Below are 72,089 nucleotides of genomic sequence, written 5' to 3'. Positions count from 1 at the left end.
GTTATTTGATCAAAACAAAAATGTCGTCTGGCAGATTTGCCTCGTAAGACGAAGATGCATTGACGGCTATACAGGAAAAGTATGATAAAGCAAATAGTTAATTGAACGTAGGGTGAAATGGAATTATATGGACTGGTATATCGACCTTAAAAATTCCTAGCTTTCTCACGCTTCTTTAGTGTTTGCCGCCATGTGTATCATTTAAAAAAACTTATAAATCACAACAGCATTGAGTTATTGTTTTTTTCATTTTGAAATCTTATCATACATAAAGTAATGCATTATTTGTTTTTCATTATACGCGCCATCAATGTATGTGTATATTGAAAGAAGACTTTCTTCAGCGACATATTATTTAAGATTAACCAGCAGATTTCAGATGTTTTAACTTTTTTGCGTGATTCATGCGAATACATGTACTGGCATATGAAATTTACATAATTCGGAAAACATACTATTATGAAATGATTTTAATAAATTCTATTGATCCTATCAACTGTTTATATAACAACAAACCAAATAGTTTTACCTTAACGCTCTGTTGCAAATGAATTCAATTTTTATATTTAGAATATAAAAGCAATGAATCAATTTAAACATTGTAATTGAGGAATCATGTGTAGATATACACAGATTTTTAAGCTTGTTTTTGTCTGAAAGTAATTTCTTCATTATATAGTGAGTATGAATTATATATTTAACTTCACAACACGAGTCAGTTGTGTTAAAGTTGATACAATGCTACTTGCCGAAACCGAATCTTGATTAGAGAGAGTAATCAAGGGAACCAAGATTGTTGCGGAAATCAAAGAATATAATCCAGGAATAAAGACCACACATGGAAAACAAACACAACAAAGAGCATAAAGTAACTAAAATAATACATACAAAGTAACAAAAGTAAGTGAGCAACTCCGACTCGATTATAAACTGGAAGCATGGACCAGGTGTACAGGAAGGGTAGGCGTCCTTGACCAGACATTTTATGAAGTAAATTAAGATTTATTCACTTTGTATTTGGTTAAACTGAATACTTGCCATTCGGTGTTACCGAAATCTAGTGTCCGGTTCAGACGAAATACACTGTGTTTAGGCCAAGGATGCCAAATTTTAGTGTCCGGTTCAGACGATATCACCTGTATTTAGGCCAAGGATACCAAATTCTAGTGTCCGGTTCAGACGATATCACCTGTATTTAGGCCAAGGATACCGAAATCTAGTGTCCGGTTCAGAGAGGTCTGAAAGGTTTGATTTGTTTTAAAAAATAGCTATCGTATAGTAAGATCCTTTGACAGCTCGGTAGCGTTACTGGTAAATCTTATTTTACACAATACTAGAGACAAGCTGATCAATGTATATATGTTTATTTAAACGTACGTGTTTATCAAATATAAAACAAACAATCTCAATTTTTGAAGGGTTTACAGGATGACATGAAAACATTTAAAAAAAAATGTAATTACTCGGATATTTTCATTGCCATTAACTTGGGGTTATGATTTAGATACAAATACATATATTTCGCGGAGAGATATTATATCAAAAACTCATTTTACTTTCTTGACAAAGAAAGGATCAAAATATTTCACACGCTGAAAAATGTAAACATGCAATAGAACAACACCCCCGACTAACACAACTGACTTTTCATTCTAGAAGCTGTCTCCCACACGTGTTATTCGCAATGTAACCTTACACATGCCTTCTTACTCTATGTCATCTGCTACATTTCCTACTTCCCCATCATACTACCTTTTTCATACCGTATTCTAAAGTTCATCTTCTACATGACATATTTCCCTAGCCACTTTCCCCATGTTATTTAACTCTACACCATCTGCAACATACCATAATCCCCATACAATCTTCTTCATGCCGTATTGCAATGGTCACTTTCTACATGACATATTTCCCTTTCCACTTTCGCCATGCTACATGTATTTAACTCTACACCATCTGCAACATGTCCTACTCACAATACTACCTTCTTCATGCCGTATTCTAAAGGTCACCTGCCATATTTCCCTAGCCACTTTCCCCATGCTATTTAACTCTACACCATCTGCAACATGCCCTATGCCCCATACAATCTTCTTCATGTGTATTCCAAAGGTCACTTTGTACATGCCATATTTCCATGTTTTTGAATTGAATATTTGTTTCCGTTTATGTCTAAATACCTTGTTTTACATTCGATATTAAAGTCACAGAATGGAAAGTTATACCAATTCAAATGTTGTAAGACCAAATTAAATTATATTTAAGGATTGTAAGCCATTCATACTTCCGCAATTAATAAGCATATTATTATTTACGGTTGATACGCGGGTTCTGTCAAGTCTATGTATTAGCGTGCTTCAGTTTTCGCGGATTTTGTCAAGACTTCATACTGGTGTGTATCAATTTGAAAAAAGATATTCGTATTATAGTTTTTAAAATCAATTTCAGGGATTGACACCTGTTTTTTTTCTGGCAGTAGTCCAAGGACTAGTAGATATACAATTTTTAGTAGTCCTCTAAAAATCAAGAAGACATAAATAATTCAACACAGCAGAGTGAAACTGTGTGTGTGTGGGTCAAACAGAGAATACTGTCAATTAGTTATAGTCTTGTTAATGTATGTTGCCCGAAAATAATGCAACGGACGCGAAATACATATTTTGTTTAAAATCATCGATTTAAAGACCAGTTTTGGTTAAATCTTTTGGAAACTTAATTTATAACATCAAATTCAAAGACATCCGATGTATCATGAGGACATTACCCTTAAAAGCACGAAAATTTTTCATAAAAGTTACGTTATACCGCATTGCTGTTAACATCGTACTGATCATAACTAACAACCAAACCGCCTAATCACGTTCCTAAAACAGTCACACAAAAATCAATAATGTAAACATTCTATTTTTAAACCGTAGGTGAAAGAAACAGGTTCCAGAAGTTCATTTCTGTCTGACGGCTACAATAATACGATTCACATGACAATGAGACGCAATTAAAAGTCATTTTCAATACTGAATATTTACTAGTCCCACGGATTATTTCTACCCAAAATTTCAGCAGTCCCCAGCCAGTTTTAGTCGCCATGGGCGATCGGACTAGCGGAAATGTCGATGCCTGAATTTAGCGGGAACTATTTTTCGAGCTTATATATTAACCGCTTAAATACCGAAAATTAGTGAACCGTGAAAATTAATACTCTTCCAGTATGTCATAATTGTGCATTTTATTGATATTTACCTACAAGGACTTTCTCGCTATTAAAAAATTTAGTATATCGGAAGCGATAATATATTTTACTTTAGATTGGACGGCAGTTAAAGTACCTTCAATCTTTTTGTAGGATATTAAGCTAAAATTGGCTGAGTATGGCCGACAGAGAACCCCCCGATCAGCCTAATGTCCTTAAATTGCCTTCTATGAAATTAACAAAATACTGCCCTCATCATTTGCAAAATAAGATAACAAAGTTCTGTTGCCAACATGAAGCGGACATTTGCAATACATGCTACACAAATTCACACATGGGATGTGGTTCTGTAGTGACAATTGAAAAGGCTTCAGTGGGCAGGACAAGAGAGCTTGCTTTAGAGAATTCAAAATTGCGAATGAAAGGTCAAAAAGAAAAAGAGGACCTTTCTAAGAGTTATCAAGTGCTTAAATCAAAACAAAACAGAGTAGGAAACAAACCAGTTCTCTGTCATTCCTTTGAAACATCAATCTTAAAGCCAGGTGCAGAAGTATTCCGTGGATGTTTCTTATCCAATCAAAAACTTATACTATCAGATCGGGATAGGCCTTTACTATACGTCTGTAACATAAACGGATCTGACTCACAAACAATAAGGCTGCAACATGATCCATGGGATGTAGAATTGATAGATGATAAGAAGGCAATAGTAACTTTAAAGGGCGAAGAAGGCTACCAAATACTAGATCTGAAGACATTTACATTAGGTAAATGTATCAAACCAGGAGAAAATGGATGTAATTCCGTGTCTTGTCGTGATGGACAAATTCTAGTTAGTAATGGGGCTAAAACAGTGTTATTGATTGACGTTTGTGGTAAAATCAAATATTCGCACTCTCTAGAGAAGAAACCATGGTTCATTTACCAATGTTGCAAAAATAGTTTCTACTGTAATATGTTTTATGATGATACCCTATATAAATTGACAGCTCAGGGCGGGGAAGAAGTCTTCTACAGACATCCTGAACTAATAAGACCTGCTGGGATAGCAGGAGATAGTCATGGAAATATTTATGTATCAGCAAACGGCTCAAGTAATGTACACAGAATAACTTTAGATGGGCTCAGCAGTGACATTATTCTGAGCAAGGAGGACGGAATCAGTGAACCATGGGATTTATGTTGCCATGGGGACAGTAATCAATTATTGGTCGTTAACAAGGACTTTAAAAGAATTGAAATATATGATTTAAAATAAATCTAGAAATGAAATAAAATTTGCTTGAAAAATAACTACAGAGGAAGATGTATTTTTAAGACCAAAATACAGATTCCGCTTGTTTTGAATAATTGGATAAAGAGGTATATTGAAGAGTACATGTAGAGCAAAAACAAAACATACTGATAATGCAAGATAGAACCCAGAAATGAAATGAAAGTACTTATTGTGCAGAAAAAGCAGTAATCACACAAAGAATGGTGGATTTAAATGGTAATGAAATCATATGATATTTAAACATCATATGATGTTTAAAAAATCTGTCACACAGAGAAAATTGATTTAAACGCTATTATAACCGTACTAGTAAATTTTTGGACTTTGGTTAGCTATGGCCTTTACCAGTCTTACATACCAGTATGTTGCTAGTCCGTATACAGTTACTGGATATAACTAATTATTTCCGCGTGGAGCGCTATATGATACAACACAATGTCCATTTTAAAGATGAGAGATTTACGTCTCATCATGACATGCATGTTATAGCTACACTAGGGACGTGATCGAATTTCTTAAATCTGGAAATTGGATTGTCTTCCCTTTTCCACTGCATTTTGGACCAGGAAAAATATCATACAATAGGGATTTTTAATCTTGCATTCCGTATCAAAACATAATATATTGAGACAAGACTAATAGCTTTTGACGACGTAATGCCTTTTCAATAATGGAGAAGTGGGTTAGAGATTTAAAGTCTTCCTCGGTTATAGACCTACTTTCTGCATGTTAAGCCTTTTCAATTTAACTTTTGTATTATTCATATAAAATGTTCGGGTTTGAATAGTTTGCTTCTTTTGTTTAATAATTGTTTTGTATGATGAATAATGCAGTACAATTAATGCATACAATGTAAACTATGATCAATAATTGACGGCTAGCAAACTAGAATTTAAGTACAAATCAATATATCAATACGTCTAGTATTAATCGATTAAAATATTTGTATCAGTCTTTAACATTTTAGTACGGAAATATAACCGAAAGTAGTTTCTGTATTATTTTTATTTTTATTAAATAGGTAAGACGTAGCAGCCCATCTCACATATCATCAAAGTTTAGAACTTATGCTGCCTTTCAGTCTATTCATTGTTGTATTCCTGGTGCTGCTCTGTAATTTTTTTTAAAATTTGTATGTGTTTTTTTTTGCGTTTTGGCTGTTTAAGAAACACTTAATTTCACATTAATTGGTTGGATTAAGTAACGAATATTTTATAATTATTGACTGGGTATAAGAGGAATAGTAAATCTATTCTTTCCGAGGTATAACTATTGCACAAGAGGTCCTTGAATAACAATGAATGCAGATAATCCAAATTAAGTGTTACAAACATAGCCAATTATGTTACAGTAAAGACAATTGCGTGATGCATAATTATGTTAGTGGTCCAATAGTTTAAGTAGGACAAATATAAAGTCAAGTCCATGGCAGAAGAAAGAGGAAAGGAAAACTATGATAGGAACACTCCATACGAAGGTGCTGAAAGGATGATGCCACATATGTAAGATTGATTGATTGATTGATTGATTGTTTGGGGTTTAACGTCAGAGCAGCAATATTTCAGCTATATGCAGACGATGAACATGAAACGGATGATAAAATGAACATAAAATGATGATGAAATGAAAAACGGGATGGGACACAAGGATAGTAGAGTAGACAAATTTTGATTGCCACTAGAAAAAGGGAGGGATGGGTAAGGTCGGGCAATTTAGCCTCCTGTGGTGGAGCGCAAAGGTTCCTACTCCTATCGAATACCACAGCAGGGTTCTTTAACGTGCGAGGAACGTGGCATCTTTCCAAACACGGTGCACCACTATGGCAGCGGTCAGGTTTTCCGTATTATAGCCTGACAACCCCAGCATGTAACACGCCAGGGATACCCCATATGTAAGGACGTTGACAATTTGGAATGAAAAAATCATTAACAGTACATTTGTGAATACAACATACGATTGTATCATCACAATCGAATGATATAAAAATGTTTTGACGAACGAAATGCTTGATCAATTATTCAAATCCAGTGATGCAGAGATCAAATAATGTTCTTTTTCAAGTATAGAAAGAATCCTTGAGTAAAATTGTTTTGTCAAATCTGTGGTATTTTGACATGCATGTTTCTGATTTTTTGTCAGATCGGAGGGATTTTGACATGCATGTTTCTGATTTTTTGTCAGATCGGGGGGATTTTGAAAAGATTGTCAGTTCAGTGGGATTTTGACAATATTGTCAGAACGGTGGGATTTTAACATGCCTGATGCTTGTTTCTGATTTTTCCAATTTTGCCTTTTGCTGATTCTTACAATACTTACATTGAAAATGTAAAATTTTCTATCGGCAGAGAAATCGTGTCACATTTGAAATTAAGTATTTTACATAATTATGATAATGTACAAGAAAAAATTGCGACATATGTTTTAATATATGTTTTGAAACACACAAAAACATATGTTTCAGACCAGTTAGGCAAAAGTATGTTTTTGTGCTTTTAAACATGCTATCATGTTTTCTAAAATCCCACAAAAAAATGCATGTACTTTTTATATGTGAATGTTACTGAAAACATAAATATCATATGATGACTGTCTTACAGTTTTTGTATGAATTGTTCGGCGGATGTTTCTAGAAAAGCAGAGGACGCTTACCCTTCCAGTGCACCTGGTACATGCTCCCAGTTTTTTGTTTGTTTGTTTGTTGGGGTTTAAGGTCCGAGCAGCAATATTTCAGCTATATTGAGACAATGAACATCAAATGGATGATACAATGAACATGAAATGAAAAAAAGGAAGGGTCACAAGGATAATAGGGTCGACAAATTTTGATTGCCACTGGAAAAAGGGGATGGCTAAGGTCGGTCAATTTAGCCTCCTGTGGCGGAGCGCAATGGTTCCTACTCCTATCGAATGCCACAGCAGGGTTCACCGGTGCACTTGGTCCATGCTCCCAGTTTTCAGTGGAGTCCGTGTTGCTCATTTGCTTTTGTTACTTTGTTTGTATGACTTTTGTTACTTTATGTTCTTTGTTGTGTTTGTCTGTTTTCCATGTCTGGTCTTTGTCCCTGGATTACATTCTTTTGATTTTCGCTATAACTTTGGTTCCATTGATTACTCTTTAATTAAACATTTGAAAGAGTAATCAAGGGAACCAAGGTTATAGCGGTTATCAAAAAATCTTCTGAGTGAAAAAGACGGAATCATACACCGGAAGGTCTATGATATGACCAAAACAGTGAACAGTTATTAATTGTCAATAATTTTGATAATAGCAAAAGTATTGTAATTTGTGTATTGTAAAGCAATATATACAAATACATTGTTAGGAAAAAAAACTTGTTCAAAGCACTTTCCTTTCACATAACCCCCCCCCCAAGAAAAAAAAAACAAAAACAAAAACAAAAAACAAAAAACAAAACAAAACAAAACAAAACAAAAACAAAGACAGTAAACACAAAACACAAAAAAAAACATACAAAAAACAACTTCGAACTATTTCAATTCCTAATTATCTAATTCCCCATAGCACGTTGCCTAAACCATATAGACCAAAAATTGTCATTTCCCAATATCTTGTTACCTTTTTCTATATTCGACATTATACGTTATGAATACAGATTATGTTTGTATCAAAGTTGATTTGTTATTAATTTTACTTTAAAAATAGTTCACATCAAAAGTAAAATATATTATATTTTTCATTAACGTCTAATTAATGGTCAATATCTTATTGTGTCATTGTGCCATTCCCCATTGCTCTAAACACATTGCCCCATAGCCTACTTTTATATTTGCCATTTACCTGGAACGTGTTTAGGGTTTTAAACAAGACAATAAAAGGATTTGGGATTTCAAAAAGAGGACCAGTAAAGGTTATGTTGAACTACGTCTCACAAGATAACTACGATGTTTCTATAGCACTGTGTTATTTTAAAATGGATTGTAGTCGTCATCTAAATAATATAATCTTTTGAGTCTCGTTGCAATGTCTTAAGTCTAGAAAGAGAGGTCGCTTTTTCTGTAAGATACTTTATTAACTGAAATACAAATACCTATAAAAACAAGTACAATCGAAATGATTGAAAATATATCATAAAATGTCTTTAAAAAAGTCGTCTATTACCACTAATTATAAATGTAACCGAATAATTGTACTGTAATGTTATCTCGTAGGTTAAATTTGTAACCAAAATTTTTATAGACTTATCAGATAAAAGTCAATAGCACTCTTACAGTAGCCTTGAATAAATCAGATAATGTAATAAACCGTACGTCTGATGAATTCTTTTCATGCTTGTCCCATTTCGTTATGAACAAATTCACATCAAACACTGTCCTATTCAAACGACGTGTTTAGTCCAATTAGTCCAAAATGTGTTCAGGTTAGACAGCATTCCTTGTACATAGGCACGGTCAAAGCTATTGATCTACTTGTGTACATAATATCCAGACAAAATACCATATTTTTAATAATCTTTGTCTATGTGGCGTAATTCGGTTTAGGTGTTAGGTTATCATGTATACTCGGCGTCAAATAGATAACATTCAAATTCAAAATAAAAACAGTCTGCAGTTTTATTGTCGATATATTCAATATGTTAAATAACTTGCTTATCCATATCACAAAATGGCTTCTTAGTAAAATGCAAATTGTCTAAATCCGATGATGTTTTAAACCAGATCACAATATTTACATTGTCTAATCGGTCGTGACTTTCTTACCAAGACGATTTTCGGTTGTTGGTAGTTTGTTTGACGAAAACAAAGATTTACCGCCTTATGTTTTGTCAAAGATTATTCTTAAGGTTATCGATCCTACATAATAGATGATTGCTTTCAATTCGTAAGAAATTTTATTTTTGCCAATACAGAAATTAAAAAAACTACAATAATCAGAATTTTGTCAACAATCGGCATTTGCAACAAAAATGATGGAATTACAATGGAATATCTCGTAAGGAATTATAAAAACTCATTTTGATTATACATATCAATCGTAAGTACTGATGTTTGTTTTTTTTTATAAAATGAGAAAAGCAACAGGGATGTCCATGGATCAAAATTAACACAAGGCTCACTCTCCGGTTAGACAAATTTTTATCGTGTCGTGTAACCTTTCACACAGAAAATGAATAGCCTTAGAAAGTATGATAAGGTTACATAAGACGTCTTCAATACCACAAGCTACATAGAAATTTATAACCAACAATATGGTAAATGTTTCAATCTGTACTTTCTAATTCAGTTATACTAAAGGGAAGTTTTAACTTCTATACAGGTTTGATTATGGGTCCACAGCTCTAGAGAAATTAAAAAAGCCTTTTTTATATATATATGATTTAACCACAAGAACTTAAACAGTTAAATACCGATTTCGTCCGAATTAAACAATATTATGCGGCGTAACAAATAGAAAGAAAAACAACTCTGCCTCGATAAATCAACAGTTAAACAAAATTTTGATTAAATCTAAAATGGGATTAAACCGACGTTGAGTACAGTAATGTCCCTCAATAGCTCCACAGGAGTTACTCACAAAAAAGGGAAAATGTAAGTAGTTCTGTTAGGAAAAAAAGTAATGTATTTATATTTATGTACTTGCTTTATTTTACGTATTGATCAAAATATAAATTAAATCATGTTATATATAAGTCTGTATGGTATCATTCAGTTATTTTTCTCCTGTTAAAATGGCTTTGAACTGGCATCAAGTATAGTAACAATCCTAAAAAACTTTGTGTTACCAAAAAAAAAAAAAACAACAAAAACATGGAATTATGTAAGTAGTTCTTGTAGTAAAAAAAGTAATGTGTTTGTTTATATGTACATGCTTCCTCTGTTTTCATGTTATAAGAAAGTCCGTATAGTATCATCCAGATATTTCCTCCTCTTAAAATGGCCTTGAACTGGCGTCGAGTATAGTAATATCCCTAAAAAACTGTGTAAGTGTTAACAACAAAAAAAAAAGGATTATGTAAGTAGTTCTGTTAGGAAAAAAGGTAATGTATACGTATATATGTGTACATGCTTTCTTTGTTATCATGTTATATGAAAGTCGGTATAGTATCATTCAGATATTTCCTTCTGTTAAAACCAAGTAAGGATGATGAAAGTAGTTTTCTGCAAATTCATATACGTTTATCTTGCTACCAGTGATATTATGGTGAGCATGGTTGTTATTTAATAAGCAGTTTTTTGTACTATGTTCTGTTTTAGTCCTATTATATTTTATTTTCGTCGATGATTTATTAATCTAATCTAAATATTAATTTGAAGGCGATTTTTTTATGTTGAACTAAGAACAAACTGTAGCGATCTTTAGCACTAAAATACAATAAATGCACGAAATACTGACTACTTATACTTAATCATTAAAGTAGCACTCCAGCTAAGAATCATACAAAATGTGATACATTGTTGGAAAGACTGTATACCTTTATTTTTGATATTTTGTTTAAAATGCTTAAATAAACTAAAAAAAACATGTAGATTTGCAAAGAACACTAGTTCATACAAATACAAAAGATATAAAAATATATAGAATGTACTAAAAATTTAAAATTAAGTCAAAACTATAATAAAAGCTATTGGATTTTCAATGGGAGTTAACTCATAAGAGCAGACAGATGGAGATGAATAATTATACATGTAATGAAATAGACATATAAAGCAACTTAATTACAAATGTGTAGCCTTTTTGGGGTGTATCATATGATACACAAATCTGCATGATTTTTACAAAGACTGTTACTTCAGAATGATATTTTGATAGAAGACAATCAATATCATCAAAATAAACCAAATTGCTATCTTGATTTACCAAAATTCCTTTATAACAGCAGCTGTTCGGCAAAGTTCGATTTGACTGATATTATGAACAACAAAGTTTCAAACTAATTATAAAAAGAGTTACCTAATTCTCATTCTGGAGTCTCATGTTATCGATTTTATCTCTACCATTTGATAAAAATGATTATTAAATGAGATAAATATAGAGCTAAATACAGCCAGGATGATAACACGTCATACAAACAAATAGGAATCTATAATCACTTTACTACGCAAACATCAACAGTTCGTTGAACAAAACACCTCCGCTAACTTTCAGATATGTACTACTGTGTAGATATGATTAACAAAAATTGCAAAAGAGTAATCAAGGGAACTAAGATTATAGCGGAAATCAAAAGAATGTAATCCAGGGACAAAGATCAGACATGAACAATAGACACGCGCAACAAAGAACATAAAACAACCTAAACTATACATAAAAAATTAACAAAAGTAAATGATCAACTCGAACTCTTTAAAAACTGTGAGTATGGACGAAAAGTACCGGTAGAGCGATCTAAGCTTTTCTAGAAACACCCGCCGAGTTGCTCATAAAAAGTTCAGGGTAGACGGAGGAGGAAAGGAAAACTATGACAAGCTGAACAAATCAGTTTTCATGGGACAGATGGATACAGATTATGTTTACATGCTTAACTCACCTCAATGTATCGTTTTTACTCGGTCTAGGGGGTAATTTCCCCATTTCAGCTTTCTTCTCTATTTGTTTGAAATGCGGAGAAGAGAAAGTCACCATTCAATAGATTTATTCGTTTTGAATAAACATTCTTATAACAAGTCAAAAATTAGAACGAGTTATGAACATTATTTGGCTCATTACAATCCCCAAATCGCTGAAAGCTTCCAATATTACCGAAACACAGAAACATTTACATGTATAATAATTAGACCGAATTTCATTGTATTGTAGATTTATTAACGATTGGTTTCATATCCATCACTACAGGAAATATATATTTATAAAATATGATAAAATACAAACCAATGACTGAAATTTTGTCAATAAACTATTGAATATGGTTCAAGGAGTATAACGCTATATATATATATATATATATATATATATATATATATATATATATATGATTTAAAACTCTCATAATTTTATATTTTTTATTCAGATATGTCTTAAATTGACAATGATATCGATATTGCATTGTATCGTTTCATTCATTGCATCACAATCATTCTGAGTAATTACAGAAGGAAGCATGTCCACATCACTCCCAAATTTGTGATTTGCACCAGTCAATAAATTAAGCTAATATTGTCGATAAGTTTGTTTTTTTTGATATTTTAGATTTTAAGGGCACTGTTTGTGTATCTGAACTTGATTTCTCTTTTTTTCAGAGTATGAAGAAAGAAACCATTCAAATGTGTTCAATTTGTTACACCGTAACTGTTTTCTACGACAATGCAATTCCAAACATACATCTTCTTGCTGAGCATTGTTATTTGTTATATAATCATGGACCCAGGCAGACAATAATGGGAAATAATCATTATAAATACATGTATAAACCTTGTATTTAACTAGCAATGATTAACAGAATGTCTTAGTTACTGTAATGGTGTATTCAAGAACGTACAAATAGACAGCACAGTGACAAATCTCTGTTAATTCTTTAAACGAAAAATTGGGACAAAGCGTTAGCAATGTCCTTTATATGTAGGGAATCTAAAACTTGGATTGCTCAAAATCCTTTTTGTGGGAAATTAACGTACGTACTGAAGAAGCGATTTATGGTGCTTTTGACGCATACGTACAACATCGATTTTATCGCTTTGAAGATGCCGTTTTAAAACATGTTTTACGTTGACAAAATATTACTGGTGTTACCTGGGACACGCAATTTGTATGCCTAACGAAACTCAGAAGACACATGATCGGTTAATCAATTCTGGTCAATCTCAGAAGTAACGTATTGTTTGGATTTCATATCATGGAAGAATGAGCTAAAGCATGGTCATATGGTACTCAAAACTAAAGAGGCCGTTACTACTAGCTTTAGCCCGAGGCATTATCAATGTTTTAGACAAAACAACCATTCCTTGGACGATCAGTTCACAATGTCATTCTAACCCCTAATTCCTTTGTATACACATCTATGGTTTGAAGTATTGTTATTTTGTTTTTTGTTTTTGTTTTTCTTATTAGACAAATAAAAAAACAACAATTATACTCACCATGAATAATGAGTCTTACGTTGTTTTCTTTTTTAAAAGTTATGCAGTTTAAGTCTTAATTATTGTATACACGATTAACAAAGTGACAGGCCAGATTAAGAGTTGTAAGGCTTGTTAGGTTAGATTTGTGAATATATTAAATGCATTTGACAAGAAGTCCAAAATATGAACATGATTCCAATACTAAACATCCACATTATCATAAATCGAGGCTTGTCATTACTCATATTAATCTTCATATCAGGAAGCTTTATATCACTGAGATGCAATTTCTTGTATTATATTTGGTAGAACTTAACGTTGCAGGATTTGGTTTCCTATTTCCATATTTTTGGTTCTAAGCACTTCTTGATGTTTTTTTTTTATTATGATCTTCATAAATTTTGGTTTAAATGCTGTTGATAAGAGGTCACCAATTTAAATACGAGTACAGATTAAACAGAAATTTGGAAAGTTTATATGATACATGTATTTATCCATGAAGACTATTCTGACACTCCAAATTAAGCCTTAAAATCGTATAAAAGAGAGAGGGTGGGGTTTCTGTTACATCTGTGTTATATCGCCTTTTGTTTTCTTCTTTTAAAGTAGTTTTTTCCGTAGTTCTTGTGTTTTGTGTTTGCTTGATTGTTTTTTTTTTGCTTTTTTTGTTTTCGTAATCTTTCGAACTAGGTACACCTAAAGTAGCCTTATCCACTTGACACTGATGCAGATTCATTTAAACAACATTGTTTACGATAATAAAGAAAGAAACCTTTGGTAATTACTTGTTTCTCTGACAATGAAATTCATCTTTTGTAAGATGGAAACTGAACATCGTGATTAAATTATGTAAAACAGAATAGATCTTTCTACTTTTTATCACCCTTTCGTATTAGTACAATGTTTAACGCCAACGCAAAGGTTACAGTTTTCAATTTCAATCAAAATGTCATTCTACAATATGTAACAACTGGCTGCCAATGAAAACAACTGTAATATTATTTGGCTGCCAATGAAAACAAATGTAATATTATATGGCTGCCAATGAAAACATTTCGTTTGTTTAACGTTTTGATACAATGAAACTTAAAAGGCACCTTGTCTTTGTGATGTGGGTTGTCTGTTGTCAGCCATCTTTCCAATACATTTGACCCTAACTAATGCTGTTAGGCTGAACATTTTCACCCATATCATTTATATTTCTACAATTTATTTGTATTTTATTTGTATGTAGTTCCTCATTACCTTTAAAACGTGGCTATTGTTCACTCATTTTATTTACATTTAATTTAAGCCACTTCACAAGATATACTGTATTAATTTTTCTTCCATTTATACTAAGAAAGAAGGACAAGACAAAGAAAACACAACACACACAACAGAGAACATAAAATAAGAAAATAAACAGGTCCTAAGAAACAAAAGTAAAATGAGCAACTCGGACTCCACCAAAAACTGAGAGCATGGATCATGTGAACCTGTAGACTGTCAGAGTGACTTATGTGTTCCTTTGTTTTAATGTTCACTTTGCATTAACTAAAATTCAACTTGACTTAATTATGTTTACCTTCGTTCGCACATCTTTGAACGTATTGACAACCAGTGGGTTTGGTAAAATACCAATCAGGTAATGACTTTACTTAACTTTTAAGCACTAGTCCATGAAAATGTAGTCATCCCTATGGTAACGGTGATTAGGTATGATATAACCCATTGAACAAACAATGTTCTGTTTCGGTCTGCAATATGTTATATTCTTACATATCGATAGTCCCGTTTTGTTGCCAGATCTGTATTTTTGAGTAAACCATCCTTATTCGCCCACTTAAATCAAATTAATCAACAGTGATACCGGTTTCAAAGAGCTAATAGCATATGCAATAATATCTGTGTAAACCGAAAACATAAAAATCCGAAAAATCGCCATAACGCGTTTTATTGTCCTTTTATGTCAAATTTAAATGCGATTGGACCCATGTTAACAGAACCCTGAAAAATCCGAAAACCTGTCTAAACTAAGGACTTTTTAAAATCCTTTTTTGTCAATTCCAATGCGCTTGGACCTTGGTTAACACAAAGCACTGAAAAATCCTAAATCCTGTCTAAACCAGAGATTTTAAAAAAAAATTTTTATGTCAATTTCAATGCGCTTGGACCTTTGTTAATACCAAACACGGAAAAATCCGAAAACCGGTCTAAACTAAGGACTTTTTAAAATCCTTTTATGTCAATTTCAATGTCCTTGGACTTTGCTCAACCGACCACTGAAACATCCAAAAACCTGCCCAAACCAATTTTTTTATGTCAAATCTAATGCGCTTGGACCTTGGTTAACACCAAGCACTGGGAAATCCTAAATCCTGTCTAAACCAGCGATATTTTAAAAAAATCTTTATGTCAATTTCAATGCGCTTGGACCTTTGTTAATACCGAACACGGAAAAATCCGAAAACCCGTCTAAACTAAGAACTTTTTAAAATCCTTTTATGTCAATTTCAATGGACCTTGGTTAACACCAAGCGCTGAAAAAAAAATTCCAAAATCCTGTCTGAACCAGAGGCTTTTAAAAGTTCTTTTATGTCAATTTCAAAGTCCTTGGACTTTGCTTAATCGAAATCGAAAAAAACCGAAAACCTGTCTAAACCAGAGACTTTTAAAAGTCCTTTTTTGTCAATTTTGATGTGCTTGGACCTTGCTTAACCGAACTCTGAAAAATCCAAAAACCTGTCTAAAAGACTTTTTAAACTCATTTTATGTCAGTGTAAATGCGTTTGGACCTCAGTAAATTGATCATCTGTTTTAACAGAACACATTTAAAAGTTTACAGACACTGTGAAGTCAGACTCATATCTTGACCTACATTTAGAAATCGATAGTAAAGGAAAACTATTGACCAAACTTTACGACAAACATGATGACTTTTCATTCAAAATTGTCAACTTTCCTTTCATCTGTGGCAACATCCCTTCAGCACTTGCGTATGGATTGTTCATATCACAACTCATACGTTATGCCGGATCTTGCCGAAACTACGCAGACTTTTTGTATCGCGCTAGAACTCTAACAAATAGCTTCTGGAACAGGGTTATATTGCTACAAGATTGAAGTCATCACTACAGAAGTATGGTCGTCATCATGAACTCGTGGATTGTTATGCTGTATCCATCTGCACCATAAAAACGGGTCATAGTTTTCCTTTCCTCGTTTGTCTACCCTGGACTTGACTTTTTATGAGCGGGTGTTTCTAGAAAAGCAGAGGACGCTTACCTAACCGGTGCACCTGGTCCATGCTCCCAGTTTTTAGTGGAGTCCGAGTTGCTCATTTATTTCTGTTACTTTGTATGTATGATTTTAGTTACTTTATGTTCTTTTTTGTGTATGTCTGTTTTCCATGTCTGGTCTTAGTCCCTGGATTACATTCTTTTGATTACCGCTATAACTTTGGTTCCCTTAGTTACTCTTTCAAAGAGGGTTTGGTAAATGGCAATATGAAAAGAATCGTGCTAGTCTGGTCCACCGGAATTTAAGTTGTGTCTTCGACATTCTAATACTCTCTTTCAACTCGTATATTGCAGTTTCTATTTCGCCTTTCAACTATAGAATATGCTCCATGATTCGTTAAGAAAGCATGTCTTAATTTTTCTAAAGGTAAAAATCCATGATATCAAATTGATGAAAAAGCTACATTTTTCATGCAACGATAACAAAAGTGTCCTGTTAAATCTTTTAATTACATGTATATCTATATAGTTTTCAAGATGCATGAAATACGACTTTCAGTATCCGCTATCATTTGAAACCCGTAGCTACAGTTTTTGTTTCTCGAATTACCTGGAGTAACGTACCGTATTTTTTAAGTTTTGATACTGCATTAAATACATGTAATGTTAACACTCAAAATTATGCATGCTACATTTTTTTATACAGGCAACAATATATTAGCTACGTTTATGGCTTTCCTTTCATTTTGTTAGTTTTCTCTATAACGTAGTACGCACTTGTACACGTAAAATTTCGTGGCGACGTTGAATGGGGTATACCAACGCACTTTTGCGCATTTGTGTCATTCATCCAACGTACTTCAGCGTTGACCATCGCAGATCAGCGCGACCATCGTACTTCGGCGTCCCCATCGCCCTTCCTTGTATATTAAAGAGTAGTTAAGTTTAGCTGTATATATACACTAAAACAACGATTAAAATGTCATTCACGGTACCATATAGATATGAAGCTTTATGAGGGTGACTAATTATAACACTAAAAGCAATTATACAGGGTTTAGTCCTTTACACATTAAAAAGGGTGACTAATGATAACAACCCAAAAACTTCTTAGAATTAGGGTGACAGAACAAGTAAAAATTGATAGTCGCTATGGTTCAGTAAGAGTGTACAAAGAAGAATAACCCCTGTATTTATCACTTTTATAAGACCACAGTTGTGATCTCCCCTAGATAGTACATACAAAGTACATATAGACGGGGGTCTTCTATTGTTCGAGTTTATTCTTTATATATAAAGAAACCAATAGATAGCGCCGATAATTGCTGCTCCCAAGATTCAATATTATACAAGTGAATAAGGATTAAATACATAAATGATGGAATCCTTCAAACGTGTATAAGATAGGTTATGACATTATAGTATCTAATAGGGTCTGTGAATTTCGGAGATTGTCCGATTCCGTTTTTATTGTATTGTATGTTTTATAGTTTTGTATGGTAAATGATAAAAAAGCCTGTCAGTCTCATAATCAATTTCATAAGAGCGATCTGAAGATCTCACCCAGGGAACAATATTTTTTTTGTCGAGCATAACTTCGTCGTATTTGCAATTAGGGATTGTGAAGCACGATTTTTTTTAAATAAAACTTTTTGGGACGTCAATCGAAGCTTTAATATAATGGAATAGTACCATGTAGTCGCCCGTTTTAAGTGTCTTTAATAAATAAGACGATGACAACTTGATCTGTCGTGAAAGTTTTTTGACATTATATACATGTACAAGGTCGTATATTTGTCTTCTATTGAGGACCTTAAAACATTTAGAGTAATTGTTTTTCTTCCAATTATTCTCGTTTATTTTTATTGATCCAGGCGCTCTCAGGCGCGCCCTGACGCCTTTTAGTAAGACTCTTCGCTCCAAGTATTCTCGGGTCGTTACTTATAAGTAGTTCCGCCTGCGTTGCCGGTGTTGGATGAGAAAAGCAGGCGACCTTGTTGTTGACTGTCTGTAGTAATTAATTACAGGTGATAAACATTTTAAGTTGTCTCAATTATTTGTTTACTTCTCATCTAGCAATATTTACACACTTAAAATCTTATCGGTCAAAATTACACCCTCCCCCATTTAACTGTTTAACAGACACAAGACACTTCTTGTGCTGATCCTTTTAATAAACTTTAGGGATTCGGCGCTGGAGATAATTTTGTTTTGTTTTGACCACCACAAATCCCCAGCGCCGGATATCCAAAGGGATTAAAACAACACGTTAAATAATGGGGAAAAAGAGGGTCGAATTTGGGGCATTAGTATCCATAATAAAGTCAATGTAAAAGAAACTCTGACACTGCAATGGTCCTGACTTAGAGTTGGTATACTAAGGCATTTCAAATTAAATGGTTGGTTAAATCTAGGTTTTACAACGCGCCTATAAGGTGAAACATTAAAGTAGCACTCCTGATAAGATCCATGCAAAATGTGATGCATGGTTGGAAAGCCTACATCTTTTTTTTATATTTTAATTAATGTGTTATAATAAACAGAAATCAATTATTAACACGTGGTTTTTCATATAAACCATGCTCTTAGAAGATAAAAATTATGTAGAATAAACTGTACAATTTAAAGTTATGGGAGATAACTCTGTAAATGACAGTAACATATAATAGAAACTGTTGGATATTCAATGTGAATTATCTACTAAGAGCAGACAGATTAGAATTAATATTTATTCATTCCATCATTTGACATATAAAGCAATTGAATAACAAAAATAAAAATATGTAGCCTTTGTGGGGCATATCATATTTTACAGAATTTGTATGATTCTTAGAAAGACTGCTACATATTTGTAAACATTCAGAAGCCATGTTTTTCTACAACAACAAAAAAATAGACGGCATAATTATTTTAGCTACATGTACTTTACAGCCGAAGTAGTGCGGGTAGTACATTGTTCAAATCAAGAGTATAAGTTTTGGCTTGACAGTCCATTATTCAGAAGGACTAAAAGGCAAGGCCCATAAGTTAATATGAAGAGGGCAATGACTTTATAAGGTATATGCGAGCAAAGTCTGACTCAAAAGTATCAGGTTCCCTTTTTGACATATTAGACTTCATGCCATTTTGTCAAGTTACATATGTAGTTAAGGAATTTTCCATCAGCTGCAATAAGTGGCAGATGGAAAAGGGCTCCAAATATTTATGCAATTCTGACTTGAAATTTTGAAATCTATCGAATTTTTAGTTACAAGCAAGTATTTTAATCAGCGTTTTGTTTCAAACGTTGCCCCGTGCAGGTCCGGGTGTTAAAGGAATAGGCCTGCAGCAGCGCTAAGCTTGTTGCAAAAGGAGACTAAATAGTGCTCAGAATCCTAGCCGGGGGCTAGGGCGCTCTGCCCACAGCGCAACTGGGATGTGTGTCGCAGGTGGTGGAATGGGGTACCCGTGGCGTGTTACATGCTGGGGTTGTCAGGCTATAATACGGAAAACCTGACCGCAAACCATAGTGGTGCACCGTGTTGGGAAAGATGCCACATTCCTTGCACGTTAAAGAACCCTACTATGGTATTCTCCCGGAGTAGGAACCATAGGGCTCCGCCACAGGAGGCTAAATTGCCCGATCCTACCCATCTCTCCCTATTTCCAGTGGCAATCAAAATTTGTCGACCCCATTGTCCTTGTGTCCCATCCCTTTTTCATTTCATCATCATTTCATGTTTATTTCATCATCAATTTCATGTTCATCGTCAGAATATTGTTGAAATATTCCTGCTCGGACGTTAAATCCCAACAAACAAACAAACAAACAAACAAATGTTTCAAACGTTTAAGGCAGGATACGGAATGACCATTCTTTGTTTCAGCCTACGATAATTTATGTTTTATCGTTCACATTTCGTTACGATACATGCAAATTTGTCATGCGGTTTCTTTTGGACTGAAGTTAAATTTATCTCAATTGATAATTCGATAGAAACAGACCCGAAGCGTTTCTTAAAGAATATTTTTTTTACATGATTATTAATACTCTTGATCAACTTACATAAAGAGACTAGACATTTTGTCCAAAATATTTAGTTACTTACATATGTAGCTTAAAAAGGAATTTATTTCAATAAAAGAAAATGAATATAAGAAAATGCTTGCAAATATTGTGTGCATGTAAGTAACATATAACACCTGTAATTCTAAAAAGCATTAGTAAAAGATGCGCGTACACATTCATTTCTCCCTGTTCATCCCCACCTCTCCCTGTTTTTCTTAGGTAGCTTGAGCCCTGTGTCTGTCTGTCACACTTATTGTTTGTAGGTTGTTTTTTTTTTATACATTTGATTAATTGGTCAAGTGTGTACAGTGATCTCATGGCAGTCTGTCTGTCTGTTACATGTTAGGTTTGAATGTAGTTTTAATACATCTTGTTAATTAGTCATGTGCATCTCATGCTAGTCTGTCTGTCTGTGTTACGTTGAGTTTGGAGGTAGTCTTTATACCTCTTGTTAATTAGTTTAGTGTATAAACATAATTTAGACTTCAAAATTAGTTCCTTATAGACAGTTGTTTGGTACAGTTAAGCAGATATGATAATATTGATACGCAACGAAGATGTGAAGGGTATGATATTTTTACCTGTCAGTCTTCCAGACTTTTTTTTTCTAAACACTTGCAGATGTTAAGCTGATTTTTTGTATGTTAGACTACCATCATGATAAATAGATCATGTTTACGTTTTGTTTTGCTGATTTTTTCCGAAATTACTTGCCTTGGATTGAGCAAATTTTCAAAAATAAAAGTCTTTGGGGCTTTTTTTCTAAATGTTTACAGATATTGAGCTGGCATTTGGTAGGTAAGTCTACCATGATGAGTATCTGTAGATTTTGTTCTGCTCCGCTGACTTTCACCAAAATTACAGGCCTTAGAATTAGCAATTTCTTTTAAATCAACAGTTTTCATGGCTTGTTTTCTCAAAACTCTCAGATATTGAGGTGATGTTTGGTATGTGTGTTTACAATGTATCATGATAAATTACAGATCAAGTTTATGTTATGTTGAGATTTTCTATGAACTAAGGCCCCTGAACGTTCTTTTCTTTTCAAATACTTTTATGGTCGTCATCATGAACTCGTGGATCGTTATGGTGTATTCATCTGCTCCATGAAAACTGATTTATTCAACGGGTTATAGTTTTCCTTTCCTCGTTTGTCTACCCCGGACTTGACTTTTTATGAGCAACTCGGCGGGCGTTTCTAGAAAAGCAGAGTACACTTACCCTACCGGTGCACCTGGTCCGTGCTCCCAGTTTTTAGTGTAGTCTGAGTTGCTCATTTGCTTTTGTTACTTTGTGTGTATGATTTTAGTTACTTTATGTTCTTCGTTGTGTATGTCTGTTTTCCATGTCTGGTCTTTGTCCCTGGATTACATTCTTTTGATTACCGCTATAACCTTAGTTCCCTTGATTACTCTATAATTTGAGAGTCATATTTGTGGAGGTGTGGGGTATATTAGGGCACTCACTAAGGTTCTTTATATTAAAAAGTGTCTGTTATAGACAGGTATTCAGGTTATTCAGATTCAGTTAAGACAGGTTTAAGTGTTCTGTTTTAGATGTAAAACTCAAAATTTCAACGTAATTTATTAGTGTTCTATGCTAAATATTAAGGTCATTAGTTCACTGATAACAGTGTTTAGTATTAGATATTAAGGTCATTCGTTCACTTGTTACAGATTTTATGCATGGAAGTACAGCGTTCTTATTCTTGTTCTTCTTTTTCAGGACATTTGTATCTTTAGTGGCGTTGAAGAATTTGTCACATGGAATCAAAGTCTGCTTTCATCTCAATTGTTCCATGTTCATCTTGACTGTGTATATATCATCTTCCAGTACTATGTGCATGGGGCTGTTTGAGATTATGGCACTTTATCATCATCGGTATATTCAGCAACTTAAGACCTACCATAGAATTTCTTCTCTTCAATCTTCCAGAATGGATTTCGACTCACCCTTTCTACAGACAAACGTAAGACCAGATTGACCTCTTGAGTATTCTAAAATATATTTAGACCCTCTTTTTTAAGACCAGCCAAACCTTTTTTTAGACTAGTCTTACGCTCTTTTTTTAGACCAGCCTAACCTTTTTATTTCAGGACCAGCCTAACCCTCCTTTTTTTAACACCAGCCTTACCCTCCTTTTTCTAAGACCAGCCTAACCCTCTTTTTTTAGACCAGCCTAACCCTCTTTTTTAAGGCCAGCTTAACCCTCTTTTTTAAGAAAAGCCTAGCCCTTTTTTCTAGTAACTAAATATGCTGATTAATTTGGTTTGAATTGACAATGATTCAATTAAAAGTAGTTGACATCTAACCTCTTATCAGTACCTGTTTATTTCTTTGCGTTTACCCGAATAAACCAATCGTCCACTGTCGATATATTCAAATTGCCTATAAATGATTTATTTTTAGTTAAAGACGCCAAGGTGTTAAATATATAAATCCTTGTAGACGCATAATAAACCTTTTGAACTTCAACTAGAAATGAAAACCCTGCGAGATCATAAATAGGCATCGTTCATAGAAATGAAATATAAAGAGGTATGCTGAGTACCAATTGGAAGAGCTGTTTTCATAGATTTCATGCAGGCCCTGGCGGATCCACACACTAAGTACTTACAAAAAATGTGGCAGTGGTTCCGAACAAGAAACTTGTATAAAGAAAGAGGTTCCAGGCAGGGAATACACGTCCTGTTCCAGGCTATTATGTGCCGCTCATTTTGCCAGTCTTTTAACAAAAGGGTCGTATAACCCCCCGAAACCATCCTGATGTTTCACCCATTGTATCGGGTATTTTTATTACGGTTACCGCCTCGTGACACCAGAAGCCCGGATATGACAAATAAAAATAAAACTTTGCTTAGACGATGGCATAGGAATTTCGAAATGCATTTCCCGGAAATTATGTCAGTGTGTGTGTGTGTGTGTGTGTGTGGGGGGTGATATTGCTTTATAAATAATCAATCTAATGCATGTGTCTCTGGAACTAGGTGCCGAGAAACTAAGCGCTTTTACATGACACATAGGTGTCTATGCGATAACTTGTAGCACTAGGGCTATAAAGCGTAACAACTGAGAAATGTAGCTAGTTGAGAGGGACATGCATATTAGGACTTGTTTATTTCAATGATGAATGATCTGCGTGGTGAAAACAGATTTGTTCAACGCGTCTTAGTTTTTCAACCTCTTATGTCTACTTTTATGAGCAACTCAAAGGTATGTTGATATTTTTATGAGAGTTAAAATAAAGGGTGCCCATCATAATGAAACCCCTGCAGCACCATCTGTACTCATGTAAAATTTACTATGAGCCTTATAAATAGCTAAATTTAATATGGAAAGTAATGGAGACATGAAATGGTGGTATTACGTCTTGTAGTTCAATTACAATATGCAATATTTCAAAGAGTTTGTGTTCATTTATCAAGGTGTTTTATGTAAACCGGCATCAAATCCGAACATGACGCAAACTAGTGCACTGCAACGATGCATCGTGAATTTTGGTGTGTGCGTTTATTTAAATGCCCGTCGTAATCAGAATGATTAATTTAAAAATAAATCAAAGATATCAATATGATAATAACCATTTAGAATAATAAGTTTGTCAGTGTTAAGATACGTTTGAATTCTTTCTCCAAACTTTTCTTTTATACCATATTTTTGAAATTTTACGATTGTCTGAGGCGTAAAAATTCAAACGATCGATATAAATTGATGCAGTACATGAGTACTTTGATTTGATGTGAAGTGAAAACTTCCTTGAATTACCTCCCTTAGACCATTTTTTAGCTTCTTTCAAATTCGCTTTTTATATTAAAAATGATATTCGAAGACTTCTTTTACAACCCAAGGAAAACTTAAGTCCAACACTGTATCCAGGTTAGGCACTGAATCTGTTTTAATACTATAGGAAAAGGGGATGGGGGCGGATATTTTGGAGAAAATTAATTTTCCAAATTTTAGCCATATTTTCTCTTCTTTGTTCCCAAGCATTGACAGAAAATTATGAATCAATATTTCCCTATTACTTTACAATGAAAATTTACAAATATTAAAACATGGCCTTGTTAATTGCCCTTCTTTTTCAACCCGAGATCTTGATATCGGTAGGTCAAAGACGATATTAATCAAAGGCTGACAAGAAGTGCAATATTCAAATGGCTGTACATATTCTGTTTATCACATACATTTTTTTTACCAGTAATGGATCATTTATCATTTTTTCTTTTTTTGGACAGAAAATCATAAAAGACTAGCAGATAAATGATGTGGTGTGTTCTATTATGTTACTGCATTTGACTTGTCTCTGTGTTTATAACAGAATCACGCTTCATTATGACAGGTGATTATTGTTTATCACCAATGCAGCATAAAACGAAGAAAGAAGAAGTGCGTAGAATAAAAAAAATGATTTTTGTCTGAACGAGGTATAAAAAGTAGCTAAAAAAATTTAAAAAAAATGCTTTAGTTTATTTCCTGGCGACAAAAAGATTCGGAAATTGGAGGTATAAAGGTACCTGAAAATCATAGGTTGGTTGATTAGTGAGGGGATGCAAGGGGGTTATTTCAGCTCACGTGCTATAGGTCCATGTGGGGTATAAGGGTTAGAACTCCACCTTTTTTTTAAATTTTGATAATTTTGTCTTCTTAGTCTAATAGATTTCCCTTTAATCTGTTCCTTGTACCAATTGTTAGGCACAAAACATTTTTGTTTTGAGGGGGAGACTTGGTTTGTTACGAAAAAAATAAGATTACTCCAAATTTTTAGCCAAAAGTATTGATTGAAAAAAAATATTAATACTGTTTAATATTTCCACCATCCCTTTACAATACAGATATTCAAATACAATTTTTAACTACGACTGCTGCTGAAAAAAGAAATACTTTTCGTGTCTGAGCAAAAACTCAACATTAAATCCGAGCCCCCTTCAAAAAGAAAATGGTCTGTGTCTTACTTTCATATCAAGCCAAAGAAATGCTTCGCAGGGCAATACTTGATTAGAATGCAGAGGTCTAATCATGAACAGTTGGGCCAAAATTTTACACGCTTTCCAAGCTTGATACAGATCTCAATTTTAATAGCAATTACAGAGGAAAAGAACTTGACCACAAAGTCCCTGTTTGGCCTTTTATTGCTCAATAAATAATCAATCAAAGCCTTCCTTTCCAGGATAGGTATGTCACCTTGAGGTTCATTTATAAGATTCATTCATCTTTACTCAAGCTATTGTCTGCAAAACAGGAACATGTTTGTTTCTGATCCTTCATTCGTAATCAGTTCAAGTTGAAACCCCTAAAATCAATCCCATGCTTTCTTTAGTGGTTTAATTTCATGAAAATCAATACACTCAATGTATACTAACATGAAATATCTAAAGACAACAATAACAAAACTGACGACAGCATGATACCATTATTCCACCGCAGTCAACAATGATGAAACTGACTATAGCATGATACCATTATTCAACCGCAGACAACAATGACGAAACTAACCACAGCACGATACCATTATTCAACCGTAGACAACAATGACGAAACTAACCACAGCATGATACCATTATTCCACTGCCGACAACAATGATGAAACTAAGACAGCATGATACCATTAATCCACTACAGACGACAATGACGATCTGACGACAAGATGATACCATAATTCAACCGCAGACGACAATGACGACACTGATGAGAGCGTAGTACCATTATTCCACCACAGACAACAATGACGAAAGTGACTGTAGCATGATAGCATTATTTCACTGGCTGTACTTGTGTAATTGATACAAAAGCTGGTGTCCGCGATTGTTTAATGGTGAATTAATAGGATGTTACACCATAAAAAACCAATCAATTAATAAAACAACAAATAAAGCCTTAAGATAAGAAACCAGTACAGTAAATACAAAATCCGAAAATGAGAGAGTACATCGAAAAGGAAATTGTCGTAGACGACAATGACGAAACTGAAGACATCATGATCCCATCAATCGACGACAGACGACAATGATGAATTGATGAAAGCATGATACAATTATACAGTCGGAGACAACAATAATGAAACTGACGACAGCATGTTGCAATTATTTCACCACAGCCAACCATAACGAAACTAACTATAGCATGATACCATTATTCCACTACAGAAAACAATGACGAAACTGAAGACAGCACGATACCATTATTCCACTACAGACGACAAGGATGAACTGATGACAAGCATGATACCATTACTCCACCGCAGACGACATTGACGACACTGATGAGAGCGTAGTACCATTATTCCACCACAGACAACAATGACGAAACTGACCACAGCTTAAACCATTATTCCACCACAGACAACAATGATGAAACTGACGACATCATGATACCATTATTCCACTGCAGACGACAATGACAACAGCATGATACCATTAGTCCATCGCAGGCAACAAAGACGAAACTGACGACAGCATGATACCATTAGTCCACAGCAGTCAACAATGAAGAAACTGACGATAGCATGATACCATTATTCCACCGCAGACAACAATGACAACAACATGATACCATTAGTCCACTGCAGTCAACAATAAAGAAACTGACGATAGCATGATACCATTATTCCACCGCGGACAACAATGACAAAACTGACGAAAGCGAGATACAATTATTTCATCGCAGTCAACAATGATGAAACTGACTGTAACATGATACCATTATTCCACCACAGACGAAAATAAAGAAACTGACGACATTATGATACTATTATTCGACGGCAGACGACAATGACGAACTGACGACAGCGTGATACCATTATTCCACCGCAGTTAATCATCTATTTCAAACTTTTCTTGTTTAAAATGTTAATTAATACTAGTGAAATCGACTGGAACCCTCTTAAATAAGGCCTCCATCATGGATGTCCTTAGTAGATACCTTCTGGAAGGTATGACCTCTTTAGCAGATACAATCAGGAAGACGTGAAACATATCATCATCAGATGGTAGCGATAAATTGGACACATCTTGAGAAATCATCAACAAGACCACACTTTAACAGCCCTTCCATGGACACTAGAGTTACAGCCAAGCATAGATTACATGGCGTCATATCATTGTGTTTGAAATGCGCAAAATTAACCCCATCATGGGAATATCTTCAGAAAATGGCCAGAGACAGGCCAGTACATTAAAACTAGCCCTTAAGGGCAAACAAAAAAGAGATTTTCGTAATATATGTTTTATTTTTTTTTACACCAGCAGTCTGAATACTATTACAAGACAATTTACACAAAAAATCTCAAATGTGCTTGGATTAGAAGTAAAATTCTGGATACTTGACACAATTCAGGAACAATAACTCTTCTCTTCTAAAGTTGAATAAAATCAGACTTATTATGGAGGACTGCAATGGCTTTATAATGTTTCACAGTAATTTTGAATTGAAAGCATATTTAACAGCATAAGTTCCCACTATATAAAAACAACTTGATGATTCAAACTCGTATATTCTCAGAAACAAAATCTAACTAATTAATATTATTGGACTGGATCTGTATTGAAACTAAATAATTAAATAAGTTTTAAATCAGGTAAAATGCATGTCCATAGCCCACAAATATGAAAAAATAATTTTACTCAAGGATACTTTCTGTATTTGAAAAGATTATACTTTGATCTCTACATCAATAGATTTGTTTAGAATATTTTTTTAAGAAAATGTAAGAAACAATAAATTTTTGACAGAATTAGCTGCCCTTGAAATGTTCATTTTGTGTGCATTTCATTAAGATTATAAATCACCTTACCAAAATGCTTTGCTTTTCAAGTGCACTGTGATGTGGTGTTAAAATAAAAAAAACAAGTAATATTGACATATATTTGTTTTGCCTCATAACAATTTTTTCCAATTTAGCCAATTACCAATAATGTTTTTAAATTTGGAATTATCTACAACTGAATGAATAATTACAAATGAACACTACATGTACATGTATTTTATAAGTGTTATTAATTCAACATGCTGAAGTGCAAGTTCAAACAAATAATCAAGACACAATGTATAATACATGAAAAACCTTTCATAGCTTAATTCTACATAAACAGAAGTTCTCACTAGAGAAAATAATTCCATCTTAAAAAAAAGAATCCAAATAGTCTGCCTTTCATGCGATAATCCATATTGGCAGAGCACATAATTAAAGACTCCGTGAATCGACAAAGCCTCTTGAACGAGTCCATGTTGACAGCGTCCTGAAGATGAATATATATTCCACAGAATGTATTGGAATGTGTCACTTCTTTGATGGACATAAAATATTAGGTTTGTCATTAATATCCATATTGATCATGACATATGTTGGATTCGCCCATTATCGGAAAATCCACATTCACTAAGTGTTTAAAACCAACTTCCACCATGCCTTGGCCATCTACATGTAGATACACGAATATTGTTCTTAGTGTTTCAGAAGATAAATTATAAATCATTCTACCGTTCAATGTACATGTACATGTAATTCCATATGGTTAGGCCTCATTAGTTCTAAAATAAAAACTGGCTTTATTCATCTCAGGGAAAATCCTAACTGACCTTTTTAACAAGTCACTTGATATTTCCTATTCAATTGTCAGACTTTGGTTTGGTGGAATTGAACTATGAATAATTGATGTAAACATACTTACAGTGGATACCCAGGGGGTTCATGGGGTGATGGAAAATTTGTGTCACATATATCTTCATTAAAAATATCCAATGAGCAAATACTGACCTGAGTGCCCTTTCGGGACCCCCTTTTTAAATTTCTCAATCCAACCCTGTAAGTACATACACAAGAAAATGAAACACACACACATATATATATATATTTATACAAAAAAAAAAAAAAAAAAAAAAAAAATCAAACAAAATAAAAAAAATAAACAAATATTGTAAATGAATGAATGTGCATTCTATTCATGCCATGTACATTTATATATTGATAAAAATTACATTTAAACATAGATGATGTACTGTACACATGGTAAGTATTGAAGAAATCTCCATGCATTTACAATTAGTGAAAATGCATGTGATTTCCAGTTTATTTACTTTAAGTCAAAAATATTTCAAATTTCAAGAATAAAAAATGAGTATACATGTAACTTCAGAAGGATTTATAAATGTACAGTACATGAAGAAATGTATTTAATTTTTTTAAATGAAATTTGACATGAATATACATGTACAAGGATATCAGTTGTCAAAGTTGAAGGTGAAATGTCTTGTATAACAATTCAAATCCTGGATAAAAATAAAAATAAAGTATAATACATGTTTTTACATACTACTTCTTTTACAGTTTCATTTTAATATTTGAAAGTATTGTTTTTTAAGAGTCATTAAAAGGATGCATACATGTACATGCATTCATAATATTTATAACTACAATAAGTTATAACTATTTGTTTACAGTGCCTAAAATATTCATTGTTTTAAAGAGACTTTTAAAAGAATATACATGTATATATATATATGATATTCATGACAAATAACAAATAAATATTTTTTAAATCATTTGAGTACGACTAAATCAAAGATAGAAACATGAAAATGATAAATACAACTATAAACAGGTACAAAAACAATGAAGTGAACAGATTTTCACTGATGACACATCTAGATACATGTACATGTATTAGAAAAAAAAAAAACTTGATGAAGACCAAGACTTATTTATAAAGAAATATAAAATAATTTCCAAAAAATCAATTATTTTACTAAATAAACTAATTTAGTATCATTTCTTTTAAAGATTTTTTATTACGTTAATTACAAAATGTATTACATTTATGTAAATAAAAAAGTAAAAATGTATTAAAGATAATTAAGTCAGTAAATTAAAACATTGTTCTTAGATAAAAAGAGAAAAATTTCTGATATTTTTATGAAGATTTCTGATTAATTAAATCATTATAGATTAAACATATTTTATTTATCTCTAAATCTGAATTTGTTTAATAAATTAATATTGTCTCAGTCCATCAAGAGAAAAAAAACACTAAATCATTATAAATGCACCATTCAAACTACATGTACATGTTATAATCTTATTAGTCATAAAAATACAAACTGGCATTGTTCCTCACATGAATCATACATTAGATTTGAACCAATTATAAAATACAGGTATAGGTGTTAACATAATTACAGTGGTGGGTGCAGGGTGTAATCCCCCTTTGAATAATTTTTAATTTTTACAACCTATGGACCTTATTGAGCAAATAATAACCTGGCACCCCTCCCCTTTTTCATAATTTCTCCATCCACCCCGTTAGTGCTAAATATATAAAATCAAATACACATACATGTACATATATATATTTACAACAACTGACTTAAAAATCAACATTTTATACATGTAGCTGTACATGTACCTACATGTGAATCTATAAATTGAAGATATTTCTATTTATCATTGCATTTGCAAGTACATGTAATCACTGTTGTGGTTAATTTAATGTCCTTAGTAGTATCTTTCAATAATATACATGTAATTAATATTTCAAGAAAAAAACACAATAACAGTTATGAAATAAATCAAACTTTTAAAAAAAATATGTTCATTTTAGTTGAAGCAATGAAGACTTATAAGGATATCACATGTTGCCAAAAAAATTATATTAAATGAATTCAAATCATGACTAAAAAAATGCTACATGTACATTACATGACTGTACTTTTTTTAATTACTGTTTTAAAGAAATTTATTTTTAAAGGCCTACATGTAAATACTGGGTATGAATAAATCACTTATACATGTACATGTACTTATCTTTTACCACATTCATATCTTGATGTGGTACATGTATGGTGTTAGATATTTACACAAAGTAATACTAGTATTAAAATTTTTGATTTTAATTATTTTCAGTTTTCAAAGGAGAACATTTCATATATTTAGAAACATGAAAATGCAAATATATACAACAAAAGGCATTATTTTCAATGATGACACATCTACATGTAAATACATGTACATGTATTTGACAATCTTGATGAAGACCAACTCTGATTGATAAAAAAATATAAATTAAATTTATGAAATACATATATGAAATTTCTGTACTATTTGAAACATTTTTTAATAAGTTAATAATTATCATATTTCTGTAAATCTTATGCCAAGATAAAAGTAGAAAGTTCTGTCAAATATTGTTAAGATTTTTGAAAATGAAGTCCAAAAATTAAATCATGTATCTTTTCTTTTTATCAAGTTAATTATCATATGAACAAATATGTTTATTTATGTCTGACAATTAAGAAAAAGGTGGAAATGTCTGATATTATTAAAATTACTTTTTCTGCTCTTTACCTTTAGTAAAAGAAAAAAGCAGAAGTTCCGAATAAAAATGCTACAACTGGTACTTCATATGAGACTTACCACATAAAGTATTGAATCAGCAGGGAACCAGAAATATGGCGGGAAATCATGGTATTTCAGCTCCTCAATTGTGTGGTAATAGGGAACATCTCAAAATATCCATAGAAACAAGATGGCGGATAAACAATACGTTCAGTGCAAAACTCTCGTAGGAAAAATAAATTTCGAATTTTGTCAATCTTAGAGGTAAGGACGAGAAATAATTGTATGAAAATTGTAGTACAGAACGACATAAATAAAATGGCAAATTTATTAAAGGAAACTTATGAGTAACTTAAAAGATAATAAAAAAAAAAACTGCAAACTGGCTGAGGTGAATTCGATTATACATGTCATGTATTTGACTATCTTGATGAAGACCAAAACTGACTGATAAAAAAAAGGAAATAATTTTTTAAAAAAAATCATTCATTTAACACTGTACTCAATATGCAATTTCTGTACTTTTTGAAAGATTTTTTAATAAGAAATGAAGCCCCAAAAAATAAAAGGTATTTCTTTTCTTTTAATCCAGTTAATTATCACATGAACAAATGTATGTTATTTTTGTCTGACAATTAAGAAAAAGGGTAGAAATGTCTGATATTATTAAAATTTATTAAGATAAACAAAGCCTACATGTAAAAAATAAAACATGTTTTCTTACCTTGAAATCGAATTAATCTCAATAATTTGTTTATCTCAGTTTTGATTCTCCATCAGAAGTCAATATACAGTAAACATCCTGACCACCTTTTTCATATCAACAACAGTGAGGAGATGGGTCACTTTATCATAATGTACACACTGAGGGTAATACAACCCATCACCTCTACTGACTACAACTTCATGTTTATCTCCATCCCTTGAAATTAGTAATAAATTATGTTTGTTATAATCACACACAAAAACATTCTGGTGTTCATCCATTTTGTCTTTACCTTTAATAAAAGAAAAAAAGCACAAAAATGCTATAACTGGTACTTAATACGAGACTTACCACATTAAGTATTGAATCAGCATGGAACCATAAATATGGCGGGAAATCATAGTATTTCAGCTCTTCAATTGTAAGGTAATAGGGAACATCTCAAAATATCCACAGAAACAAGATGGCGAAAAACAATACGTTCAGTGCAAAATTCTCGTAGGAAAAATAAATTTCGAATTGTTTTAATCGTAGAGGTAAGGACGAGAAATAGTTGCATGAAAATTGTAGTACAGAACGACATAAATAAAATGGCATTTTTTTAAAGGAACTTATGAGTAACTTAAGATAATTAAAAAAAACTGCAAACTGGCTGAGGTGAATTCGAGTATACATGTCATGTATTTGACTATCTTGATGAAGACCAAAACTGACTGATAAAAAAAAAGGAAATAATTTTAAAAAAAAATCATTCATTTAACACTGTACTCAATATGCAATTTCTGTACTTTTTGAAAGATTTTTTTAATAAGTTAATAATGATCATATTTTTGTAATCTTATACCAGAATAAAAGTAAAAATTCTGTCAGATATTGTTAAGATTTCTGAAAATGGAGCCCCAAAAAATAAAAGGTGTTTCTTTTCTTTTAATCAAGTTAATTATCACATGAACAAATGTTTGTTTATTTATATCTGACAATTAAGAAAAAGATAGAAATGTCTGATATTATTAAAATTTATTAAGATAAACAAAGCCTACATGTAAACAATAAAACATGTTTTCTTACCTTGAAATCGAATTAATCTCAATAATTTGTTTATCTCAGTTTTGATTCTCCATCAAAAGTCAATATACAGTAAATATCCTGACCACCTTGTTCCCATCAACAACAGTGAGGAGATGGGTCACTTTATCATAATGTACACACTGAGGGAGACACAACCCATCACCTCCACTGACTACAACTTCATGTTTATCTCCATCCCTTGAAATTAGTAATAAATTATGTTTGTCATAATCACACACAAAAACATTCTGCTGTTCATCCATTGATATTCCATAAGGCCATGACATTGTATTGTGATCCTTGAATGTAAAGATAACTCTGAGATCAGAATCCAGGACAGTAACTGTGTTGTTGTTGTAAGGACAGGTATAACATATTCTGTTGCCATCTGTGTCTATATATGAACCACTAACAGTCTGGTCATCATGGAGTTTGTCTATTTTTTCTGTATCTATATTAATTTTTCGGATTCCTACCTCAGGTACACAGAAGTATAAATGTCCATCACTATGTGTAATTCCACTGACTTTACTCTTTATCTGAAGTGTTTTAATGATTTTACTCCTGTCTACATCTATAATGGAGATTGTTTTATGGCGAGGATTAGAAACAGCAACATGGTTCTCATTGATAACTGTTACATCACATACTGCTCCTCTTCCTCCATTAAATCTGACTGATGATTTGTGTTGACCATTACTGTGTAGTATGTTTACTACACCATTGAACCCATCAGTCAACACCAGGAGTCCATTAGGCAGCGTACAACAACCACGACACCAACCTTGATCTACTGTAAACTGTTGTTTAAGTGTCAGTTGTCTGGGGAATCTTGTCTTCACCTCTGCCTGACCCATGTTTGGTTTGTTTATGTCTATGGAGGTTGTATTTTTTTCTTTTGATACTTTAATGTCACACAGAGTTTTTATTCCAAAAATTGTGTCGTCTGCTGTGATGTTTTCATTCATTTCTATGTCTGTATTATCCATGGCTCCTTCTTCAGATAATTTGTGTAAGATTTCTTCTGATTCTTGAACTTTTTTGTCCATATGTTTTGTTGCGATGAATGTTTGGAAATTTGATGCGTGGTTCTTAATGAGTTCCTCCTGTCCCAATAATTCACCAAGTTTTCTTTTATTTGATTCCAGGATTTTTGTGGTGGCTTTGATTTCATTTACATTTTCATTTACAACTGACTCTAACTCTGATAGTGTTTTGTTTTCTAGTTTCTTTATTTGATCAATAAGACTTTGTGTTCTTCTTTTTATATTTGTTGATAATTCTTCCTTCTTTGTTTTCAATATTTTCACATTTTCTTCTCTTTCCGTGATCGCTGTCGAAAAAGTTTGATGAGTCTTTTTTAATGATATCCAAACATCTTCGAAAATGGCTGAAGATTTTACATTGTGGATCACATCATCTATAGGGAGAGTGTCCTCACATTTTTTATGATATTGCAATAAACACTTATAACAGACAACGCAATCGTGAGACCTACAGTAAAATTGATATTTGTGCTTGTGTTCTTCACAGTCAAGGTGAACTTTGTGGATAAAAGATGGTAATTTTAGGTAATCTTCATAAGGTATGGTGCTGTGGTCCCTTGTTGCTTTTTGCACTCTATGCAGCTCACTACATGTTGAACAGAGGGAATCCTTACATTGTGGACACCATGCTTCAGAAATACTGGTCTTTTCTAGTTACTGACAGAGGCTGCAGCTTTCAGATGCCATGTTTCTGTAATATAAATAAACAGAGAACTATAGGATTTATTGTTTTTTTCTTTTCTTAAAATCAGTTACGTATCTAGCTTAGTATAATCCCTTTTGAGATTTGGCACTTGGGATATTTATTGTTTTGACGGTGGTGGTCAAAGCAAAAAAAATATATCTCCAGCGCCGAATCCGTAAAGGGATTAATCTTGTTGCCATTTTTTTATCGACTTTTGAATGAGTTTAGACCTTACATACAGTGTGTTACCCATCACGGAGCGTAGTGTAGTGGGGTTACATTATCATATCTAGTTTTACCCCAAACTAGTGATCAAAATACTAAGCCTCTAGACCTGACTTTGGTTACATACATGTATATTAAGGCCCTGTTCTTCATTTCAAAAACTAATCCAGTTATGATTACATGGGACTCAGGTTAAAATCAGTTACATACAGCTAAGCTGCGAAACGTAGCTTGGAACTATTATTTTGTGATTTGGCACTGGGGATATTTGCTTTGTTTCGTTGGTGGTGGATTAAGCTTGTTATCAAATTCTTTTTATCGACTTTAGAATGAGTTTATATAAACCTTTCCTCTTTCCACTACTCCGGACTTGACTTTTTCTGAGCAAAGCAGAGGACGCTAAACCTACCAGTGCACCTGGTCCATGCTCCTATTTTTAGTGGAGTTCGAGTTGCTAATTAAATTTTGTTACTTTGTATGTATGATTTTTAGTTACTTTATGTTCTTTGTTGTGTATGTCTGGTCTTTTGATTACCGCTAGAATCTTGGGTACCTTGATTAGTATTCATAATCATATAGTGGGTTAACTCTCATGGAGCGGGTGGTCAAAATACTACGCTTCTTGACCTGACCTTGGTAACGTACATGTATATTAAGCCCCTGTTTTTCGTAACAAGAAAATCCTCAGTTGTGATTACACAGTTTAAACCTCTCGGGAATCTTACATTTAAGTACTGTCATGTCTTGATTTGGCAAAACCGCCGTAAATACGATTGTTTGGTTGTTGGGGTTTAACGTCCGAGCAGCAATATTTCAGCTATATTCAGAGGGGTTTAACGTCCGAGCAGCAATATTTCAGCTATATTCAGACAACCGTAAATACGAAGTTTGAAAATCAACAGAGTTAGTGGGGGACAAACGTTTATATGACTTACAGACATGCAATACATCAGGGATTTAAATTAGCGGTGCTCCTGGACCTTGTTTCAGACAGACGCTGTTTCTGTTCCAATTATGACGTATGTCTGCGGGTCTCACTAATTGGCGACAAGAGGTGTCAAAAAGCGACAACAAATGACTAGTCGACCAGCGCAAAGAAAGACGTACAATTGTTTATTTATGTGTTTCATTGAAAGCAAAAAGAAAATATTGTTTATAAAAAACATGAAAAGAATAATTTTTAGGTAAAAATGTGAAGATAAAAGGTTGTTTGAACTATTTTCAAAATGATAATAGCATCCGGATATTTTTTCATAAAAGAAAAAAAAATAATAATAAAGAAAGAGATAAATCAATAAAGTTATTATACAAGAAAATTGACTACAAAATATGTTATCACTTAAGTATCTGACAAGAAATGGAGGCGAAGTGAGTGGACGGACGAGTTAGAGCTCCGTCAATATGTTTTATATATCAGACTTTTTTGGTTAGATATCTATTATCTTATAACATCATGTGCTTTTGTTACCAATATGAATATCAAATGAGACATTTTTGTGGATTTATTCTATGACACGTAAGAGAAAAAGGAAATCAAAAAGTACTCAGACCCCACCCGATAGCAATATGGCGGCGCCCATACCGAATGTAAACATTAGTTCACCCGAGCTATCTCAAGTCATTGCGAATGCAAATGAGTCTATTTACGGTGTTAGAAGTACCAATCCAACCATTTTTCATCCCTCCATTCAACAACAGCAACATAGCACACCTATAAGCAATTTTTCTACTACACCCATGTTCAACATGACTCAACATCTGCCAGGCCCAAGTTTGCCTATACATAACTCTCTTCAAGTTCCACAACCTACTCATCAGCAACCCATATCTACATGTGATAGTTCCACACTACAAACAATTCTAGAAACCATAAACTTCATGAATACAAGGTTGAATAAACTTGATAAGCTAGACGAACTTATTGCTAGAGTGTCAGCTATGGAATCACATTTTACCAAAATAAACTGTGAAATAAAAGATATAAGGCATGATTTAAAACAGCAATCAGATAGATTAACTAATGAGGAATTCCATTATAATTTAGTTGAAAACAGGGTGTCTGGCTTAGAAACTGAAAAAGATAAACTTGTATTTGAAAATGGTATGCTACAGGAAAAACTTCTTCAAATGCAGGCTCACTCAATGAAATATAACCTCATTTTTAATGGCATTGAGGAGTCCCGAGATCCTGAAAATGAAAATGCAGAAGAGGTTGTTAAAAACTTTATACATACTGAACTTGGTATTGACAATGCTCAAAATATTGAATTCTGTAATGTTCATAGGCTTAGACAAAGGGTTGACAGAAAGCCCAGGAACATTATAGCCAAGTTTGCTAAGTATAGTGACCATGAACGGGTAAGGTCAGCTGCCATTGATAAACTCAAAGGAAGAAGGGGCGTTGCAGTTTTCCAACAATACCCCACTGAAATAAGCAACAGGAGAAAAGAACTTATCCCGAAAATGATTGAGCTTAAGCAGCAGGGTAATCGTAATGTACGATTAGTATTGGATAAACTGTACGTTGGGAACCAGTTAGTCAACAACCCCCTTAATGAACAGGCATTTCCTATGGACAATCAACGTCCATCTACTAGTAGACAACCTACTATATCTCCTCCAACTCAAGTGTCCAGGGAACCACCTCCGCAATTCTTTGGTCAGCCCGAAAACCAACGTGATGACTTTCGCATCCCCCCTCCCGCTGGGGGCAGCTAGGAACTCGCTAACAGGAGTCGAACTGTAAACGTTGGTAGTGATGTGTTAAAAAACATACACGTATCGTGTTTAAATGTCTGTGGGCTCAAGTCCAAATTGTTGTGTCCAGAATTTTGTAATTTAATAAAGACAAATGACATTTTCATTTTTGTAGAAACAAAAACTGATAGTTATGATGATATTGAAGGCAATTTGCCAAAAGGTTATTTATGTTTTTCAAAATATAGGTCGAAATTTGTAAAGAAATCAGGTGGAATTGTAATTGTTTATCGAGAAGGGCTAAAAGATTTTTTAAAATTTCATATTACAAATTGTGATTTTGTTCAGTGGGTGGAAATCCAATCAGAAATTTTGAGTACTGACAAAAATTTATTATTGGGTGGAATTTATATACCTCCTGAAAATACTAAGTATGCTTCTAATGAAATGTTGGTGTTAAACAGTAAAACATATTGTAATGTCTGTCTTGTTGGTGATTTTAATGCTAAAACTAAGCTTCTGAATGATGTGGTTATACCAGAAGACTCTCTCTTTGAAATATTAGATGAAATTGTAGATGATGATGACCTATTGTTTTATGTATATGATTATCAGGTGTTAGTACAAAATAATATTCCTTTACAAAGGTATTCTACAGATCAGTCAGCTTCAAATAATTTTGGGTATAAATTGATTGAGTTTGTAAAAGAAATAATTTGTATATAGGTAATGGTAGATTACCAGGAAATGACTACCAAGTCGGTATTAAAACTTGTAAAAATGTTTCATTAATTGACTATGTATTATTGTCTTCTTATTGTTTTGAATTGTTTAGTTTTTTTAATGTGAATGACTTTGATCCGTTATTTTCTGACGTACATAATTGTATTACGTTTTGTCTCAATGCTTCAGTGCGCACAGTTACTATAAATCCCACGCCTCCACCTTATGACTCACCTACGCATGTCCCTAGATGGGTGAGTTATAAGGAGAACCGGTTTATTGAATCGATTAATAATGACGTCACATGTCTAACTGAGTTACAAACAAAATTGGAAGAAATTCGGTCACAGGGTCAAGGTGAAGTGTCAGTTGATAGTTTAAACGAAGTTGTCCGTCAAATTGCTGCTTTGTTTAAAAAATCGGCATTGTCTTCATTTGGCAAACCAAAGCGCCGTAGTACCGAAAAAGAAAATCATAAAGTTTGGTTCCATAAAAAGTGTGCCGAATCACGTGCAAAATTTCATAAGGCACGGAATCGGTATAGTTTTATTAAGAATAGAGAAAACGGGAGGCTCTTAAAAATGCGAGTAAACAGTACAAATCGCAAATGAATACGAGTTACAAAAATTATCAGCACAGATTCGAACAAGATTTACGTCTAACCTCCAAGTAAGATTCAAAAAAACTTTGGAAAATTTTGAATCGAGTAAGAAAAGGAGGAACAAATGCTCATAATAAAATCACTATTGAGCAATTGTACGAATACTTTAAATCGTTAAATAAAAATGACGATGATACGGAGTTTGATCCTAATGCTGATGGTTTTAATGTTGATGAAGATGTGATTGCCATTTTGGATTGTCCAATTACTGAAGATGAAATCAAGTTGGCAATTAAATCTTTAAAAAATGGTAAAGCGTCAGGTGACGATGAAATTGTCAATGAATTTATAAAAAGTTCTATTGCCAATATGTTGCCAATATATGTAAAATTGTTCAATATTGTTTTAGATACGGGCTTGATACCTGATATTTGGTTGTCTGGAATTATTAAACCCATATACAAAAACAAAGGTGATTGGGATGATTTAGATAATTATAGAGCAATTTGTCTTACATCCAACTTGGGTAAAGTGTTTACCTCTGTGATAAACACTAGATTCAATAAGATGTCAGATGAATTTCGAGTTATATCTGACTCTCAAGGTGGTTTCAGGAAAGGTTATAGTGCACAGGACAATATATTTATTCTTCACTCCCTCATTTCTCTATATCTTTCATCAGGTAAAAAATTGTACTGTGCTTTCATTGATTTCAGGAAAGCTTTTGACACAGTTTGGAGAGTTGGATTATTTCAAAAATTATTAAAAAATAATATTAGTGGGAAAGTGTTTAATGTTATTTTGAACATGTACACTAATATTAAATCATGTGTTAAAATGGGAGAACTTAAAACAGAATATTTCCCATGTGAAATAGGGGTCCGTCAAGGGGAAAAACTCTCTCCATTTCTGTTTGCCTTGTATCTAAACGATCTGGAAGAGTTTTTTACCGAAAACTCTATTTCAAGTTTACAATATCTAGATACAAAAAGTTTAGAAAATATAGAATTTTATATTAAATTGTTTATACTTCTATATGCAGATTACACTGTAATTTTTGCGGATACACCTGAGGAATTACAAACTGCTTTAGATGTATTTGAACAATATTGTGCAACTTGGAAGCTGACTGTGAACGTTTCAAAAACAAAAATTATATTTTTTTCTAAGCGGAAATCTACTAGAAGGGTACATTTTAATATTTTTGAGCAGAATATAGAAATATGTGATTCGTATACATATCTGGGTCTTATATTCAATTATAATGGTAATTTTTATAAGTCCAGAAACAAACTCGTAGAGCAGGCACAAAAAGCTCTTTATGCTCTTTATTACAAGGTAAATAACACAAGTATTCCCATAGATTTGCAATTGAAATTATTTGACTCATTAGTAACTTCAATTTTGCAAGAAAATCCTAAATCTCCGCTCATCTACTCCAAATTTTATGGTGTATGGAGAGTTAGGACGATACCCTATTGAAATCAGCATCAAGCTTAAAATGATATGTTTCTGGTTTAAAGTTGTAAATAGCACAGATAAATTATCTGGTAAATTGTATAATCTTATGTTCAATATGTATGAAAACAGTGATCGATCTTTCAAATGGATATGTTACATAAAATCAATTTTTGATGATATTGGATGTAGTGAAATTTGGAATATACAAGGGAATGTTAATATCAATTTTCTTAAACTTCTTATGAAACAGATCTTACAAGACCAGTTCATACATAAATGGTATTCTGATATTGATGCTTCGTCCAGAGGAAATTTTTATTCGAAGTTTAAAATTGAGTTTCGTCTCGAGCCATACTTACTGAGACTCAAAAAATATCACAGAACAGTTATATGTAAGCTTCGAACATGCAACCTAAAATTTCCTATGGAAAAAGGAAGATGGTACGGAACACCACAACATGAACGGGTCTGCACATTATGTCGAACAGGTCTGGGGGACGAGTTTCATTATGTTGCTTTGTGCAATCATGATCTTGTAACCGAACTTAGAAATAAGTATTTTCCATGTTACTATACAGCCAATCCGAATGTTAATAAATTGTATGGAATGATAATGTATTGTAACACAAATGTATTGACTAACCTTTCTATCTTCATCGCAAAAGTTGCAAAACTTTTGTAGGCACACAGTAATCCCATATATACATATATTTTTTTAAATTGTATACTAGTACACATATTGTCACATTAATCCGTTAAACCTATATGAGAGTTTGACTTTCTTTTATAAACGTGTTGTAAAATACAAACCACGTGATATAATTTCCGGTGATGATAAGGCTAAATGTACTTTTGAATTTCAATACATTTGTGTGACAATGAATTAGTGTATTTTGTTTTTTGTGTATTTAAAAATATTGTCTGTTGTCTACTCATTTCGTTTCCATTGTAAACTGTATATATATATTCGCTCCTGTTCCGTAGCATGAACTACGGCTGAGTGTTTTTCTGAATAAAGTTGTTGTTCAAGATTCATTGGATGTGAAAAAAACATAATGTAGATAACAATGACAGGGCATTATTTGTGTAAATTTAAAAGATAACATGTAAACGAGAAAATATTTAGAAAACAGGGTTGACTGAAATTTAACACAATGTCGAGTTATCGGTAATACTAATTACAAATATACGCATTGTATCAGTGGCCTGGGCCTGGGCAAAAACAAAAAAAACAAGAACAAAATGCAATGCGAATTATCAGAAACATGAAAAGTCCAGGAGGAAGCCGACCAATACGCACCATAAAAAATTAACAGGCCATTAAAACGCACATTAAACTATCTAAAAACTGCTGCTAGAACTTTACTTGAGATTTTTAATCCGAAAGTGCCGTTTTCCCGTTTTCCATCACATTTCTCCACTTCAACAGACAATATCTAAATTTTAAGTAATTTAGATAAAGTTCTAGCAGCAGTTTTCACGTAGATTTGGATATCCTCAATTGATAATGCCCAAAAATGAACTAGGTTTGTTTTGCGCTTCCTCCTGGATTTTTTGATTCAAAATGAGTGGTATTATTCACGACATGACAAACGAAAATATAAACGCTTGAGTGATAAATCGGCATGGTATTGGATACGAGCGCGGCAGCGAAAATGATGTGACATTCCGAATAATTATTTAAATTGGATTATAGGAATATCTGTTTGTTTGATTTTTGTTTTTTGTTTTTGGTTTTTTTTTTGTTTGTTTGTTTTGTTTTGTTATATATATATATATATATATTTTCTTTGGGGGGATAAACCTGTAAGCTGTGTACATGTACATGTTTACGTGTATCAAATTTATTTTTTTTTCAAGCTGAACTACACATATTCATTTTTTATTCAATGCCTTTTGTTCCCGGCAGCATATTATTGTTTATTATCTGATGACTTAAAATACAATGTAAATTGCCCCTTTAATACAACAGGTGGTTTTAGCAACCATAATTTATACAGGGCAATTGCCCTGTATTAATTTAATACAGGGCACATGCCCTGTATTAATTCTGGCCCTGTATAAAAGTTATCAATTTAAACATTTTCCGTGCTGGTGGGAAAAGACCAAATGATGACAATATATAAACAGCAACCTGAAAAGTTGTTGAACTCAATTTAATTTGTTACTCTTAGCAAATTCACAGGAGTTCTTGTTCTCAAGTTCTTCAAATGAAGAAATTTAAATACATGTATTTTAACAATGAACGTTAATTGTAATATGTTAATTGTTATTGTTCAGATTTATTTGTTCGAAAAAAATCTGATTTACCATGTAGATTTGTCCTTTGTTTTTTTTTCAGTCAATTCCTTGACAAGTTAAAAAAAAAATATGTCTTTTTTTCATACATTTAATTGAAGCCTGGGGCCAATACAAGTGGTCGAAAGCCAATACGACTGTACTTGGACATAATACAGGATTAATATGAAAATAACCATCTGGAGGGATGATGCCACAGATGAAAGGAAAGTAGACAATTCTGAATGAAAAGTTATCCCGTTTGTCGTAAAGTTTGGTCAATAGTTTTCCTTTACCATCGATTTGTAAGTGTAGGTCAAGATAAAATATACGATATAATGAACACTTTAAATTCTGTATCAACTCTCAACCTATATCACACCGGCCCTTGGAGTGATTTGACATGTAATATTCAGTATATACCTAGGCTAAGTTTGCATTTTTCTTTTTAAAAGCATTTTTTTTAATTCTTGTGCACCAATTAAACAGTCCAGTCTGCAGCACAGCAATGACGAATTGAATGGTCGCTTTTCTATCAAAAACATCATTTTAGTAGGAAAATCAACATAGGAACCATTATTACGAGGAAGCAGTATAGTTTCATATTTTAAATCAGGACATAATGTAGAAGTATATAAACAGCTATAATATCCAGGAGGACATTATTCTATTTCAGTTCTAAAGAAGGACCTAGCATTCGACGAACGTGTGTATAAAGGTGTGTGGGGAAGAATTCACTTTAGTCAGCAGTTTTAATAATAAACATGCAACTCTTTCTCACTTCAAAGTTTTAAAATATTCAGCCTGGTCATATATTTGATGTGTGTGTTTAGGGGGGTGGGGGTGGGAGGGCGGGAAGGATTGTATAAACTTGGGGGTAAAAATACCTTCATACTTCAAAGCAGGTAATTTCTTTCTTTGTTAACTTACCCTCTGCATATCTGTAACGTTTTGACAGTCGAAATGATCCTGCTTTGTAGTTATACATTGATATTGATTTTAAAGGCAATGGTTTTTCTTATGCACACAAAAATTTTCATATCACAAGTTGTGAGTAGAAGCAATTATAGACTAGAAAACAGACACACAGGGGGCAAACTAACTAACAAAATAACCTATGACTCATTTGGGCCTACTCCTATTTAAACCATGAATATATGCTACCCTAGAAAGGAGAAGACATTAATTGTTTTCCTTTAATGTACATCTATATGTTGCTTTATCTTCAGGGCCGACACCCGGCGAAATGTTGCCGTTTCAAAAGACGGAAATCGCCTGTTCAAATGCTTAACCAATAAATTGTTTTGAAGAAAATAAAATAAAACAGAGTTTTTATTAATTTCTTGTCTCTTGGGTTGTTAGTTTCATAAATTTTACAAATACGATGCCTTTTTATACCCGACTAAACCATCACGTCTGTCGGAGTGTTCTCTTAAAATCGGAGTCAATTAAACGTTTTACTGACTTTCCTATAAAATACAATAGATTTCAATTGAGAAGTTAACGAGGAGTTGCACTTGTGCTTGTAATTGAAACTACTCCCCAATTTCCGCTATTCACTAAAAAAAATTACCGCGGATGCACAAGGTGGCATTTAAAACTTGAAATAAAAAAATAACTATTTAAGGAGTTTGACACAAAGACAGGATTGATAAACTAAAAACAAGTAATGGTGACAGAATTAACAAATTTAAATATATTTCAAAATTGGATCAGACAGATTTTAAAGGCATGAGCTTTCGAGGTTTTTATTTTGTATAACAAGAAAGGCTGAAGAGTTCAAATTTTGTAAAACCATTAAGGAGGATTATTTCACTACATATTTGAAGAATAATTACCTCCTTTCACTTGCAGGCAATCAATATTTTCATTATGCACATCTACATTAAAGCAACTGAAACCATAAAAAAAACTGAATACAATTACTCTTATGGGTGACTTGTTAGAAAACAATTACATTATTCATCAAATTTTATTTTAATTATAGTACAGTTTGTTCTATCTTTTAACATTTTCCAATTATTCTCACAATCCATTGGTTCCAGTTTACTCTGCCTACTATGACTGTTGTAAACAATACCTACAAGTATATAGCAAATAATTAAACTAGAAGTTCAAACTATTAAAAAATTAATATTCATACACTTCCTAATGTAAGACAAAAATACCCTTGTTTTAGTCTCAATGGCCTCAACTAAAGACTGCAACACCCAATACATGTAAAAGTAATCTGTTTTAATATAATAATAATAATAATAATAATAATAATAATAATAATAATAATAATAATTATAAATATAATAATATAAACAAACCAAAATTGTATTTTGTTCGAGATGAACACATTATTAAGTAGCTATCTTTGTAGGAATCGGGCAAATTCTGAAAAATGTGATACACTCCAAAAAAGGCTACATATTTTATTTTACGTAATGTAGTTGTTTTATAGGTCTACATTACAAAATGTGTAATTATTCTTTCAAATCTGCCTGCTCTTAGTAGATAATCAACATTGAAAATATAATAGATTTTGTTATATTTGAGTATCATTTACAGAGTAATCTCCCTTAATTTTGAAATCTACAGTGCATTCAAATTTTGTATCCTAACAACAAGGGTTGTATGAAAAACCAAATTTTGTTTTCTTTTTACTATGGCAGTTCAAACAAAATATCAACAATGTAGGCTTTTCACCCATGAATCACATTTTGCATGAACCTTAGCTGGAGTACTACTTAAAATGAATGTACAGAATAATTTTTAACTTCATCTTTTAAAATGAAGAGTAAATGGCTCTAAAACAGACATTAAAAAACAGGAAGTTTGAATAAGAAAACCCTGAATAAAGTCCCTTTGTCAAAATGTCACTTTGCAAGCATAAGCATGGCCATGTCCTCATATTGTTGATGCAATTTAAAACGCTCAGTTGTTGTACAAGTAAATCTCGACTCATGACTTTGTATTAGGAAATCAATAGCAGAATTTGGTGAAATTTGTAAAAGTAAAAATATACGCTAAAATAAGAAAAAATATAAAATTGTAGTTTGAAAAAAACATAATTCTGCTAGTAGGCAAAAATATGATGTATTTATACAGAGTTCATACCAGAAAAAAATGTCAAAAGAGGGAGGGGTGACCTTGACAGTAGAACTGGGGGTCATTTTCAGGTAACAGGTGGGAATCAAACAAATAAATCAGTAAACCTTTGGTTGATATATACTTTACTGTTCCATTTTTAGAAGTACTAAATCTTTTACTTACATGCATTTATCTCTACAAGTGTCATGACTGCTTTGTTTTCATACCCACATAACTTCATTTCTGGAGTCTTTTAATAATCTGCTGAAAAAAAATATAGGAAGAATATTTTAGCAATACAATTTTGACCTAATAACATAAGATATTCTTCTAAATAAAATGTTTCTAAGTGAGCAGCTTGACACAACATCCAAATGTACAGACCAAGTACAGGTACAATCATTCGTTACAGTTTAATACAAAACCATATGATGGTACGATCGGTTATTTTGGCAGATGTAAAATTTGGCGGTATTGTAAAAAGGTACATGAAAAACTTAAACTTTCTAAACTTTAATGGCTGCTAAGTGGTGCACTAAATATTTATTGATTGGTTGATTGGTGTTTAACTCCCAAACAAAATTATTTCAGCTCTATCCAGACAATGAACATGAAGTGGATGATAAAAAAATGAACGTGTAATGATGATGAAATGAAAAATGGGATAACACACAAGCAAAGGCTTTCATAAATGTGCTTTCATCTCAAGAGCAAATAACATCTGAAATACATGAATGTGAGTAAAACAATGATAATAGATAGAGGTCAATGTGAATAAATAATTCAGTTCAATCTATTCAGTATTGAACACAGTTAAGACAATGCATTTGTATAAACAAAACTTTTAAAAACTTGTTTTCTTATAAAATCTTTGTTTCCTAAACATGCTTAATGTGTTCATGATCTACATGTTCACATATGTACATGTACATGTATATGGTGATTAAACTTTGTTCAGTGATTAGAGTCCAAGAACTTGCTGTAAAGATTGTTTTTAACATAAGGTATAATATGATTATCTCATCCTGATATCTTCCATATATACTGGTAACATACATGTATGTACAGGTATAAGTGTACATACATGTTATCAAACTGTCATATAGATTGATTGATTGATTGATTGATTGATTGTTGGGTTTTAACGTCTGAGCAGCAATATTTCAGCTATATTCAGACGATGGAAATGAAACGGATGATAAAATGAACATGAAATGATGATGAAATGAAAAAAGGGATGGGACACAAGGATAATGGGGTCGACAAATTTTGATTGCCACTGGAAATAGGGAGTGGTGGGTAGGGTCGGGCAATTTAGCCTCCTGTGGCGGAGCCCTGTGGTTCCTACTCTGGGAGAATACCACAGTAGGGTTCTTTCACATCCCAGGAACGTGGCATCTTTCCCAACATGGTGCACCACTATGGTTTGCGGTCAGGGTTTTTGTATTATAGCCTGACAACCCAGGCATGTAACATGGCTGACTCCAGGGGTATCCCATTCCACCACCTGGGGCACACAACCCAGTTGCTCTGTGGGCAGAGCACCCTAGCCCCTGGCTAGGGTTCTGAGCACTATTTTGTCGCCTTTTACAAGAAGCTTGGCGCTGCTGCAGGTCTATTCTATTAACACCCGGACCTGCACGGGGAGAAAACTTCGTTTCTTTCATGCATCTGATCAATAAATACTGGAGGTTGTGTTCACAAGATCTATAATAGAACGATGTTTTGATTATCACATTCCCTATTCTTTGTTAACGGAAATGTTAATACATATACTTTTTAGACTGATGTACAGGTGTTATGTACATACATGTTATTGTACCCATGTCCTTACAAAAATCATATGATACAAAATATGCTAAAGAAAACTACATGTAACATGCACTGTGTTCATCAGGCCAAATAATGTGTGTAAGTGGTACATTTGAGATTAAAGTACACTGGATTACATTCTTTTGATTACCGCTATAACCTTGGTTCCCTTGATTACTCTTTAATAATAGACAAATGTCATTTGATAACAATTTTTTTCGAGAATAATCTGAAAACCGGAAACTGGAAGTAGTCACGTAGGAAAAAAAGACGGACCTGTGCTAAAAATTTCTGGTAAGTCAGCTTTAAAAAAAAAATTACACAGTCGGGAGTGAAATTCCACACTCAGTTGGGTAACAGAAAACAGAGGTATAATTTTATTTGGCTTCAAGATAGTCAAAGACAATTTCCAAGCATTTACTGTTAAAACATATTTTTAAAATACCTGATATTCAATGATCCATGCTGTGTACATCAAGTGCATAATCTAGGCACTAGTAGAGGCAAATGTTTACAAACCAGACTGTAGTAAAGGTCCATTCAATTTAACTTTGATGCCTGTAAAACATGAAAAATAAATAAAGGCACACATGTACAATGCACATACCAGTACTTATTGAATATTTGAAACAAGAAGTTTCGGGCAAGGCTAATCTGTTGGTACAGGAAGTTGATTTGGGGCAGCAACCGACAATACTTATAGTGTACATCCAATCTGTACAAAACCAAATACCAAACTTGAGAGCCAATACAAGGGCAAAAACATCACATGGAAGAATAAAGGAAGAGATTGCAATATACTACTACACTTTGAGTTATTATACTAAGTGATTGGTCATTATTTATCTCCAAGGGTGGGCCTGGTAAAAGGGGGAAGGGAGGGGTGGTCAAAGAAAAAATACAAATTTTCTGATTTGTTAAATTGGGAAGGGGATCATGATTTTCTTGATATAAACCATTCATGGTTATATGATACAAATGATACGCAATATAAAAAATCTAACATACACTTTAATACCAAAGTATGCTCTGTGTATGCAATAAGCATTTCAAACCGCTGGCTACATATAAAATTGCCCCCTGGGTACGTAGCATACACTTTTATACTTGGATGCTAAATACTCTCTAATAAATCAGGAAATCACTCAACATCTTGCACACTTTCATACTCCAATCAACATATAAAAGCACACAATGTACTTAATATAGCAATTTTTATTCCAGTCTGCATATAGCATGTATAAAATCCTTCTCTGCATATGTAAAACACACTTCTATGCTCCACTCTGCTTATAAAATTACTTCCTGTGTATTCTGTATTCTATTTTTTGCCTCAATCTGAATATAAAATTAATCCTGATCAATCTAGATAGATTTTTACACTTTTAGTCTGCATATTTAATCCTCCCCTACAAATGTATAGTATCTATGAAATTTCAGCCTCTGTATATTAAACCACTTCCTATTTAACCTGTGTGCACTTTTAAATTGCAGACTTTGATTTTTAAATTACAATTATATATGCTTTCATTATGAAATGAATACTGACACTCTAGCATAAATTTGACAGTAAAATTTAATGCATTTACACTTGGCAGAAACACTTCAATCACATGCATTTAAAAGGGGTCTCATTTTTTTTAAATAATTTTAGTACATTGTAGATCTAGAGGGTGGTTGAACATTTTGCCTTAATTAGAAAAGGGGGGGGGGGGTCAATCCTGTTTTTCTAATGTAAATTTATATTTGCCGGCCAATACTTGGAGATAAAACATGACTGTCCCTAAGTGTTAACCATATGCAATGCATTCGACCTAGTTTAATGATCGAAAAATATTTTTGTTAACATCATGAACATGCTACATCAGATAATGTACCTCAATCACTATTGACTTAGTGACAAAATTGGCCAGCACATACAATTCCCAAGCAACTAAATGAAAGGTAAATGCGCATGCACATACATGTACAATGGCATCTTCAGGTACATGTACTTGCTTGGCATGATTCATGTTAAGCAATTGAGTCCCCATGTCACAATGCTTTTTAGCTTTTCAATTATTTGATGATTAAACATATACCTAGTATGATAATTAGGATAATATCAAATATAATACACAAATGTTTTGGTCAAAAGTACATGTACAATGCCATATGCATGCAGTCATGCATGCATGTGTACTTCAAACTAATAATGACACGATTACAAACTTGTGCTAAGACATACATGTAAATTATCGTTTTCAATAATTATATTGTTACCTATAACATCACTTTGTTACAAAGTATATGTGCCCTGAAGAAGCTGTCAGGATGTACAAATACGTTTCTTTTTTTTTTTTTTTTTTGTTCAAATTATTTTTTTGTAGCCTGAACAAAACATTGTCTCACTTCCGTTTAAGACTGGTTTATATTAGAAACAGACCAGGAGCAATTTATATTCCACATATCAACAACTTATGTAGAATTATATAAGTTTCTAGAATGTACAATTGATAAGTATATATTCCCTCAGTAAGTAGCCCAAAAACTATCAATACCATAGGTTTTTATATATTCTTGTGAATTTTATTCTTCTTGCTCTTTTAACACAGGATGTATATATGAATGTACACTAATGTGGGTTCAAACAAAAATGTTAAGCTACATGTGCATGTACAATATATGCTTGTGTTTATCATCATTATTATGTAACAATATTCATGTACATTTGTTGCTTTGGTAAAATTTGTCGTCCACAATGTTCTGAGGTGAACAGTAGAGTGCCTACACTTGTGTCGGTATTAATAATTCACACATTTATGTACCGACTAGTAATTCATGTATGTACATGTTTTTAATACATGTAGCTAACATTTTTGTACATATATATAGCTTTTTAACTTTTTGTGATCATACTTAATGCACACAAAGTAAAATCACTGCATGTCATTTATAAACATATATTTTGTGTAGTTACTGTCAGGGCAATTAAGGGATAAATTAGAAAATAGAAGATTCCATAAAGAAAAAAAGTAAGTCACACTAGCAAACCTGATCTGGGTCTGTTGAATTATCAACCAGTATCTTACATTTATGAAAACCTTTAATCATACATGTATATGTAGATCAACTTAACAGGTTATTTTGCTCTGTACCAGTAAAATAAAGTCCTGGCGAAATGTTAAATTTATCCTGTCCCATAAAAAGTGTGTGAACAACATTCAATATAATATATATCTACACGTGTAGAGTGATCCGCTGTCACTGGAGAAATTTTCCAGCAACAAGAACAGTAGTTTATCATCCTAACTCTTAGTTTATATATGCAAGCCTGTGATATGCTTAGAACTAATTTTGTCCCTTTTTTATCTACTTAAGTAAATATGCGTATATGATTGAGTTGATAACTGAGATATATTTCTAAAGAGCACTTTGTATACACACATATTTGGCCCAGATCTGACAGTACATCATGCACAGGCACTTGTCTTCGTCAAAAAAGGGGGAGGGTTGCCCCTCCATTTTACTGTTGACAGAAACAAGTGTACTGTGTAATCAGATAACAAACTTTATAAATAATGTACACAAGAAGAAAAAAAAAAATGTGAGGCAGTCTGTCTTTACTCTCACTTCATTTTTGGTGGCAAACCTGTGGTTGTGGACGCTTTTCCGGAACAAAAGTTTACCTTAAGAGAAAAAAAATATTGATCAGACATACAAATCAACATTAAATACCTACCATTCCTCCGCTTTTGTCTTCAGTTCTTGGTGAAGTCATGCCAAGTCACTTGAACAGGTGTTGACAGCTGAGCTGATATTGTAGAAAAGCTTCACATTGATCCCGATGAATGACCAAAAGCCGAAGATTGGTCGAAAGTTATTGGTGGGCGTGGCAAGATTCTTTCAATTTTCTTCAAAATACGCTTTCCGATCAGTTTTAAACCGAAAAATAAGAATTGTTTGTCAAATAAGAAGTTAAAATGTACTATATTAACCCCGACACACCGTTTACGCGATGATAGTACGATGGCATTCGAATGTTTTCTCTCCGAATACGCCACTTAGATGGTCCTGCCATTCTGACGTCACAAAAGTCATTGTAGAGTTATTCCCCCTAGAAAAAAAAAATTCGCAAAGTACCTTAACACCTTTGCGTATGTGTGAAATCGATTCCCGTACTTTCCTTTTCTTCCATATTTTGGCAACATGACGATTATTTGATGCGTAAAAACGATCGATATAAATTGATTCAGTACATTGGTACTTTGATTCTACACTATGAATCAACTCTACCATTGATAAGCATTGTCAGAATTCTATGTGGATTGATGTACTAATACTTGTTATATATATGGATTTAAGGTGTGTACATTGTATGTGGCAGACCTCATTTTTTTATATTTCAAAAAATAAAAAAAATAGTCTTACTCTTAGTCCGAAAGTTTGACCCTTGATATATTTATCAACAGTTATGAAATAAAAAAGTACGGACAATATAGGAATATGGTGCAATGAACTGGAGTAAAAGCTGAATGGAAAAGTAAAAATCTTACTTTTTACTGGTGAGTATTCCCAATTAGCACGGAGTTAACTTCTTTGAACGTTAGCGACGAAAACGCCCTGTTGGTATGGTATGGAATATTATCTTTTTACTTCCTGGTAGAACTTCATAGATTACACACAATTGGTTGACCTTTAAGTGGTGCTATTTTTATACAGTTAAATACGTGTAAATATTTTAACATCGTAAAATTCTGAATAGCACAGCGTTATCGAGCATATTGTCCATTTCGTATATTAATCTAACTTGGTATTTCACCCATTTGTTGACATTGAGAATTAAGTTGCCGAGGCGGGAATTATAAATAACGACAATTTGCACACTATGTATGATTACTGTTATATATGAAACCTGATAAGTAAATTTGATAAATTTTTTAAGAATACATCTTAATGTACTTGAAAAAAAGCAACATATTCTTAAATCTTTTAAAAGTATAGACCGTTTTGATGTATTTTTATTTGTCTGGATTTCCCCATTGAAAAAAGATTGGGGAAATCCGGACACATCGTACTTACGCTAAAACTTTCTTAGAATAAAAAAATCTGGATATAAACTTAGTGGATTTGCAAAAAAAATACCCACGTCATTGTGAGCATTCATTTGTTCCAATTGGATATTATACAAGACCGGTGGTAAAAGAGGCGCTCTGAATGAAATACGCTGGTTTGTGAAACAGGCAAATTTCTGGTCGTTTTCGCATTTATAAATATGTTTGATAAAACGGAATGTCACCCACTATGTCTGCAAATAGGCATTTCATCAGATGAAAGAATCTAAGCTCAATGCATGACTATTGACGGTTTTTTCATCTTTCAATTTTCACATCTGTTCTCAAAGGTTTAACTATTGATCGACCATATAAAAGAGCAAACATGAGCACCAAGATTCTAACGGAAGTCGAAAATAATCCAGGTACAAAGACCAGTCATGGATAGAAGAAAACTAAAAAACAGTACAATACATACAAAGTAACAAAAATAAATGAGCAACTTGACGACTCCACTAAAACCTGGAAGCAAAATTCAGCATCTCTGGATTTAGAATCCGTTAAAAGATTCAGAGACAGAGCCTTACGTTTTTTCCTCGAAATTTAAGAATAGGTTATTAGAAAGGGTTAACTTATATGGTTTGTAGTTTCTCTCGTTCGTTTAAACCAGAATTTGACATCTTATGAGCAACTAGGCGGGTGTTTCTAGAAAGACAATTTTAAGGCGCTTATTCTCTCACGTCACCTGACACATCCTCATTTTCCTCATTTTACCTTTATCTTATTACCGTTTTTCTTTCGACTTTTTGTGAGCCTCTTTTAGTTAATTGATGTATTTTTTTTTATTTTTTTTTTTTTTTGGGGGGGGGGGGGTGGGAATCAAGCTCGTCTTCTCAATTGTTTTTACGACAATGAACACAAGAAAAGTGACAAAGATAAAACAGAAAGCACAGAAAGTATATGTAGCTTAAATATGAAAGACTCGGAACCGCGATGGGACGCGGAGGTACGATGGTTGCGCGGAGGTGCGATGGTAGTACGCGTAAGTGCGTTTATGATCACGCTGAACTGCTATGGTTAAACATGATTGTTGACTGCCAATAGCAACGCAGAAATGTGTTGGCCACTACAAAGAGGTGCGTTTTTTTTTTGTACTTAGCTGAAATGTTTTAACTATCACGAAGATTTTTTCCGTTAATACCGTAAATATAAGATTATCTCGAAATTTTACAGGTGTGATATTAGTTTACATGCAAACAGAAACAAATATAATGTAGTATAAGACGGCGCTTTTTTTCCTCTGCATGTGTGTCATCCTGTACACTGCTACTAAGGTTATCAAAGAATGATTGATACTACAGATGTCTAGATTTGATGGATTAACGGATTATACGTAATATGAAGAGAAACGTACCAGTTAAGTTTGGATACTGCATTAAATACATGTACTGTTAACACTCAAAATTAGTAATGATTCATGCTACGTTTGTTTCTACAATAGATCTATACTAGCTACTTTCATGACTTTCCTTTCAGTTTGTTAGTTTTCTCTGTAATATTGTAGGCGCTTGTGCACGTAAAATTTCATGGCGACGTTGAATGGGTTACCAATGCACTTCCGAGCATTTGCGTTAAACATCAAACCCGTACTTCAGCGTTGACCATCGCAGATCAGCGCGACCATCGCACTTCTGCTTCCCCATCGTACTTCCGAGTCTTTCAAATATACAGAAAAAAAGTATTAGTGCGCTTTAAAACCGTAACGGAAATTTTGTTTTGTTGTCTATGGAAGTCTATTTCTGTCATCGTGATAAATAAAAGTCGCGAAAAATTATCTCGAAAAGTCGTGATAATTTGGGTATTTTGTCGACATAAATGACAATTGTATCTCAAAAAGTCACGATAATTTTTCGCAATAGTTAAGATAATTATGTCGACCGTTCGATAAAATTACTTGAATTATCGCGACTTTTAGGGAACCGACGACAATTTGTGCCTTTGACATACAATATTTTCACGATAAATTATGACAACTTTATACTAATACAACGACTTTATGTGCTAATTATCATGATAAATTCTAATATATTATCTCAACTGGTCGTTAAAGTTATGATACCTGTCGACATAAACTATCGCAATCTGAGAATTTAAAATTGTGAAAATGCCAAGTAGTGTCAACAACCAAACATGTGAGTTGCGATATATCATGTTGACTTTTTCGTGAATTAACTTGACTTTTTGACTTAATATGTCGACAAAAGCTAATTTTTCGTGGTAAGTAACGATAAATTATCGCGAAATTTCGCGTTCGTCGAAATAATACGTCAACAATTCAAGTTATTTAAAAAAAGTCAACATGATTTATCACAATGCAAAAATTTTGTAGCTGACACTACTTGGCATTTTCATAACTTTAAACTATAAAATTGCGATAGTTTATGTCGAAAGATATCAATACGTTCACGACAAGTTGATATAACATGTCTCCATTTTGTCACAATAATTAGCTCTAATGTCGTGATATTGGTAAAAAGCTATTGCGAAAATATTTATGTCGAAGCTACATATTGGCATGACACTCTATAAGTCGTGATAATTAACTCGAACGGTCGACAATTACCTTAACTATCTCGAAAAATTATCGTGACTTTTTGAGTTGAAATTGTCATTTATGTCGACAAAAATCCCAATTATCACGACTTTTTGAGATAATCTTTCGCGACTTTTATTTATCACGATGACAGAAATAGACTTCCATAGTTGTCCGTGTAGAAAAGCAAGATACTTGTTATTTAAAAAACAAGATATACTATCGTTTGCTGAAATGATTATGTTTTTGTGAACTGAGTGGCATGTTGAAAATCTCTGATTATTGTTACCATATAAGTTTAAACGCCATTTTAGATGAAGTTACTGATAGTTCATAATCTCTGGTGTGTTGGAATGCACCACAGGGGGGTCACGGAAATTAGTTGTGGGTGCAGGTTACTAACTTATCAGAGAAATAAAAAAATCCTAGGATCCAAATGCTGTCTGTATTTTGGATGGAATCAATATTAGAGCATACTTAAGAAGGGATGATGCCTATGTTATATCGAAAATTATAGATATGGGTCTGTCGTGTCAATAGTTGTTAAAACCGAAGGACGAACCCATCGTAAAGAATAGAAGAACAGGATCACAACAAAGATGCTCCATTGTTTGCAAGACATCAAGCCCTGAACTTGAAAATGCTATAAATGTTTTATCCCAATAAGGATATTCATTTGAAACTGAAGATTGGTGAATCTTCAATAAAACTATGACTTGGTGCAACCTGATTCGTTAAACTTCGTTATATTCAAATCAAACGTATAATAAAAATAAATTTCCATCAATGATTTCTTGTGAATTTGATATCCTTAGAGTTTTATTACATAATGCCTCTCATTTTAGACTCAAGTGGGATCAAAGCATAATTGGGTCAACATTACAAAGATTGGATTCACTGTAACACCAACAACATGTATACTTCAAACTAAGAATCATGTAGAACAATAAATAAACTCTTCATTTAGGCTATATAGATATAGAAACTGTTTATAGATCTATTTTATTTTGTATATGTTTGTTTTTGTGTCAAATATTTCGTCCTTAAACTTTGAACTGATAAATCATATACAAAAGCAATATGGAATTACATTCATGCTATGGGTCTTCCATCTGTTGGCGAGTAAGAATGAGGTGACCAACGTGGGCCAAAAGATAAAATTAAAAAAAAAATAGCGAGAATGGTCACATTACCTCACGTGCCCACATTTGTTCTTTTAAGAAATCAAATCCCCATACCATTCCAAAAAAAAAACCAAACAAAAAAAAACAAACAAACAAACAAACAAACAAGCAATCTCCTTAAACCAATTAATGTGGAAAACAATCACATCTAACCCATTATTGCTACTATTCATTCACCAAAGTTTTACTGAAATCGGTAAAAAAATGGAGGTGCAATGAGACGACAACATAACGGATGAACAGAAATAGACTTTTAAAAAAATCAGTATCCGCCCGAGGGCACCCCCTTTTTATTGGAAGATTTGTTATTTCCGTGCGTAAAATTGACATAAAAATAGCGAATAATGACCTAGCACCCCATGAGGATCCGCCCCTTGGCCCTGATCTATGATATTTATAGATTTAGACTACGATTATTTCAAAATTTCTATACATATATATTATATATCTAGAATAATTAGTTTTGTGTGTATTTTTCAATCAATACAGTATCAAAACAAAGACGTGAAACAGTAAAAAAATGCACTCATTAAACAAGGTATTGTATGCTTCGTTTATTCGTGCACGGTGTCCGTTTTTCCCCATAAGTGTGTCCGGATTTCCCCATCTTTGTCCGAATTTGCCAATAGCTGATATAATTTACAAATGGTTCTTGATTCGCTAGCCAATCATAAGCAGGTATATGAAAATAGATATTTTATGCGCGGAAGATCCTCATTTTTTGCATGGAATGATATTGTCATCACCCGACGCCTTCTGAATAATAAAATTTGCATGCAGAAGTGACAAATCTGTGAAACATCCGAATTTCCCCATGTTTACCCTAATAGGCAGGTTTGTCAAATTAGCAATAAATCATACATTTAAATTGTAGAAATATGACCCATTGATAAAGTACAGCTCAGAAATTACAAGCCATTCACATATGAAAGTAAAAAAAATATGACTCAATCATAAGTTCCAACAACCGTGGAAAAAATATTGCATAATTAAACATTCCTAAAACTCGGTTATAAAAGGTCCGAGTTCATGTATTTTTGATGAATTTGTGCAGGGAGTGTATATCAAATTGCCATAAAGTCCAAGTGGTGGATCTATTGGTGTGCAGGGGGTGGGGGGCACCCCTCCTGTTAATTGGAAATTTGTCAATTTCGTGTGTAAAATCGACAAAAAAATGGCAAATAATGAACTAGCTCCTCTCCCTTTTTGAGGCCCACCGGATGGCACCACTCCTTTTCAAAGTGTTTTGATCATAGCTTAATTGCTACAAGTTATTTCAGAAGTAATAAACTGAATTATGCAAGTAGTTTTGTCAGTAGAAAATACACTGAGTTCTGTCAGTAGTTGTGTCAGTAGAGAATACACATATTTGTGTAAGTAGGTTTGTCAGTAGAGATCGAATACACTGAGTTATGTCAGTGGATCTGTCAGTAGAGTATACACTGAATTGTTTCATTGTTTTTGATAGTAGAGAATATCAAGAGTTGTGCCAGTAGTTCTGTCAGGAGAGAAAACACAGAGCTTTACCAATAATTATGTTATTAGAGAATGAATAGTGTTATGTCAGTAGATCTGTCAGTAGAGAATACACAGTGTTGCGTCGGTAGTTTGTGAATAGAAAATACACATTGTTGTGTAAGTAGTGAAACAACGATTTGTGTCAGTAGTTCTGTCAATATGGAATACACAAAAATATGTCAGTAGATCTGTCACATAGTTATGTCAGTAGATCTGTCACATAGTTATGTCAGTAGAAAATAAACATAGTTCTGTAAGTAGATCTGTCAGTAGAAAATAAACAGTGTTTTAATAGTAGTTCTGTCGCTATGTTGTATCAGTGGTTCTGTTAGTAGTGATACACTGAGTTGTGTGAGTAGTTCCGTCACTAAAGAGTGCACAGATTTTTTTCAGAAGTTCTATCAATAGAGAATGTCACTTAGTTGTGTCAACGTACTGTCAGTAGAGATACACATAGTTGTCAGAGAATATCGGTCAGTAAAGAATTCACAGAGTTGTGTCACTAGCTCTGTCAACAGATAATCCACAGAATTGTGTCAATAGTTCTGTCAGTAGAGAATACACAGAATTGTAACATTAGTTCTGTCGTTAAGAATACAGTTATTTCAGTAGTTCAGTCATTAGAGAATACACAGAATTGTGTCAATAGTTCTGTCAGTAGAAAATACAGAGTTTAGTCAGTAGTCTTATCACTAGAGAATACACATAACAGAGTTTGTCATTGATACTATTTACTGACAAAACTACTAACACATATCAGTGTATTCTCTACTGACACTTTGTCAGTGGTTCTGTCATTAGAGAATGCTCAAAGTTCTGTCAGCAGTTCTGTTAATACAGAATAATCAGTGTTGTATTAGTTTCTGGGTATTGAACAATGACAGACATTGAAGTACTGTACAGCAATGGGACCATACCCCCACCCACACTTAGTACTTATGAGGTACGATTATAACCAGTGCTTTACTTCTTATAAGTTTATAGTATATAAATTTAGACATTATCTATAACTGGTACTCAAATCTGTAAATTATTATGCTGTCTGAAATGGCAACCGCCACTTTGACATTTCTGACAGATCTAGAGTTTACAGAGAGTAGTTTTGGTTAATGTGTATTTAAGTACTTCTCCGTCTAAGAACGTAATGTCCTTTTTACTATTTTAACGAGACTAGCACAGACAGCACATGTATAGTAAAGATCATGGTTCTCGCTGATATAAGCAATGCTTACTCCATATTAGCTCATTTTGAGAGAAAAATATCAGTAATCTGTAAGACATTTTTCTTCTTCAATTTCAAGTGTATTTTTTAGGTATTAGACCAGGAGTATTCCCAAATTCTTCCCATAATTCATTTTTCTTCAAATTTGTAGGTGATGTTACACTAACTGCAGTGTATCATCTGCCAAAATTTTAAGAAAATACACCATGCAGATTTTAACAATGAGGACTAAAATATCTCTATTTGAAACCTGAATCACTGCCATAACTGAACTGATATTTTAGGCTGATTTTGACAATCTTTATATAAATAACTAAATATTAAGTCAAATAAAGCCAAAATAAAATAAGGGGATATTTTCAGCTATAAAAACATCTATTTTGCCAAAAAAATTCAATTTTCGTATAAAACTGATTTTATATGGACTATTCATTGTTTCAGTTTTGGTTTCTTGGAGGAAATTTTCAATAATGTTAATATTCAATAAGGTTACCAAATATCAAATTATGATGACTTATATTGATGAAAGAGTATTGCCAGGCCCAGCTTAAGTCAACTAATGTTGGAAATTTAATGTAATACAAATATTAATACTTCTGCATGAAGGAACAAACTTATATACTAAACATAGTTCAAAGCTGTATAGATCTGTACATTTTATGCTTAACAAAGTTACAAAATGAAAACAGAAAGCTTGAAGTCTTCTAAGGCATTATAATGAAAAATATATGTTTAACTGTAAAAAGTTATTAAAGTTTTAAAGGATTATAAAACTGGTTAGCTGTACTGTATCACGTCATGACAGAGATTATTTTCATATTTGAATTTGACTATTTTATCTAAGGAATCTTGGTTTGCAATTCAAACGTTATTCAAACGCTCCAATCACTAATATCCTCTCAATTTGGATTACCTCCCTTACCCCAGGTCTACATGCAGGCAGCGTTAGTTAAAATGCACGTTTACGCGATGATTTAAAGGCTGAGAGGTTATCTATTACTACACTGATACTGATACTTATTCAATAATTGGTTTACCTGGATATGTGGTTTATTTCTTAATCAATCCAACTTCCATATAGGGGAGGTTAAATGGAACAGCCGTTATTTTGGCTACGCCTAGGGATATTTTTGTCACAAAAATTACCATATTAGTCATATTATAAAAGAAATAATTCCTTCCAGGGGTAGATTTGTACTCATTTTAACATGGGTTAACTCGTTCCTTTTAATTTTCGGTACTTTAGATGCTTTTAGATACTTTCTAAATTATTGTATGTTTATTGCTCTGCTCACTTGTGGGCGTGTTAAATTGAAAAATACATACATGTTTTTTTCGTATTCATAATAATTTTTTGAGAACGGGTGTATACTCAGTTTCCTCATATGTTTTTTTATATGTCATATGTGATTTTATCAACCTACACACCATTTCAGTTGCGAAATACATGTAGATGACGAAAAAGCTAGAATAGAGGAGGACAGAGGAGAGGAGTAACTATATAGTTATGAGTAATCAAGGGAACCAATATTCGAGCAGAAATAAAAAAAATACAATCAATGGACAGAGACCAGACACAGAAAACAGACAAACACAACAAAGAACATAAAATAACAAAAGGGGGGGCCTGGTCAAAATGCAGGGGGGGGGGACAAGTTTTTTTTTTCTGTAAGTGAAAAAGGGGGTTCAGATCTTTTTTTATAAATTAAAAGAGGGGGATATTTTTTTATTTTTGCACATGAATTTTAAGGGGGAGAGGGGGTGATCAACATTTTTCGTTAAGCAGAGCATTACACCAGTCAAATGAAAACATATTTTACCACCATTAAACATTTTATTTCATTGTCACATACATGTACAATAATATATATACATGTATGTATTTTATATGTCAATGGTAAAATCAAGTTCACATATCAACATAACCATCAGGATCTAAAACCTTTACAGTTGTTAAATCAAATGGGTCCGACTCCTGACAATTTAATTTCCTTATATATATCTTGAATTCAAGAGCTGTGTCTAATTCTGCTTGATTTTGATCCTACTTTTCCAAAGTATGAAGTTTTGGAATTGAAGACTTGATTTTTTTTATTGTAAGAATTCCTTAACATCTCAACTGCTTCTGCTAAAAAAAAATCTGAAGCAGATAGTTTTTTTAATAGCAGCCAATTCCTGTTTGGGTCGAATTGAATCTAGACCATTTGTTAATAATTCTTCAATCTGGAGTCTATATTCAGAATTGAAATTAAAAAAAAGAGGGCAACACTTGATATATGCTTCCTATGACACTAATCTTTTTAGTAATTTCTCACAAGCTGTGAAGTCTCTTCTCCTTCTGCTTCTTAACCTTGTTTTCCTTTTTTTTCTTCTGTTTATAATTATGGAAGGAAAGTAACAAAATTTCAATGTGAAGAGCTTGTGAGATTCCTTTGATCATTTACTGTTTGATTTCAAAATGAACACCCCCTTTCCCAGGTAAATAATGATAAGTCCCTTATTCGCAGAAGAAGTTTGTCAACAATTAAATTTAATATACATGTAATGCAAACAAAAGAAAAATAATATTACGTTTTTTTTATACGCGAGGCAACCACAGCATAACACATTGATTGAAACAATGGACTGAACAAGCATAAGCATGAATAGCAGAAGTAATTCTGTACGAGATACATAGTTCGTTGAAATAGCCTGTCTATCTATATAGTTTTCACCAAAAGAGTGTGGATAAAAATTCGATCACTGTATTCGTTCAGTATATTCGGAAAGATATGACAATCATTTCGGTGAGTTAAAATTCCATTTAATTATACAAAATTCAAATAAATAAATAAGAGAGAGAAGTCGAACGTTATCATAGTGACCAGTTACAAAACAAGCATGATTCGATGCGAACAAATATTTGAGCAATTTCAAGAAATTACCACCCGGGTAAACCCGCTGCTTCCAAAACGGTAAATATCGCTAATACGGTTGACAATATATCTAAAGGGAATTAACAATACAGTTACATATATATTCGATTAAATATGAAAAGTATGAATTTTGGGCTGCATCTCTCAGTTAAAAGGCAAATGTTTAACTTATCTCATAGTTTGATATATGCTGTAAGTTGATAAGACGCTTGTGTAATTCATTTTTGCCCGGACATTCACTTATCTTTGCCATTACGGACTTTTTTTTAATATCATTCGAGATAAACGCATTTCAACCCTATTTATGCATGGGGTCAAGATACCTACTATGGTATTCGATACATGTATATCAGTTATTATTGAAAAAAAATGTTTTTAAGAGGACATTATACTTTTTTCGATGAAGTGGTGTTGCTTTTACCACGGTTGAATTACAAACTGTGTTCCCGTATAATGGGGTTGTTGTTGTCTTCAATATAAAATATGTTTGGTTATAAATATGGGAAAAAAATTAACGTAAAAAACTTATTTTAGTCCGTATCATTTAACAAAGCATACGAAATCCAACATTAAAATGATTTTCGATTAATTTCACGAATAACTGCGTCATACGTGTTGACATGATTTTTTTTTGTTTTTGTTTATTAAAGAATTTGATTTGACCTACGTGTGTTGCATAGTATATTTCAACGCATGTGGAGATTTCTATAAAAAATGAATGTTTTAATAAACTGGTTTGGAGCTGGCATGTCAGTTAACTGCCACTAGTCCTTAGTTAGTACGTTTGTTTAATTCATATTCAGTCCTTTATTTCTGTTGTAAAAGGGACTCCGACCTTTTTGAACTGATTTATAAGTGTGTTTGATTGTGTAATATTTTTTCCACAGTGGTCAGATTTTAAAGGGGGAGGGTTGTGATCACGCTAAAGTACTTTAACCCCACAACATTATTGCGCCTGCCCTTAAAAATCGATGGTAAAGGAAAACTATTGATCAAACTTTACGACAAACGTGAAGACTTTTCATTCAAAATTGTCAACTTTCCTTTCATCTGTGGCAACATTCCGTCAGCACCTGCGTATGTAGTGTTCATACCACAACTCATACGTTATGCCAGATCTTGCCGAAACTAAACGCAGAATTTTTGTATCGCACCAGAATTGTAACAGATAGGCTTCTGGAACAGGTTTATATTGCTATAAGATTGATATCACTACAGAAGTTTTATGGTCGTCATCATGAACTCGTGGATCGTTATCGTGTATCCATCTGCACCATGAAAACTGATTTATTCAACGAGTCATAGCTTTCCTTCCCTCGTTTGTCTACCCCGGGCCTGACTTTTTATGAGCAACTCGGCGGGTGTTTCTAGAAAAGCAGAGGACACTCACCTAACCGGTGCACCTGGTCCATGCTCCCATTTTTTAATGGAGTCCTAGTTGTTCATTTGCTTTTGTTACTTTGTATGTATGAATTTAGTTACTATATGTTCTTTGTTGTGTATGTCTGTTTTCCATGTCTGGTCTTTGTCCCTGGATTACATTCTTTTGATTACCGCTATTACCTTGGTTCCCTTGATTACTCTTTCCCAAATCAGGAATTTCTGGCCTCTGTTTGTCTTGTTCCGTTTTCACCTTTAGTTTATCTTTTTTGTTACTTGATTATATAGGGGCAACCATTTCGCTGTATCTGTGTATAATGATGTCTTTGGGATACATGTAATTGGTAAGTAGATTTTTGGGCTAGCTGCAGCCTGGTCTGTAGTATCAGTATTCATTGAAGACCAGAGGGTGGCCTGCTTAGTCTGACATTTTCAACACGGTGGGGTTGTTGTCTCTGACATATACACCATACCTATTCTCGTTTATATCTCGATATGCTTTAAAATCGGGCGACTTCCGCTGGAATCTTGGTTTCCTTGATATTATTACTCTAAAGACAACTCTTGTTTTGAAATAAGTGTATTATGCTCCCAGTTTCTATAATTGTATAAGAGGGAAATAATCACGTATACATGTATTAACATTGTTATCATAATTTAAATTTGGTTATTCATAGCAAGCCTCTGAGTTATTAAATTCTAAAAATAAAACACCCAACGTCATAGAGCAGTTTAGATGCAACACAATAATGATCTCATGCATAGGTCTGGATTTGCTTTAAAAAAACTTTATTTTACTTTTCTAAAAACAAGTTTTTAAAGATAAACATGAACTGCAATGGTTATCCTGAAAGTAGTGGGGACAATGTTGGACCAACGTTGGGCCAACGTAGAAGTTACAGAATGAAAATATTTAAAATTTCAAAACGTCATGTTTAACCATTGGCCTGTCAAGTAGAAACCATTTTGGAAAAAGAAGATACAAATGAAACTAAGTTTTGTGTTTAGACATGCCCGTTTTCAATAATAATAAAAAAAATTCTGAAAAGTTCAGATGAATTATTTTTTTTACCTTGAGCAAGAAATTATCTCAATGTACAATAATTACTTCAATATTCGAATCATTTGTTAATGTGAAAACGTTTAAACGAGGGAATGGTAGAAGGTTTACTTGAAAAACAGTCATTAGGATCCAGTATTAAACTCCAAGTGTCAATTTTCGTGAACTTGTTTATCAACCGCATTTGCGATATTTACCGTTTTGGAAGCAACGGGTTTACCCGGGTGGTTGCAATATGTTTCTGAAATCCACAGATTTTCTTTATAATATTCAAACATAAAAAGGGTTGGGGTAAGTGGATCGGCCATTGGTGTAAAATGTGCATTAAGGGGGTGGGGTCGTCAATTGGTGTACGTATGTACCTTTGGGGGTGGTGGTGGGGGGGTTGGTCGGATATGGGTGTATATGTGTACCTTTGGGGGGTTGAGTCGGTCGGTCATGGGTGTACATACATTTATGTACCTTTGGAGGGTTGGGGTCGGACATTGGTGTACATATGTATCTTTGGGGGGTTGGTCGGACATGGGTGTACATATGTACCTTTGGGATGGATGGTGGGTCGGATATGGGTTTACATATGCACCTTTGGGGTGGGTCGATCATGTGTGTACATTTGTATCTTTGGGGGTAGGTGGGTCGGCCATGGATGCACATTTGTACCTGTCGGGGTGGGTTCGGGTACGAGTGCACAAATGTACCTTTGGTGGTGGGTGGGTCGGCCATGGGTGTACATATGTTCTTTTAAAATTGGGGGATGGGGTCGGACATGGGTGTACATATGTACCTGTTCGGACATAGGTGTACATGTGTACCTTTGGGGTGGATCGTTCGGTCATGGGTGTACATGTGTATCTTGGGGGTTTGGCGGACATTGGTGTAGATATGTACCTGTTCGGACATAGGTGTACATGTGTACCTTTGAGGTGGGTCGGTCGGTCATGGGTGTACATGTGTATCTTGGGAGGGTTTGGCGGACATTGGTGTACATGTGTACCTTGGGGGGTCGGACATGGGCATACATATGTACCTATTGGGGGATCGTCGGATACAAGTGTACATATTTACCTTTGGCGTGGGTGGGTCGGACATGGGCATACGTATGTATCTTTGGGGTGCGTGGGTCTGCCATGGTTGTATATATGTACATTTGGATTTTCAAATGAAAACAACCGATTGCTAGAATCGAGAAAGTTTTTTTTTCCTGAATTGAAAACTAATACGTGTTCTCAAAAATACAAACTGAGTATTTATATGGCCCCGGGGAGAAACCCCCATTTATTTTCGAAAAATGGTTTGATGATCATATAGAAATCTTCAAAAAAACTTCCCCATTTCCGAAATTTCTGTATCGCTAATGTCATTGATTCATATTTTAAAATACTCCTGGAAACAAATTGTAAAAATTGTCCACAGATAAATCCGTAAGTTGGTCGCTATTTAATACTTATCTTTGATGAAATAATTATACCCATATGGATAAAGAAAGTACAAAAATGTGTATAATTGGAGGACATATTTGATCGCTGTTACCAGAAAACACAAAGAGAAGTTGAAATGATCTGTTGATTTTTAATTTATTCTAGGATATTTGAAGAGAAAAAATGGGGAATAGTATCAGTTCTACACGTACCTGTGTTTGATTTGTATGTATATTTTATAAGGAGTTGGTTGTCACGCTGTATTTAAATTTTGTTTGGTTTTTCAGATGTAGATAGTCGTCTATTTTCAAAGTGAATTGAAATACAGATCTATAGCTATTATTTTATTTTGATAATTTGAGTCAAATAAATAAGTAGGAAAGGGCGGATTTGTTCTATACTATTTTATCCGAAGATATCATAATTAGTTAATAATTTACGAAATATCACTCCGCTGGCAAATTAGAGGTCTAAGTACCAATAACGGTATTAAAAAGAGCCAAACTTTAATCTGACTGGAGAAACTGTAAAACTCTTTGGCATTTCAATATTCAGTGTAGCCGAAATGACGGAATAGTTTTGGGGAAAAAAAACTAAATAAAAAGAGTAATGTGGTTTCGAATCTTCCTCGCTAAAACAACTATAGACCGAGAGACAAGTTTAATAAATTATTGATCGAAAAAACCTCATGTACCATTCAAATCACAATATCTTCATGTATTTCGAGTATTTTGTTTGTATATTAGTGTATCACGTGTAAACAATGTTGCATTAAATAAAAATACAATCGGATACCTAAAATATATGAATTGTTTTCAGTTGTTATTTGCCGGCATTTTGTCGGCTGTATACTCCATTGCTATAATACTGGTCTACGTTGGAATACTTAAAGTAGCGGATGAGGACGGATTCTGCTAGACCACTACAACATTTCTGTGTTTTGTTGTTGACATATTTATTTTATCAGCGATACTTCATCCTAAGGTAAACACACTACACATCAAGATTTCTTTTACTATAATCTGAACAATTATTGTATATCCATCTTACGTAACGGACAAATCATGGTAGAAAATGTTGGCAAGTCCGTCTGTCCGAACTCAAAAGTCTCTTTAATTTACAAAAAAAAAAAAAAAAAAAAAAAAAAATTCGTTTTTAATTGTACTTCGATTGTCCGTGAGTTGTGTAATCTACTATATGGCCGACCTCTCATCGACCCCGTTTTTCCGTTATGTTGCATGTACTGATGAACATAACAGAAAACCGAGGGGGAAGCAAGATCAGATTGTAAGTTGTTAAACTTGAATACCGAAAAAAAAGTATGGAACAATAATTTGCTGTAGTTCAACTTCTGTTCATTACACCATTAATTCTATATTCTATTCAAATTTATATTTTTCTTTCGCTTTTTACCCTTTGATTTTAAAGACGCTCTTCCATGGAGACGCAAGTCTTCTGATCGCAATACAGTTTCCCGATTGGCCAAATACTGATAACTTCGTGGCGTTCGAAAACTGTATCGAAAATTGAAATTGCGTGCCATGTGTAATTTTCTGAATGAAATGTAAAGAATATAAATAAAAAGAACAACAACAAAAAATACTGCTTCGGCCATCTTTTATTTACTTGTTTTCTTTTTCAAGCTATATAATAGCTTTACATCTAGAAATCTACTAAAATAACAGTATAATTAGTGTTTAGAATTTGAATAAAGATGAAACATTTTTGTCTACAATATTTAAGGGAAATTCCTTGTCAATCAGGCTTAATGCAAGACTACTGCTTAAATACGCCAAGATTACAACCTCGCGAAATGACCCGCGATACAGAATGCTTGGTTGTATAAATTAAGTGTTTCCAAATTTTGATTATAGGAGGCACCTAATATCATCCATGGTATTCTATATCTGCTCTGTATCCCTTCTATGTCAATGTTGTTAATGCTTTATTCTCTCGGAAATCTTCATGTCGTATCGTGGGGAACCAGAAAAGTAAAAAAAACAGAGGACATTCCAGTTAAACACCAGTATAATGACAAGGAAGTAAGAAAGCCAGGTACAAAGGACACTGGATACGCTTTAGCAGTTGGAAAGCTTTTTAGGTACAGCTTTTTAGTGATATTAATTTTCCATTTATCTGCTCATACACCATTGTTCCAACACCCTCTTCATTTTTCTTAAAAGTTAATAACAAATTTAATATTAATAAAATGTTCAACATTTGATGCATTTTTTGGGTAAAGTATGCAGGTTTTGCATATTACTATTTTAAGCTGATTTCTCAATTGAACCCATTTCAGGAAGTTCGCTGATAATTTTAAGCCATTTCTGACGGATTTTCGGACTTATCCATTTCATAGCATTAAATGTTTTGCCAAATTACCCCCACTTTTCTCTTTATATTTTCATTAAACATATCTTGAAATGTCATTTGGGAAGATTATATAAAATCCTTAATATTTTTTCGGGGTTTGTAATAATCTTTTCCCGGGAAAATTTCAAATGCTTACATCTCAACAATGAGGAGGATACTGACCCATCATTCTTTTTTACTAATATTTTCTAAGCATGAATAGTCTTAAAATATTTCACAACCCTGTGAAATCCTTGTTATTCTTGATAAAAGCAGTGATCAGTTAATATCAGGAAAAATACTGACGTGTCAACTGTAAAAGCAGAACAATCCTATTCCTAATCACCCCATACACCGTCAAACGGGAACTTACCACATACCTGTACTGTAGTATTGAGTAAACATATGATAACTAATAAAAAAAGATAGGAAAAGAAGTAAATATCATATAAACATCACATACTCGGGGAAAAAGAAAAAAAATGACAAATTCATTCGTAGAATTGATACCTATGAGTCTCCCCCTGGTCGTTGGTTTGTTCTTTGTTTTCCTAATTGTGCTCTTTGTCGTTTCGTTGTGCATCGTCATTGCTTGTTTTTTCTGGTGGTCAATTCGACACTGCTTGTCCTCCGTTGATCTTTAGTACGATTTTTTCCTTCAAAAATACATTTTTTTTTAAATATTCAAATTTAAGATAACTTGTTTGTATGTTTTCCTCTATTGACTATGTAAAAATACTGAAATGAATAATTTAGCTGATATTCAAGCCATAATGTAGTTGAAAGGAAATGTTCTGTATTGGTATCGTAATGAAACTTTAATATCGCCCAATTTGGCTTTCTGCACCGACTAACACTCTATCTGAGACTAGTATATTGAAATTTACCTGTTTGATTTCAGATGTATCGGCTGTCCGACTAAAAGCATTTCGAGAGAAGACTCAACTTTTCAACAAATTTCCCAAAAACTGGATGAAATTGAGAATGCTAAAACTCAGATAAATGAAGAAAAAGTTCCAACTGAGGAGGTTGTTAACAGTAAGAGGTCGATTCAATTATTTTTCCTAGATATCTTAACGTAGGAAAATGGCTGTTGAGCGAGTTTTCTTTGTATTATTTGTTATAAAGGTATGGATTATAGGGAAATTTGATTGCGTTTTATGTTTTGAACTTTTGTAAACTTTCGAGGCATGATACCTTATGACCGACAGAGCATAGAAATATATAAGTTCCTAATTTGAAATGCAAAAATAACATTATTAAAATATTACTATTCTCTCAGATATAAAAAAAGATTCCTTTTTTCTCCAATACAATGCAAATGTATTTTGTTCTATTTGTCACATGCACAAATCTATCCAATCATAACCGAGTACAGCATCTTGATTTGTGCTATTAATATACATCCACAAGCTCCACGCAGCGATAGTCTTTCGTTTCTTCTCTTAATAACCGCTGCAGACAGGCCTTTCGAAATTCTCGGTCATAATTCAAACCAAACGTCGTTTGACAATCGGATAATGTCGCGTTAACTCATAAACTCTTTCCCGACTTTTCAAGGTTCTTGAAATTTCTTGAGAGAGCTGGCTGCAGCGCCTAGAGTGAATTTCGAACGTCTGACTGTATCAGCGCTTGATGCATGTATCCTTTGTATATTTTTACAGATGAGCAAAATAATATAGACGGTGATATACTACAACGTGGAAGTGATTATACTATAGAGCAAGGCGATATCGATATTAGATTTCACAAGACCGCTTTTACAGTGGATTTTCAGTCTGCTGATGCATTGCCTCAGAAGGAAGAACTTTTTTGGCAAACATTGATTGAAAAATACCTTAAACCATTGGATAAAGATAAAGCAAAAGAAAAGCGAATTCAAGATGACCTAGTTGCACTAAGAAATAAGTGTTGTCTTTTCTTCTTTTTACTAAATACATTCCTTGTTACGCTTGTGTACGCGCTAACTCAAGCTTCTGCTTACACAGGCTCATTGACAATTTCAGTTGGCTGTTCCAGAAGTTCATTTGCGATAGAACCTATATCGATAACTTTTACAGTTGTTTTCGGAATTTTACTTGTTGTCCAGTTCTTAGGTCTGATATGGCATAGAATTTCAACTTTGATACATGTTGCAGCTTCCACTTCATTTTATAATCAACAAAGCGAGTTTCTAGAACTTATGATATCATTTGAAATTTTACAAAGGTGTGAATCATCTTCGACTTTACGCTCTCAGACTTCAACCAACACTGATCACTATGTTTTTGCATTTAACAATAGGAAACGGAAGGAGATGCGTAAATTTATGGACGCAAGACAGGGAGGTTCACATAAAACGCTCGATGACATTGTTAGAGGCAATTTGAGGAGAATAATGTTTAACAGGGTTGAGGGCCCAAGAGACGGCAGTAGATATCAATGGCACAATATGTTCAGAGAACTGAATATTAAAAGATATGAAGAAAAAAGGGCCATCCGAAATTCATATGCTACACTACATCAACTTATTTCAGGAACAAGAGCATAAATCATGAAATTACCTGTTTACAAAACTTCATGGTTCTTTGGTTGAAATATAAGTTAATATTTACCAGTTTTTAATGTCAATCCATGTAAGATTAGGCTATTTCCATTGGATAGATGATTCATGTTGAGGTAAACCCACCGAAAAGCGACTCTTTCACGATATACATACGCAACATATTTACATAACTATAGTCATTTCTGTAAACAGATCTGTATTTCGGAGAAAACCTAACGACAACTTTTGCAACATGACAATTCAATGAACAATCAGTAAAATTTAATCTTAAGGAGGCAGACCTAGGGTAAGGGACATAACTTGAAATCAGTTTTATGTTTTTATCATATTCAAGTTCACCAAAGCCTATCATTTAAAAAGTTTCATTTAAAACAGAATGAAATCAATCCAAGTAACGTTGATGCTTTCATGAAA

At 33.2% G+C, this 72,089-nt stretch overlaps 3 protein-coding genes and 1 long non-coding RNA gene across 4 annotated transcripts in view; 2 read left to right on the top strand and 2 right to left on the bottom strand.

Moving 5' to 3' along the window:
- Nucleotides 1–603: 603 nt before the first annotated feature.
- LOC148600658 (uncharacterized) lies at nt 604–6,117 on the top strand. Its single transcript, XM_088559132.1, has 2 exons — nt 604–678; nt 3,344–6,117. Exon 2 carries the CDS (start codon nt 3,369–3,371, stop codon nt 4,446–4,448), a length of 1,080 nt encoding a protein of 359 aa, XP_088415258.1. The 5' UTR covers nt 604–678; nt 3,344–3,368; the 3' UTR covers nt 4,449–6,117.
- Nucleotides 6,118–27,955: 21,838 nt separating this feature from the next.
- Nucleotides 27,956–35,596, bottom strand: LOC148600657 (uncharacterized). Its single transcript, XM_088557508.1, has one exon. It carries the CDS (start codon nt 34,897–34,899, stop codon nt 33,910–33,912), a length of 990 nt encoding a protein of 329 aa, XP_088413634.1. The 5' UTR covers nt 34,900–35,596; the 3' UTR covers nt 27,956–33,909.
- Nucleotides 35,597–44,879: 9,283 nt separating this feature from the next.
- LOC148600656 (uncharacterized) lies at nt 44,880–53,189 on the bottom strand. Its single transcript, XR_015917934.1, has 5 exons — nt 52,991–53,189; nt 52,177–52,551; nt 48,901–49,013; nt 46,827–46,907; nt 44,880–45,645 (listed from the first exon to the last, which is right to left on the bottom strand). It is a non-coding gene; the product is annotated as an uncharacterized LOC148600656 (long non-coding RNA).
- Nucleotides 53,190–68,298: 15,109 nt separating this feature from the next.
- The window catches only part of LOC148600655 (chitin synthase chs-2-like), a 4,077-nt gene continuing 286 nt past the window's right edge, over nt 68,299–72,089 (top strand). The window contains exons 1-3 of the mRNA XM_088557778.1: nt 68,299–68,879; nt 70,032–70,168; nt 70,795–72,089. The exon at nt 70,795–72,089 is cut by the window's right edge and continues 286 nt beyond it. Of these exons, the coding sequence (XP_088413904.1) occupies nt 68,704–68,879; nt 70,032–70,168; nt 70,795–71,660 (1,179 nt within the window). The 5' untranslated portion in view covers nt 68,299–68,703 and the 3' untranslated portion in view covers nt 71,661–72,089. The remainder of the gene's footprint in view (nt 68,880–70,031; nt 70,169–70,794) is intronic.

Source organism: Perna viridis, chromosome 13 (genome assembly GCF_037379345.1).
Source record: "Perna viridis isolate PV_CMFRI_1.1 ecotype Kerala chromosome 13, ASM3737934v1, whole genome shotgun sequence".
Lineage (NCBI taxonomy): Eukaryota > Metazoa > Mollusca > Bivalvia > Mytilida > Mytilidae > Perna > Perna viridis.
Note: the sequence above shows the minus strand (reverse complement) of the source record. Positions and strands in the feature narration are given on the sequence as shown.

Bases quoted from the DNA above. Each gene is read 5' to 3' on its own strand.
- LOC148600657 (XM_088557508.1), bottom strand. From the start codon at position 34,899: ATGGACAAAAAAGTTCAAGAATCAGAAGAAATCTTACACAAATTATCT.
- LOC148600658 (XM_088559132.1), top strand. From the start codon at position 3,369: ATGGCCGACAGAGAACCCCCCGATCAGCCTAATGTCCTTAAATTGCCT.